This window comes from Aegilops tauschii, chromosome 3 (assembly GCF_002575655.3).
Source record: "Aegilops tauschii subsp. strangulata cultivar AL8/78 chromosome 3, Aet v6.0, whole genome shotgun sequence".
NCBI lineage: Eukaryota > Viridiplantae > Streptophyta > Magnoliopsida > Poales > Poaceae > Aegilops > Aegilops tauschii.
The window spans coordinates 305675831-305747919 of NC_053037.3; positions in this window are offsets into that span (position 1 = coordinate 305675831).

The window sequence follows — 72089 nt, forward strand, 5'->3', positions numbered from 1 at the left end:
ACAAGAATGTCTTCTGCATCTTTCTTTACCATGTTTAATAATACAAGTATACAACCCTGGTTCATCATTCTTTACTTGGTGGTTTTGCAATTCTTGAACATGTGTATCTGTGAATCGAATAATGCATTTCTTGCTTAACCTGATGGATATGAATAAAGTTATAGCCAACTTTCAAATTCAAATTTGGTACAATTTCAAATAGCAGTGATTTAATTAGGGTCGAAATATGCTCTGCAAGTCGTTACGGCGCACACGGTCTGTAAAGCACAAACGTGTGTGATACTAACAAGATGCTCGTGCGTTGCACAGAACATCAAGATGCATTTGTATGAGTAGTTTATCTTGTGAGAGAAAAGGATGATCGAGGGAAGGCCTTATTTGCAAATGTGGAGAAGGGTGTGATACGTCGCCCACGTATCTATATATTTTTATTGTTCCATGCTATTATATTATCTGTTTTGCATTAGTATGCTATCTTATATTATTTTTGGGACTAACTTATTAACCCAGTGCCAGTTTCTATTTTTCCTTATTTTTGATTTTTACAGAAAAGGAATATCAAACGGAGTCCAAACAGAATAGAACTTTATGATGATTTTTCTTGGACCACAAGACACACGTAGGACATGGAGACGAAGGAAGAAGAGTCCCGAGGGCTCCACAAGCCCTTAGGGCGCGCCGTAGGGGGGCGTCCCCCTGACTTGTGGGCCCCTCGGAGCTCCTCTAACCCTAATCTTTGGCCTATAAATTCCCAAATATTCCCAAACGACCATAAGCGTCCACAAAAATACTTTTCCGCCGTTGTAACCTTCTGTACCCGTGAAATCCCATCTTGGGACCTTTTCCGGCACCCTGCCGGAGGGGGATTCGATCATGGAGGGCTTCTATATCAACTCTATTGCCATTCCGATGAAGCGTGAGTAGTTTACCACAGACCTACGGGTCCATAGCAAGTAGCTAGATGGCTTCTTCTCTCTCTTTGAACCTCAATACCATGTTCTCCTCGATGTTCTTGGAGATCTATCCGATGTAATCTTCTTTTATGGTGTGTTTGTCGAGATCCGATGAATTGTGCATTTATGATCAACTTATTTATGGATATTATTTGAATCTTCTCTGAATTCTTATATGCATGATTTGATATCTTTATATTTCTCTTCCAATTATCGGTTTTGGTTAGCCAACTAGATTGGTTTTTCTAGCAATGGGAGATGTGCTTAGTTTTGGGTTCAATCTTGCGGTGTCCTCACCCAGTGACAAAGTAGGGGTAGCGAGGCACGTATTTGTATTGTTGCAATCAAGGGTAAAAATATGGGGTTTTCATCTTATTGCTTGAGTTTATCCCTCTACATCATGTCATCTTGCTTAAGGCATTACTCCATTCTTATGAACTTAATACTCTAGATGCATCCTGGATAGCGGTCGATGTGTGGAGTAATAGTAGTAGATGCAGGAAGGAGTCGGTCTACTTGACATGGACGGGATGCCTATCTTCATAATCATTGCCTTGGATATTGTCATAACTTTGCGCTTTTCTATCAATTGCTTGACAGTAATTTGTTCACCCACCGTATTATTTACCTTCAAGAGAGAAGCCTCTAGTGAAACCTATGCCCCCTGGGTCTATTTTCCATCATATATCTTCAGATATATAAACCAAAAAACCCAAAAATATCTCTCTGCACTTTATTTACTTTTATTTTGTTTTACGTTTTAGTAATCTTTTTGTCAGGACCCCGATTCTAAGTCACACCGATCTAGCCTGTAACACCTCATATCACTTTGCGGCCTCACGCACGGTATTCCCACGGGTGTCGCCTTACCATGGCCCGGGTCCGTTTGCGCCTTTTGGCTCACGTATATGATAATGTCGCTAGCATCCATATGACAGAGAACCCGGGCCGACATGACTAGTCGTGAACCCAAAGTGGCACTAACTTACGGGGACAGGCATACGTGAATCAACATCGAGAATGTCGGTCCGCAGCGTGGGAATCCGGGCTGTAGCACTGGACTAACAGGACTCCGGGAACCCGGGCTGTAGCAGGCTAGGCAGGACTCCGGATGTCACCGCGTGACATTTCCCCGAACGGACAGACACAGGAACGAAGTGAATCACATGCCGGCCAGTCAGGTGTCCGGAGCAGTAGTGCTGGGCTAGCAGGACTCCGGTGAACCGGGCTGTAGCGGACTACTATGGCTCATGGAAGCACAAGACTACATTTCCCCATAAGAGAGGCTACCAAGGATAAACAACTAGGTTGTCGGATCCCACACATACCAAGCATTTCAATCATACGCGCAATATGCTCGATATGTGTAAATACAACATGGCATCACAACATAACTCTATGACTCAAGTACTTATTCATTAGGCTCCGAGGAGCGAGATATTACAAACATGGGTCTTATGACCCAACATTCAGAACATACAAGTCAAAGCACATGCGTAAGCTTAACATGTCTGAGTACAGACATCTACAAATGAAAAAGGCTGAGAAGCCTGACTATCTACCAGATCCTGCCGAGGGCACAAGATCGTAGCTGAGGTATCAAGCTAAACGTCGAAGTCCACACGGAACTACTAGCGAGACTGACGTCTCTCTGCAAAACATAAAATAAGCAAACGTGAGTACAAATGTACCCAGCAAGACTTACATTAGAACTATCTACATATGCATCAGTATCAAAGGGGGTGGTGGAGTTTAACTGCAGCAAGCCAGCTTTACTCGGTGGCTATTCTAAACTACGACTGCAAGTAACTCTTTTGAGGTGGCGCACACGAGTCCACATATTCACCATATCAATACACCACCATGGATCCGCTCCCGTCTCCCTACGAGAACGCCATCCATAGCACTCACGCTTATCTTGCGCATTTTAGAGTATCCACTTTCACTTGTCTATGAACTATACAGGCAACCCAGAAGTCCTTTTCCGCGGACACGGCTATTCGAATAGATGATGTTAACCCTGCAGGGGTGTACTTCTTCACACACGCTCTCACCACTTACCACCATGTACACGTCGTGTATCTCGGCAACCTTCAAGCGGAAGCCTGGCGAGGGAGTCGGCCACGACCTGACTAACCACACAAGTCTCTCGTCCAGGTTTATCGCCTATTCGGGTTCCATCCGCAAGGAGATCCGGCCGGGGTGTCGCTCACGGCCCCAAACGATGTGTGCAGGGTTCCCAAGCCCACCATCCGGGTGCCACTTGGTACACCGGGCCACTGTGCCTAGTCTGTCCCAAGCCCACCTATACCGGGTGCCACTTAGTAGACTACTAGCACTACCTACAAACACCAGAAACTAGTTGCAACTCCTGGACAGAGATCATGTTGATTAATAAGTCGAGAGGGGTCGATTTACCGGAACCCAATGTGTGGTAGTAACTGTTCATGGATCACAAACACAGAACTCAGTTCCTGAGGACGGCTGCAATGAGACAACCCACCATGTACTCCTACATGGCCTCTCACCGCTACCTTTACCAAATCGTGTTCACACACTTAGCTCTCACACAGTAGGACATGTTCACCACATTCCAATTCATCCCCGATGAATCAGACCTGACTCAACTCTAAGCAGTAGCAGGCATGACAAACAAGCATGAATGAGTAGGCACATCAGGGCTCAAACAATTCCTACTCATGCTAGTGGGTTTCATCTATTTACTGTGGCAATGACAGGTCATGCAGAGGAAAGGGGTTCAACTACCGCAGCATGTAATAGCTGAATCGTTGTTGTCCTAATGCAGTAAAAGAGAGCAGGAGCGAGAGAGTGGGATTGTATCGGAATGAACAAGGGGGTTTTGCTTGCCTGGCACTTCTGAAGATAGTATAGCTCTTCATTAGTGTCATCGATCTCATCGCCGGATCAACGTCTACTGAGGGGGAACAAATACCGGCAACAGAGAGGAAACACAATCAATGCAATGCACAATATGATGCATAATCATGACATGGAAATATGAGTGTGTTGGGCTAATGCAACTACAACCAGGTGGGTCTGAGCTTATTTGAACCAAAGATTCAAATACAAACTCAAGTTATGGGTTCATATATGTGCATTAACATGTTTGACCTAAACAGCAAGGTTAAGTTGCTCTAACATGCATGAAACCAGTACAGATGGATAGATTGGATTGTTCTAATCATTTTTCATATATAAATCTTTTCATTCTGAGCTATAGATTATTTTCTATGATTTTTAGAAGTTTATAGGATTTTCTGGAATTTCCTATGTAAGAATAAATCCAGAAAAAGGTTAACTGCGTTAGCATGACATCGTGGTGACGTCAGCAGGTCAAAGGCGCCAGCTCAGGTCAAACCTGACAGCTGGGACCCACATGTCAGTGTAACAACTAACTAACAAAGTTAGTTAGTGTTACGTTAGCACTAATCTAGGTTAATTAGGGCCTGGGCCCACATGTCAGTGGGTCAACCAATTAACTAAGTTAATTTGCGCTAACTAAGCTAACACCTAAACTAAACAGGGGCATGGCCCACACGTCAGTGACCCTGGGGGGTCAAATCCTTGGTCAACCGGGGCTAATCCACCGGCGACTCGACGCCGGCGAGGCCAGACGTGGCGGCGAGGTGCGGGATTCCTCCTCCGGCGACCAAATGTCCGGCGGAGGGCATCTACGTGATGCGGACGAACTCGCGCATCGAGTGGTGGTGGCAGTTGGGCCCGGGGTGGCCGGGGTTGTCATCGGCGTCGTCCTTGGCGGTCGCCGGAGCTCGGGTGAGCTCGGGGTCGACGCTACGGTGGCCGGGGAGGCTCGTGCGGGGCACCTACGTGCTCTACGTGGCGTGGGAAGGAAGTTGAGCACAACAGCCGGACCGCTAGGTGGCCGGAGGCTCGTCGGCGGCGGTCACAGGCGGCGGCGCGTGCGGCGAGCAAGGTGCGGCGGCTACGGCGCACGAGAGCGAGAACGGAGAGGGGAAAGCGGTTCGGTGGCTCACGGCGGTTGCAGCAGGCGTCGAAGCGGGCTCGGGGAAGGCCGGACGGCGACGATTCGACGATGGGGATCCGCGGCGGCCGACGATGAAGAAGAGGTCGGGGACGGCGTTTTGAGGCGTCTGGCGTCGAGTGGGTCGACGGGGAGGACGAGGGCGTCGAGGCGGAGGCCATGGACACGTCGGCGAGGCGAGGGAGGGCCTGTGGCCGTGGCTACGGCGAGCGGTGGTGATGGCGGCGGTCGGGTGTGTTCGGGAGAGAGCCGGGGAAGGGGATGGGTCGAGGAGGTGAGCGAGGGGGTTCCAGGGGGGTGCGTGGCGTCTCCAGCCAGCTCCAAGCGGTCGGCGGCAAGCAGGAGGAGGCGTGGCGAGCTCGGCGGTGTCGCGGTGTCCCTCCTCTGCCCACTGGCAGAGGTAGGCGATGACTGGCACCAGGCCAGTGGGCTGGGCCGTGCTGGGCCAGGCCAGGTAAGCGCCAGGTAAGTGCTTTCTCCGCTCTGTCTTCTAGTTTTGTTCTGTTTTCCATTTATGCAATTTTGTTTTAATTTGGTTTTTCAAACCAAATTGCTTTTAAAAATTCTGAAAAATAGTTGTGGGCACTAAATGAATTATTCCAGAGGCCCTCAACTAAATCCAAAATTGTTGGAGCATTTAAAATATTTATAGTATTTAAATGCCCCAATTCAAATACAATATGAGTTAATTCAAATAACCAGAATGGCCAAAAAATATGTGCATCATTTTTGGCAGAGGTTTTCACCTTTATCAAAAATCATGAACTTTTCTAAAGGGCATTCTGGGTTTATTGAAAGATTTAAACTTGAACCTAGTTGAATTGATTTAGTGCCAGGGCTTGGTCATCCCCAATTCAAATTTCCTTTGAATTTAAACATGATGCATGCTCACTGATGCAACTATTTACAGTCATGAATCTAGGGCTGTGACAACTCACCCCCACTAAACAAGAATCTCGTCCCGAGATTCAAGCGTAGGGTAAGAGGAAGTGGGGACACAAAAGCTAACACAGTCTTCTCGATCCAAATTCCCTCATCGAAGATGTTGATTCATTGCTTCAAATTGATCTTGTCGTCTTTGCTTCCGGGATCTTCACCCAACACGATGACGATAGAAGAAACTCTATAGGAACCGATCTTCTTAAAGATCGAGCAACTTACGATCAACTCACGGAATGAGATGTTGAACATCTCTCGAGCTACGACACGAAGCATACATCCAGAGGGATGGAGTGAAACAGAGAACGAGGATCCAAGTTGATAAGCACAATTCCATGCTGAATAAGATGGTGCATGGTTACATGATAACGAGGAGTTATCTGCCATGATTCCATAATGGCACCTTAGGGAAGGTGACTTGTAGAAATATTCCCTTAAGTGGCAAAAAGAATTACTTTTGATTCAGAGATCACTAAAACTCTTTATACCAGCTTAAGGCAAATCACAACAATCGTTTGGCGGAGTTCAGGAGAACGACACACTCGGGCTAGAATGGATGATGTGGACTACCTTGTTGAAGACAACGCAAGGGATGATTTTGCCTGCGCGTGCTCCTAAGAACTTGAGCATTTCCATACTCATCAAGGTCTTACCAACATCCGTGTCGGGGATCCTGGCAACACATCATACTACCATGATGAATAGTGATGGACAATGCAGATGTAAAGGACGACAACACTTTCTCAGATTTCACCTTAGCGAGGCCAAGGGAACGAAATCTAGATGATCGACCGAGAGACATTTAGCCCTCCGCTTCTAATGTTCTTCTTGATGTACTAGCATAACCCATTCGATATGGTTTGATATCTTGAACATCAAGTAGAAGGTCGTACTTCGGGAGCGCAAGAATCCATAAGGAATAACTACGGAAGTAAATCCTACGGAATCCTTATGGGGAGGTGGCCAACTTTATCAATCAGGATACTACAATAATAGGTCTTCCGGCTGGGTGTGTTGGCCACGACATCCACTTACCGAGTTACAGAGACCAATATTATAGTTCTTGGGAGGCGTTCCAACCATCATATCTGCCTGAGATTCAGATCTGGCTGGTAACAGGATATTTCAGACAGCATGTCCGGAAAAAGGAAGTTTGCAACACAAACCGACGGGATGGCGTTGCGAGGTTCTCGGGAGATGAACTTTGGTAGCAAGCTCCAAAACATGAGCGGGTTCTGCTACAAACATGTGAACACATTGTCCTAGATAAGCATGGCCACAGAGTAGTCTTACAATAAAACACTACTGAGTTCTGGTTGGGAACCATCTTCGAGGATATCGAAGCCCTTGCATAAGTCCGGATCCTAAGAAGGAACTTCTTCTCCTTGAACAAATCAATCAGTGGCTTGGTGTGCTAGGGATACGTATGGGATGAAGGTAGCTAATCTGTCAAACCACAGAATACTTCGCACGTGCGTGACTGACTTGCGATGATCCCAGGGAAGCAAAAAAAATCTTTCTCGAACTCACGGTGGCAACTTGCACCAAATGCACATGAATTCGAGGAAGTCACTTCTTCCATCCAAGCATAAGCTTCATGATCGGAACACAAAGGCATTGCTTACAAAGTTTTCAACACTAGGTTGATGTTCAACATGAATCATGGGGGAGACAAAATGTTGCTGATGGGCTCAACAGCAACTCATCGGAATTTCCATATCACTGGACTTCCACCATCATGTGAACACAGTGATAGCATTGGTCAGACCCAAAGATGTAATGGTGTATGCTCAAGGGATCAACCACGAGTAGGACAACATTACGAACATCGTTGCTTCTGATTTGACTTGACGATAGCCCACACTCAAGTCAAAGTTTTGTCAAGGAAATATATCCAACAACTGATCACGAGGACCAATCGATGGAGATATCATCTTTCTTCAACACACTCACAAAAAGATGTCCCTTAAAATGAACTAAGCTAGGCAAGCTTTTATCTTCCAACTCTCCAAGTTGTTGTTTGGCTTAACCAACTAGCTCGGGGGTATCCAACACAGATTCTTGGAGAAAGAGTGGTTTATTGGAAAACCAACTTGTTCACGAACTCAACATATTGGTCAGGGGACAACCTGGTGGTACTTCCAAGAAGATATTTGGAAAATCACGATCCACCGACATGTTATTAAGATCGAGAACAATCTTGCTTTTCAGGGCGAGACGATATGATCAAATGAGCGAGGATTTGACAAAATCCTAACTCATCAATCGAAGAGTGCACCAGAAATAAGGACAAGGTAGCACGATCAATCCTAGTATAGTGATTCGATAACCAACATGCCAAGAATGATATTAATGTCCATTAACTACCAAGCAACACGGTTGCTCGGGGTATTGATTTCACACATCATGGTTCACTTGTCGGCATTCTGGTTGTGACAACACGGAACCGAGGAATGAACAATGATGGTAAGAAGTATCACTGCGTCAAGAATTCATAAGAGGTGGTGCAATTCTCATGACATTCTTGGCATAAAATGGTAATACCTCAAGGTAGAACAGAACAAAAGCTGGATTGGCATTTTGATCTGCGGATACAACCACTTTGACCAGTCCAAGAAATGGATGAGGTACTGGAGTTTGTTTCTCCTAGTCATTCCGGAGTAGAATGGCTTGACGGACCACAAGAATAATAGGCATCGATGAACACGATCGCACACATACTCTTGGCTATCAATTGATAGATGAAGGTCGGAATACAACTAAAGAGGGACAACTCAAAGGGACATATATCTTTCTGAGTTGTGGATGCATAGATTAGTATGTCAAGCAAAGCTCAACATTCCTTCCGGATAACCTATGCAGAAAGGTAGGACTGGCAGATTCACAATGCAGAATGGAGGACTCATCAAGAGCACTCTTATTGTGATCTTTTGGTTCAAGAACTTCTGCCATAAGCAGTTCATGGTATTTGGAAGAAGGATATACCACGGACCTCGAGGACTATCGCAAAGGTTACTAATATCCTAAAGGAACTAGCAAACACTACCAACATGAATGAGTAGAGTGAATCTCAGGTTCAAGAACCCAGAATAGAATGCCTACCAACTAAATGTCATCATGGGATGCTTTCGAGAATAATGGCCAGAATCATCACACTTGGGATACAAAGCATTGCTAGATTACTGGGTGGTCCTCTATGACACCTAGGGTCATAATAATAGCTCCAACATATATGTCGAGGCAATGGAGTACCTCAACAGACTGATTAGTGTGCTTAATCCGGCCCAAAAGGACATCAGGTACGGGAGGAAGGGATTTGCAAATGCATCAGACTGTTTAGAAACCTGGGATGACTCGAATAGCATAACGGATGTAAATGCTCAAAAAGATTTGAGACATCCAGCAAAAATGGTGGCATAACCACTTAACATCACAATATCAAGGTTCTGAGGCCAGCTATGGACATACGAAAGTGGTAGAAACTGAACCGAGACTTGAAACTATCAATTCTATAAGTCTATGGATTAGTTGTTGGGGATCGTTGCAGAAATTAAAACTTTTCTACGCATCACCAAGAACAATCTATGGAGTCTTCTAGCAACGAGAGGGAAAAGAGTGCATCTACATACCCTTGTAGATCGCGAGCGGAAGCGTTCAAGTGAACGGGGTTGATGGAGTCGTACTCGTCGTGATCCAAATCACCGATGACCGAGCGCCGAACGGACGGCACCTCCGCGTTCAACACACGTACGGTTGGGAAGACGTCTCCTCCTTCTTGATCCAGCAAGGGGGAGGGAGAGGTTGATGGAGATCCAGCAGCACGACGGCGTGGTGGTGGAAGTAGCGGGGATCTAGGCAGGGCTTCGCCAAGCTCAGCGAGAGGGAGAGGTGTCACGGGAGGGAGAGGGAGGCGCCAGGGGCTTGGGTGCGGCTGCCCTCCCTCCCCCCCACATTATATAGGGGTCCAGGGGGCGCCGGCTCCCAGAGATCCATCTCAAGGGGGGCGGCCAAGGGGGGAACTTGCCCCCCAAGTCAAGTGGGGCGCCCCCCCCCCCACCCCTAGGGTTTCCAACCCTAGGCGCAGGGGAGGCCCAAGGGGGGCGCACCAGCCCACCAGGGGCTGGTTCCCTTCCCTACTTCAGCCCATGGGGCCCTCCGGGATAGGTGGCCCCACCCGGTGGACCCCTGGGACCCTTCCGGTGGTCCCGGTACAATACCGGTGACCCCCGAAACTTTCCCGGTGGCCGAAACTGGACTTCCTATATATAATTCTTCACCTCCGGGCCATTCCGGAACTCCTCGTGACGTCCGGGATCTCATCCGGGACTCCGAACAAATTTTGGGTTACCGCATAAGTATCTCTACAACCCTAGCGTCACCGAACCTTAAGTGTGTAGACCCTACGGGTTCGGGAGACATGCAGACATGACCGAGACGACTCTCCGGTCAATAACCAACAGCGGGATCTGGATACCCATGTTGGCTCCCACATGTTCCACGATGATCTCATCGGATGAACCACGATGTCGAGGATTCAATCAATCCCGTATACAATTCCCTTTGTCAATCGGTATGTTACTTGCCCGAGATTCGATCGTCGGTATCCCAATACCTTGTTCAATCTCGTTACCGGCAAGTCACTTTACTCGTACCGTAATGCATGATCCCGTGACCAAACACTTGGTCACATTGAGCTCATTATGATGATGCATTACCGAGTGGGCCCAGAGATACCTCTCCGTCATACGGAGTGACAAATCCCAGTCTCGATTCGTGCCAACCCAACAGACACTTTCGGAGATACCCGTAGTGCACCTTTATAGCCACCCAGTTACGTTGTGACGTTTGGCACACCCAAAGCACTCCTATGGTATCCGGGAGTTGCACAATCTCATGGTCTTAGGAAATGATACTTGACATTTGGAAAAGCTCCAGCAAACGAACTACACGATCTTGTGCTATGCTTAGGATTGGGTCTTGTCCATCACATCATTCTCCTAATGATGTGGTCCCGTTATCAATGACATCCAATGTCCATAGTCAGGAAACCATGACTATCTGTTGATCAACGAGCTAGTCAACTAGAGGCTCACTAGGGACATGTTGTGGTCTATGTATTCACACATGTATTACGATTTCCGGATAACACAATTATAGCATGAACAATAGACAATTATCATGAACAAGGAAATATAATAATAACCATTTTATTATTGCCTCTAGGGCATATTTCCAACAGTCTCCCACTTGCACTAGAGTCAATAATCTAGTTACATTGTGATGAATCGAACACCCATAGAGTTCTGGTGTTGATCATGTTTTGCTCTAGGGAGAGGTTTAGTCAACGGATCTGCTACATTCAGGTCCATATGTACTTTACAAATATCTATGTCTCCATTTTGAACACTTTTACGAATGGAGTTGAAGCAACGCTTGACATGCCTGGTCTTCCTGTGAAACCTGGGCTCCTTGGCAAGGGCAATAGCTCCAGTGTTGTCACAGAAGAGAGTCATCGGGCCCGACGCATTGGGAATAACTCCTAGGTCGGTAATGAACTCCTTCACCCAGATTGCTTCTTGTGCTGCCTCTGAGGCCGCCATGTATTCCGCTTCTCATGTAGATCCCGCCACAATGCTTTGCTTGCAACTGCACCAGCTTACTGCCCCACCATTCAAAATATACACGTATCCGGTTTGTGACTTAGAGTCATCCAGATCTGTGTCGAAGCTAGCATCGACGTAACCCTTTACGACGAGCTCTTCATCAGCTCCATAAATGAGAAACATATCCTTAGTCCTCTTCAGGTACTTCAGGATATTCTTGACCGCTGTCCAGTGTTCCATGCCGGGGTTACTTTGGTACCTTCCTACCAAACTTACGGCAAGGTTTACATCAGGTCTGGTACACAGCATGGCATACATAATAGACCCTATGGCCGAGGCATAGGGGACGACACTCATCTTTTCTCTATCTTCTGCCGTGGTCGGGCATTGAGCCGTGCTCAATTGCACACCTTGCAATACAGGCAAGAACCCCTTCTTGGACTGATCCATATTGAACTTCTTCAATATCTTGTCAAGGTACGTACTTTGTGAAAGACCAATGAGGCGTCTTGATCTATCTCTATAGATCTTGATGCCTAATATATAAGCAGCTTCTCCAAGGTCCTTCATTGAAAAACACTTATTCAAGTAGGCCTTTATACTTTCCAAGAATTCTATATCATTTCCCATCAATAGTATGTCATCCACATATAATATGAGAAATGCTACAGAGCTCCCACTCACTTTCTTGTAAACACAGGCTTCTCCATAAGTCTGTGTAAACCCAAACGCTTTGATTATCTCATCAAATCGAATGTTCCAACTCCGAGATGCTTGCACCAGCCCATAGATGGAGCGCTGGAGCTTGCATACCTTGTTAGCATTCTTAGGATCGACAAAACCTTCCGGCTGCATCATATACAATTCTTCCTTAAGAAAGCCGTTAAGGAATGCCGTTTTGACGTCCATTTGCCATATCTCATAATCATAGAATGCGGCAATTGCTAACATGATTCGAACGGACTTCAGCTTCGCTATGGGTGAGAAAGTCTCATCGTAGTCAACCCCTTGAACTTGTCGATAACCCTTAGCGACAAGTCGAGCCTTATAGATGGTCACATTACCATCCGCGTCTGTCTTCTTCTTAAAGATCCATTTACTTTCTATGGCTCGCCGATCATCGGGCAAGTCAGTCAAAGTCCATACTTCGTTTTCATACATGGATCCTATCTCGGATTTCATGGCTTCTAGCCATTTGTCGGAATCTGGGCCCGCCATTGCTTCTTCATAGTTCGAAGGTTCACCGTTGTCTAACAACATGATTTCTAGGACAGGGTTGCCATACCACTCTGGTGTGGAACGTGTCCTTGTGGACCTACGAAGTTCAGTAGTAACTTGATTCGAAGTACCTTGATCACCATCATTAGCTTCCTCTCTAGTCAGTGCAGGCACCACAGGAACATCTTCCTGAGCTACGCTACTTTCTGGTTCAAGAGGTAGTACTTCATCAAGTTCCACTTTCCTCCCACTTACTTCTTTCGAGAGAAACTCTTTCTCCAGAAAGGACCCGTTCTTGGCAACAAAGATCTTGCCTTCGGATCTTAGGTAGAAGGTATACCCAATGGTTTCCTTAGGGTATCATATGAAGACGCATTTTTCCGACTTGGGTTCGAGCTTTTCAGGTTGAAGTTTCTTGACATAAGCATCGCATCCCCAAACTTTTAGAAACGACAGCTTAGGTTTCTTCCCAAACCATAATTCATACGGTGTCGTCTCAACGGATTTCGACGGAGCCCTATTTAAAGTGAATGCGGCAGTCTCTAAAGCATAGCCCCAAAATGAGAGCGGTAGATCGGTACGAGACATCATAGATCGCACCATATCCAATAGAGTGCGATTACGACGTTCAGACACACCATTTCGCTGAGGTGTTCCAGGCGGCGTGAGTTGTGAAACTATTCCACATTTCCTTAAGTGTGTGCCAAATTCATGACTCAAATATTCCCCTCCACGATCTGATCGTAAGAATTTTATTTTTCTGTCACGTTGATTCTCAACCTCACTCTGAAATTCCTTGAACTTTTCAAAGGTCTCAGACTTGTGTTTCATTAGGTAGACATACCCATATCTACTCAAGTCATCAGTGAGGGTGAGAACATAACGATAGCCACCGCGAGCCTCAACTCTCATTGGACCGCACACATCAGTATGTATGATTTCTAATAAGTTGGTTGCTCGCTCCATTGTTCCGGAGAACGGAGTCTTGGTCATCTTACCCATGAGGCATGGTTCGCACGTGTCAAATGATTCATAATCAAGAGACTCCAAAAGTGCATCTGCATGGAGCTTCTTCATGCGTTTGATACCAATGTGACCAAGACGGCAGTGCCACAAGTATGTGGGACTATCATTATCAACCTTACATCTTTTGGTATTCACACTATGAATATGTGTAACACTATGTTCGAGATTCATTAAGAATAAACCATTAACCAGCGGGGCATGACCATAAAACATATCTCTCATATAAATAGAACAACCATTATTCTCGGATTTAAATGAGTAGCCATCTCGAATTAAACGAGATCCTGATACAATGTTCATGCTCAAAGCTGGCACTAAATAACAATTATTGAGGTTTAAAACTAATCCCATAGGTAAATGTAGAGGTAGCGTGCCGACGGCGATCACATCGACCTTGGAACCATTCCCGACGCGCATCGTCACCTCGTCCTTTGCCAGTCTCCGTTTATTCCGCAGCTCCTGCTTTGAGTTACAAATATGAGCAACCACACCGGTATCAAATACCCAGGAGCTACTACGAGTGCTGGTAAGGTACACATCAATAACATGTATATCACATATACCTTTGGTGTTGTCGGCCTTCTTGTCCGCTAAGTACTTGGGGCAGTTCCGCTTCCAGTGACCACTTCCCTTGCAATAAAAGCACTCAGTCTCAGGCTTGGGTCCATTCTTTGGCTTCTTCCCGGCAACTGGCTTACCGGGCGCGGCAACTCCCTTGCCGTCCTTCTTGAAGTTCTTCTTACCCTTGCCTTTCTTAAACTTAGTGGTTTTATTCACCATCAACACTTGATGTTCCTTTTTGATCTCCACCTCCGCTGATTTCAGCATTGAATATACCTCAGGAATGGTCTTTTCCATCCCCTGCATATTGAAGTTCATCACAAAGCTCTTGTAGCTCGGTGGAAGCGACTGAAGGATTCTGTCAATGACCACGTCATCCGGGAGATTAACTCCCAGCTGAGTCAAGCGGTTGTGTAACCCAGACATTTTGAGTATGTGCTCACTGACAGAACTATTTTCCTCCATCTTACAACTGAAGAACTTGTCGGAGACTTCATATCTCTCGACCCGGGCATGAGCTTGGAAAACCATTTTCAGCTCTTCGAACATCTCATATGCTCCGTGTTGCTCAAAACGCTTTTGGAGCCCCGGTTCTAAGCTGTAAAGCATGCCGCACTAAACGAGGGAGTAATCATCAGCACACTGCTGCCAAGCGTTCATAACGTCTTGGTTCTCTGGGATGGGTGCGTCACCTAGCGGTGCTTCTAGGACATAATCTTTCTTGGCAGCTATGAGGATGATCCTCAGGTTCCGGACCCAGTCCGTATAGTTGCTGCCATCATCTTTCAGCTTGGTTTTCTCTAGGAATGCGTTGAAGTTGAGGGCAACATTAGCGTGGGCCATTTGATCTACAAGACATATTGTAAAGATTTTAGACTAAGTTCATGATAATTAAGTTCATCTAATCAAATTATTCAATGAACTCCCACTCAGATAGACATCCCTCTAGTCATCTAAGTGAAACATGATCCGAGTCAACTAGGCCGTGTCCGATCATCACGTGAGACGGACTAGTCAACATCGGTGAACATCTTCATGTTGATCGTATCTTCTATACGACTCATGCTCGACCTTTCGGTCTTCCGTGTTCCGAGGCCATGTATGTACATGCTAGGCTCGTCAAGTCAACCTAAGTGTATTGCGTGTGTAAATCTGGCTTATACCCGTTGTATTCGAACGTTAGAATCTATCACACCCGATCATCACGTGGTGCTTCGAAACAACGAACCTTCGCAACGGTGCACAGTTAGGGGGAACACTTTCTTGAAATTATTGCGAGGGATCATCTTATTTAAGCTACCATCGTTCTAAGCAAATAAGATGTAAAACATGATAAACATCACATGCGATCAAATAGTGACATGATATGGCCAATATCATTTTGCTCCTTTTGATCTCCATCTTCGGGGCGCCATGATCATCTTCGTCACCAGCATGACACCATGATCTCCATCATCGTGTCTTCATGAAGTTGTCACGCCAACGATTACTTCTACTTCTATGGCTAACGTGTTTAGCAATAAAGTAAAGTAATTTACATGGCGTTATTCAATGACACGCAGGTCATACAAAAAATAAAGACAACTCCTATGGCTCCTGCCGGTTGTCATACTCATCGACATGCAAGTCGTGATTCCTATTACAAGAACATGATCAATCTCATACATCACATATATTTCATTCATCACATCCTTTTGGCCATATCACATCACAAGGCATATGCTGCAAAAACAAGTTAGACGTCCTCTAATTGTTGTTGCATGTTTTTATGTGGCTTCTATAGGTTTCTAGCAAGAACGTTTCTTACCTACGTAAAACCACAACGTGATATGCCAACTTCTATTTACCCTTCATAAGGACCCTTTTCATCGAATCCGATTCGACTAAAGTGGGAGAGACAGACACCCGCTAGCCACCTTATGCAACTAGTGCATGTCAGTCGGTGGAACCTATCTCACGTAAGCGTACGTGTAAGGTCGGTCCGGGCCACTTCATCCCACGATGCCGCGGAAACAAGATAAGACTAGTAGTGGCAAGAAAATTGACAACATCTACGCCCACAACAAGTTTGTGTTCTACTCGTGCATAGAAACTACGCATAGACCTAGCTCATGATGCCACTGTTGGGGATCGTTGCAGAAATTAAAAATTATCTACGCATCACCAAGAACAGTCTATGGAGTCTTCTAGCAACGAGAGGGAAAAGAGTGCATCTATATACCCTTGTAGATCGCGAGCGGAAGCGTTCAAGTGAACGGGGTTGATGGAGTCGCACTCGTCGTGATCCAAATCACCGATGACCTAGTGCCGAACGGACGGCACCTCCGCGTTCAACACACGTACGGTTGGGAAGACGTCTCCTCCTTCTTGATCCAGCAAGGGGGAGGGAGAGGTTGATGGAGATCCAGCAGCACGACGGCGTGGTGGTGGAAGTAGCGGGGATCTCGGCAGGGCTTCGCCAAGCTCAGCGAGAGGGAGAGGTGTCACGGGAGGGAGAGGGAGGCGCCAGGGGCTTGGGTGCGGCTGCCCTCCCTCCCCCCCACTTTATATAGGGGTCCAGGGGGGCGCCGGCCCCCAGAGATCCATCTCAAGGGGGGCGGCGGCCAAGGGGGGAACTTGCCCCCCAAGTCAAGTGGTGCGCCCCCCCCCCCACCCCTAGGGTTTCCAACCCTAGGCGCAGGGGAGGCCCAAGGGGGGCGCACCAGCCCACCAGGGGCTGGTTCCCTTCCCTAATTTAGCCCATGGGGCCCTCCAGGATAGGTGGCCCCACCCGGTGGACCCCCGGGACCCTTCCGGTGGTCCCGGTACAATACCGGTGACCCCCGAAACTTTCCCGGTGGCCGAAACTGGACTTCCTATATATAATTCTTCACCTCTGGACCATTCCGGAACTCCTCGTAACGTCCGGGATCTCATCCAGGACTCCTAACAACTTTCGGGTTACCGCATACTAGTATCTCTACAACCCTAGTGTCACCGAACCTTAAGTGTGTAGACCCTACGGGTTCGGGAGAAATGCAGACATGACCGAGACGACTCTCCGGTCAATAACCAACAGCGGGATCTGGATACCCATGTTGGCTCCCACATGTTCCACGATGATCTCATCGGATGAACCACGATGCCGAGGATTCAATCAATCCCGTATACAATTCCCTTTGTCAATCGGTACGTTACTTGCCCGAGATTCGATCGTCGGTATCCCAATACCTTGTTCAATCTCGTTACCGGCAAGTCACTTTACTCGTACCGTAATGCATGATCCCGTGACCAAACACTTGGTCACATTGAGCTCATTATGATGATGCATTACCGAGTGGGCCCAGAGATACCTCTCCGTCATACGGAGTGACAAATCCCAGTCTCGATTCGTGCCAACCCAACAGACACTTTCGGAGATACCCGTAGTGCACCTTTATTAGTAACACGTCATCCTGATAGATAGATGAGAAGGCCTAGTTCTTAATCCCCGTAGGAAAAAAAAGGTTGACTCAGATCAGAAGGGCATAAGGTATAAGGAGTAAAAAGAGCCTTACGTTCCCTTCCACAATCAATTCCCTTATATAACTAAAGCATTTCTAGACTCAACTTCGACCAGTTTGGCTTGGTAATCCTACAGGCAGTCAGGCTCTGATACCAAAGCTGTCAGGACCCCGATTCTAAGTCACACCGATCTAGCCTGTAACACCTCATATCACTTTGCGGCCTCACGCACGGTATTCCCACGGGTGTCGCCTTACCATGGCCCGGGACCGTTTGCGCCTTTTGGCTCACGTATATGATAATGTCGCGAGCAAGGTGCGGTGGCTACGGCACACGAGAGCAAGAACGGAGAGGGGAAAACGGTTCGGTGGCTCACGGCGGTTGCAGCAGGCGTCGAAGCGGGCTCGGGGAAGGCCGGACGGCGACGATTCGACAATGGGGATCCACGGCGGCCGACGATGAAGAAGAGGTCGGGGACGGTGTTTTGAGGCGTCTGGCGTCGAGTGGGTCGATGGGGAGGACGAGGGCGTCGAGGCGGAGGCCATGGACACGTCGGTGAGGCGAGGGAGGGCCTGTGGCCGTGGCTACGGCGAGCGGTAGTGATGGCGGCGCTCGGGTGTGTTCGGGAGAGAGCCAGGGAAGGGGATGGGTTGAGGAGGTGAGCGAGGGGGTTCCAGGGGGTGCGTGGCGTCTCCAGCCAGCTCCAAGCGGTCGGCGGCAAGCAGGAGGAGGCATGGCGAGCTCGGCGGTGTCGCGGTGTCCCTCCTCTACCTACTGGCAGAGGTAGGCGATGACTGGCACCAGGCCAGTGGGCTGGGCCGTGCTGGGCCAGGCCAGGTAAGCGCCAGGTAAGTGCTTTCTCCGCTCTGTCTTCTAGTTTTGTTCTGTTTTCTATTTATGCAATTTTGTTTTAATTTGGTTTTTCAAACCAAATTGCTTTTAAAAATTCTGAAAAATAGTTGTGGGCACTAAATGAATTATTCCAGAGGCCCTCAACTAAATCCAAAATTGTTGGAGCATTTAAAATATTTATAGTATTTAAATGCCCCAATTCAAATACAATATGAGTTAATTCAAATAACCAGAATGGCCTAAAAATATGTGCATCATTTTTGGCAGAGGTTTTCACCTTTATCAAAAATCATGAACTTTTCTAAAGGGCATTCTGGGTTTATTGAAAGATTTAAACTTGAACCTAGTTGAATTGATTTAGTGCCAGGGCTTGGTCATCCCCAATTCAAATTTCCTTTGAATTTAAACATGATGCATGCTCACTGATGCAACTATTTACAGTCATGAATCTAGGGTTGTGACAGTTTTATATCTATCTCTATCAGATCTCACCTTTGCAAGTGACCGTGAAGGGATTGACAACCCCTTTATCGTGTTGGGTGCAAGTGTTTGATTGTTTGTGCAGGTGCATGGATTGGGGACTTGCTTGTATCTCTTACTGGATTGATACCTTGGTTCTTAGCCGAGGGAAATACTTATCTCTACTTTGCTGCATCACCCTTTCCTCTTTAAGGGAAAACCAACGCAAGCTCAAGAAGTAGCAGGAAGAATTTCTGGCGCCGTTGTCGGGGAAGATCTACATCAAGCCTACCAAGTACCCATCATAAACTCTCATTTGCATTACATTATTTTCCATTTGCCTCTCGTTTTCCTCTCCCCCACTTCTAAGATGTTTTCAGAAAAATACAAAAAGATTGGCCTTTTTATTCGCCCTTCTTCCGTTCGTCTTTTCGTTTGCTTTTTTGTAGCTCATGTGCTAGATTGCTTGCTTTGTCATGATGACTCAAGAGAATACCTAGTTGTGTGATTTTTCCAATACTAATAATAATGATTTTTATTAGTACTCCGATTTCTCCCGCCACTGGTGCGGAATCTTATGAAATTAATGCTGCTTTACTAAATCTTGTTATGAAGGAACAATTTTCCGGCCTTCCTAATGAAGATGCCGCATCCCATCTAAATACTTTCGTTGAGTTGTGTGATATGCAAAAGAACAAAGGTGTGGATAATGATATTGTTAGATTGAAGCTATTTTCGTTCTCACTACGAGATCGTGCTAAGACTGGTTTTCATCTTTGCCTAAAAATAGTATTGATTCATGGAATAAGTGTAAAGATGCTTTTATTTCCAAGTATTTTCGTCCCGCTAAGATCATCTCCCTTAGGAACGATATAATGAATTTTAAGCAACTTGATCATGAACATGTTGCACAATCTTGGGAGAGGATGAAATTGATGGTAAGAAGTTGCCCTACTCATGGTTTAAGTTTATGGATGATCATACAAAAAAATTATGCCAGATTGAATTTTGCTTCCAGAAATCTTTTAGATTCATCGCGGGAGGTACTTTTATGGAAATCACATTAGGCTAAGCTACTAAACTCCTATATAATATCATGTCTATTACTCTCAATGGCATACCGAAAGATCCTCTACTTGTAAAAAAGTGCATGCGATTGAAGAAAATAATGTTTTGAGTGGAAAGATGGATGAACTTATGAAATTTTTTGCTAGTAAGAGTGCTCCTATTGATCCTAATGATATGCATTTGTCTACTTTGATTGAGAATAATAATGAATCTATGGATGTGAATTTTGTTGGTAGGAACAATTTTGGTAATAATGCGTATAGAGGTAATTTCAACCCTAGGTTGTTTCCTAGTAATTTTTCTAATAATTATGGTAATTCATACAACAATTCTTATGGAAATTTTAATAATATTCCCTCTAATCTTTAGAACAATATTAAATAATTTATTAGTTCTCAAAACAATTTGAATGCTATGGTTGAAGAAAAATTGCTTAAGATTGATGATTTGGCTAGGAACGTGGATAGAATTTCTCTTGAGATTGATTCTTTGAAAATTAGATCTATTCCACCCAAGCATGATATTAATGAATCTCTGAAAGCTATTAAAATTTCTATTGATGGGCGCACAGAAAGAACCGCTAGGATGCGTGCTAAGCGAGATTGGTTTGTAAAAGCATGTTCTTCTAGTTTTTCTGAAAATAATGATGAAGATCTTAAAGTGATTGATGTGACTCCTATTGAATCTTTGTTTTCTAATATAAATCTTGATAAATATGGTACTAGATATGAGTCAACTTTAGTTAAAAGGCATCCCAATGATTCGGAGTTTAAAGATCCTGATGCAAAAATTGATAAAAGTGGGATTGGAGAGGTCAAAACTTTAAGTAGCAATGAACCCACTCTTTTGGATCTCAAGGATTTTAATTATGATAATTGTTCTTTGATAGATTGTATTTCCCTGTTGCAATCCATGTTTAATTCTCCTCATGCTTATAATCAAAATAAAGCTTTTACTAAACATATCATTGATGCCATGATGAAATCTTTTGAAGAAAAACTTGAGTTGGAAGTTTATATCCCTAGAAAGATTTATGATGAGTGGGAACCTACAATTAAGATTAAAATTAAGGATTATGAGTGCCATGCTTTATGTGATTTGGGTGCTAGGGTTTCCATGATTCCGAAAACTTTATGTGATGTGCTAGGTTTCCGTGAATTTGATGATTGTTCTTTAAGTTTGCATCTTGCGGATTCCACTATTAAAAAACTATGGGAAGGATTAACTATGTTCTTATTGTTTCAAATAGGAATTATGTGCCCGTAGATTTTATTGTGCTTGATATAGATCGCAATCCCACACATCCTATTATTCTTGGTAGACCTTTCCTTCGAACGATTGGTCCAATTATTGATATGAAAGAAGGAAACATTAGATTTCAATTTCTGTTAAGGAAGGGCATGGAACACTTTCCTAGAAAGAAAATTAAGTTGTCATATGCATCTATTATGAGGGCTACTTATGGATTGCATACCAAAGATGACAATACCTAGATCTATGTTCTATGCCTAGCTAGGGGCGTTAAACAATAGCGCTTGTTGGGAGGCAACCCAATTTTATTTTTGTTCTTGCTTTTTTGTTTCTGTTTTTGAATAAGTTTTATCGTCTAGCCTCTGGTTAGATGTGCTTTGGTGTTTTAATTTAGTGTTTGTGCCAAGTAAGACCTTTGGGATGGCTTACGGTGATAGTTGATTTGATCTTTCTGAAAAACAGAAACTTTTGTGCCTAATAAAATAATTTTCATTTTTTACATAAGCGTGATAAAATCCTGATTCTTTTCACACAAGATTGATATACAAATTTAACCGGTTTCCCTAATTTTTCAGAATTTTTGGAGTTACATAAGTATTCGAAGTTTCCATATTGCTACAGACTGTTCTATTTTTGACAGATTCTGTTTTCTTTGTGTTGTTTGCTTATTTTGATGAATCTATGGGTAGTATCGGGGGGTATGAACCATGGAGAAGTTGGAATACAGTAGATATTACACCAATATAAATAAATAATGAGTTCACAACAGTACCAAAAGTGATGATTTATTTTCTTATACTAACGGATCTCATGAGTTTTCTGTTGAGTTTTGTGTTGTGAAGTTTTCAAGTTTTGGGTAAAGATTTGATGGACTATGGAATAAGGAGTGGCAAGAGCCTAATATTGGGGATTTCCAAGGCACCCCAAGGTAATATTCAAGGAAAACCAAGCATCTAAGCTTGGGGATGCCCCGGATGGCATCCCCTCTTTCGTCTTCGTCTATCGGTAAATTTACTTGAGGCTATATTATTATTCACCACATGATATGTGTTTTGCTTGGAGCGTCTTGTATGATATGAGTCTTTGCTTTTTAGTTTGCCACAATCATCCTTTCTATACACACCTTTTGAGAGATACACGCATGAATCGTGAATTTATTAGAATACTCTATGTGCTTCACTTATATATTTTGAGGTAGGCAATTTGCTCTAGTGCTTCACTTATATATTTTTAGCTAGGCAATTTGCTCTAGTGCTTCACTTATATCTTTTTAGAGCACGACGGTGGCTTTTATTTTATAGAAATTGTTGAACTCTCATGATTCACTTATATTATTTTGAGAGTCTCTCTAAAACAGCATGGTAGTTTGCTTTGGTTATGAATTTAGTCCTCATAAGATGGGCATCCAAGAGGGATATAATAAAAACTTTCATATAACGTGCATTGAATACTATGAGAAGTTTGATTCCTTATGATTGTTTTGACATATAAAGATGGTGATATTAGAGTCATGCTAGTGAGTAATTGTGGATTGGTACAAATACTTGTGTTAAAGTTTGTGATTCACGTGGCATGAGCGTATGGTGATCCGTTATGTGATGAAGTGAGAGCATGATCTATTTATTGATTGTCTTCCTTATGAGTGGCGGTCGGGGACGAGCGATGGTCTTTTCCTACCAATCTATCCCCCTAGGAGCATGCGTGTAGTACTTTGTTTTGATAACTAATAAATTTTTGCAATAAGTATGTGAGTTCTTTATGACTAATGTTGAGTCCATGGATTATAGGCACTCTCACCGTTCCACCACTGCTAGCCTCTCTAGTACCGCACAACCTTCGCCGTTGCATTAAACCCACCATTTACCCTTCCTCAAAACAACCACCATACCTACCTATTATGGCATTTCCATAGCCATTCCGAGATATATTGCCGTGCAACTTCCACCGTTCTGTTTATTATGACACGCACCATCATTGTCATATTGCTTTGCATGATCATAAGATAGCTAGCATGATGTTTTCATGGCTTGTCCATTTTTTGCTGTCATTTGCTACGCTAGATCATTGCACATCCCGGTGCACTGCCGGGGGCATTCATATAGAGTCATATTTTGTTCTAGGTATCAAGTTGTAATTCTTGAGTTGTAAGTAAATAAAAGTGTGATGATCATCACTATTAGAGCATTGTCCCATGTGAGGAAACGATGATGGAAGCTATGATTCCCTCACAAGTTGGGATGAGTCTCCAGAATTTACAAAAATAAAAGAGGACAAATAAGCTCACCAAAAGAAGAGAAAAATGAGAGAAAAGAGAGAAGGGCAATGCTACTATCCTTTTTCCACACTTGTGCTTCAAAGTAGCACCATGATCTTCATGATAGAGAGTCTCCTATGTTGTCACTTTCATATACTAGTGAATTTTTCATTATAGAACTTGGCTTGTATATTCCAATGATGGGCTTCCTCAGATTGCCCTAGGTCTTCGTGAGCAAGCGAGTTGGATGCACACCACTTAGTTTCTTTTTGAGCTTTCATAAACTTATAGCTCTAGTGCATCCGTTGCATGGCAATCCCTACTCACTCACATTGATATCTATGAATGGGCATCTCCATAGCCCGTTGATACGCCTAGTTGATGTGAGACTATCTCCTTCTTTTTGTCTTCTCCACAATATTCCACCTATAGTGCTATATCCATGGCTCACGCTCATGTATTGCGTCGAAGTTGAAAAAGTTTGAGAACGTCAAAAGTATGAAACAATTGCTTGGCTTGTAATCGGGATGGTGCTTGATTTAATACTTTGTGTGATGAACATGGAGCATAGCCAGCCTATATGATTTTTGTAGGGATAACTTTATTTGACCATGTTATTTTGAGAACACACGATGTCTTTATTAGTATGCTTGAAGTATTATTGTTTTTATGTCAATATTAAACTTTTGTTTTGAGTCTTATGGATCTGAATATTCATGCCACAATAAATAAAATGACATGGATAAATAAGTTAGGTAGCATTCCACATCAAAAAAATTGTTTTAATTATTTACCTACTCGAGGACGAGCATGAATTAAGCTTGGGGATGCTTGATACGTCTCCAACGTATCTATAATTTTTTATTGTTTCATTCTATTATATTATCTATTTTGGATGTTTTATATGCATTAATATGCTATTTTATATTATATTTGGGACTAACTTATTAACCCAGAGCCTAGTGCCAGTTTATGTTTTTCCTTGTTTTTGAGTTTTACAAAAAAAGAATATCAAACGGAGTCCAAACGGAATAAAACTTTACGATGATTTTTCTTGGACCAGAAGACACACGTAGGATTTGGAGACGAAGGCAGAAGAGTCCTGAGGGCTCCACAAGCCCTTAGGGCGCGCCCTAGGGGGGCGCCCCCTGGCTTGTGGGTCCCTCAGAGCTCCTCTAACCCTAATCTTTGGCCCATAAATTCCAAAGTATTCCTAGACGACCAGAAGCGTCCACAAAAATACTTTTCCACCGTCGTAACCTTCTGTACCCACAAGATCCCATCTTGGGACCTTTTCCGGCACCCTGCCGGAGGGGAATTCGATCATGGAGGGCTTCTATATCAACTCTATTGCCCTTCCGATGAAGCGTGAGTAGTTTACCACAGACCTACGGGTCCATAGCAAGTAGTTAGATGGCTTCTTCTCTCTCTTTGATCCTTAATACCATGTTCTCCTCGATATTGTTGGACATCTATCCGATGTAATCTTCTTTTGTGGTGTGTTTGTCAAGATCCGATGAATTGTGGATTTATGATCAGCTTATCTATGAATATTATTTAAATCTTCTCTGAATTCTTATATGCATGATTTGATATCTTTGTATTTCTCTTCGAATTATCGGTTTGGTTTGGCCAACTAGATTGGTTTTTCTTGCAATGGGAGAGGTGCTTAGTTTTGGGTTCAATCTTGCGGTGTCCTGACCCAGTGACAAAGTAGGGATAGCGAGGCACGTATTTGTATTATTGCCATCAAGGGTAAAAAAGATGGAGTTTTCATCATATTGCTTGAGTTTATCCCTCTACATCATGTCATCTTGCTTAAGGCGTTACTCCGTTCTTATGAACTTAATACTCTAGATGCATGCTGGATAGCGGTCGATGTGTGGAGTAATAGTAGTAGATGCGGGCAAGAGTTGGTCTACTTGACACGGATGTGATGCCTATATTCATAATCATTGCCTTGGATATCGTCATAACTTTGCGCTTTTGTATCAATTGCTCGACAGTAATTTGTTCACCCACCGTATTATTTGCCTTCAAGAGAGAAGCCTCTAGTGAAACCTATGGCCCCGGGTCTATTTTCCATTATATATCTTCAGATCTATAAACCAAAAAACCCAAAAATATCTCATTGCAATTTATTTACTTTTATTTTGTTTACATTTTAGTAATCTTTTATATCTATCTCTATCAGATCTCACCTTTGCAAGTGACCGTGAAGGGATTGACAACCCCTTTATCGCGTTGGGTGCAAGTGTTTGATTGTTTGTGCAGGTGCATAGATTAGGGACTTGCTTGTATCTCGTACTGGATTGATACCTTGGTTCTTAACTAAGGGAAATACTTATCCCTACTTTTCTGCATCATCCTTTCCTCTTCAAGGGAAAAACCAACGCAAGCTCAAGAAGTAGCAGGGTGTGTGTATCTTTTTGCAAAATTGCCACAGTTTCCTTCCTATCCATCAGATATAAATCGGACGACCTATATTGCAGGATGGCGGGCACACCATCATCACCAACTCTGTTTTTATAAGAGTAGAGATACATGTACTTCTGAGACGGTTTGCAGACAGGAAATGTGTGCAACCATGCACATAGTTGCCGTTTGTGAAGCGTGTGTGATGGCAGACAATATCACAAACGGTGCGAGCAAACTAAATGTTTGTGATAGTCACCTTATCGTACACGGTTTAGAATCATGAACTGTTTCAGATGTCGTAGGCATCGTAAATGTTGCACCACATAATAGCGTGTGCGATAGTTATCCTGTATGACACTGGTGCGATGGTCCGACGTTTCGTAATCCTATCCGACACTCTTATGATGATTAGGTAATCTTCTTAATTACAGATCACATATGGTTCGAGAGAAGTGAATGTGTGTGATAGTCTCCTGATCGCACATGCTTGGCAATCATGAACTGTTTGTGATGGAGTGCGCATCGTAAACGTTACACCACATAATAGAGTGTGCAATGGTAATGCCAGCACACACGAGTAGCAAAGATGGAGCGTTTGGGATATTCGATATATCACAAACAGTTATGTGAAGAACCACATTTGGGATAGATGCCCGCATCGCATACGCTTAGTTATGCAAAACGTATGCATTCCTACTACCTATCCCCGATGGTTTCTTGGTCATGTGGGAAGGACCCCCCTATCGCCCACACTCACTAGGCGACGGTTTAAAATGCCGTCGCGGGAAGGGGTTAAAAACCGTTTGTATAGCAGCTCGCTGTATAGGTGTCTCCTTCACCTCCGTTGGGCGAATTTTGCCGATAGACAAATCTTGAATTGCTTCCAAGGGATCTTTGTCTCCTTCATCAATTGGCAGTTTCTCTACTTGCGAGCCGTTAGATTTATCAAACTTCACATCTATCGTCTCTTCAACCTTTCGGGTGAAATTGTTGTAGACACGGTAAGTGTGAGAGTTTGAGCCGTAACCGAGTAGAAAACCTTCATGAGATTTAGTAGAAAATTTTGAACGATGATGCTTATCAAGAATGTAACACTTTGAGCCAAATACTCGAAAGTATCCAACTTGGGGTTTGTTACCGGCGAGTAGCTCGTATGCCATTTTGTCAAGGAGCTTGTGAAGATATAGTTGATTTGTAGCATGACAAGCTGTCTCAACCGCTTCCGCCCAAAAGTGTCTTGGTGTCTTGTGTTCATTAAGCATCGTTCTTGCCATCTCAATAAGTGTCCGGTTCTTCTTCTCAACAACTCCATTTTGCATCAAGAAAGAACACCCACGTAAATCTTGAAAAATCATCAACAATGACCAAACCGAAAGAGTTACCGCCAAGGCTCTTATAAGCATTGGGACCGAAGAGATCCATGTGAAGTAGCTAAAGTGGTCTTCTCGTGGTCATGATTTTCTTCATGGGATGACTTCCTCCAACTTGTTTTCCTGCTTGGAAAGCACTACAAAGTCTATCCTTGTCAAATATAACATCTTTAACACAAAGGATATGATCACCTTTAATAAGCTTCCAGATTTCGCATGCCAACATGACCTAACCTTCTATGCCATAACCATCCCTTAGAAGATTTAGCAATTAAACAAGTACAAGGTTGGGCTTTCTTATGAAATCAACAATGTATGGATCACCTCTTTGAATGCCGGTAAAGACCATATTATGATTATCTCGACAAAACACTTGGCAATCTACTTCGGTAAATAAGACATTGAAACCAAATTCAGCAAGTCTGGATACGGAAAGAAGATTGTAACCAAGAGATTCAACGAGCATAACATTTTGAATGGAGCTATCATTTGATATGGCCACCTTACCAAGACCAAGTACCTTACCCTTGGAGTCATCTCCAAAAGTCACATACTTGCATGGACCATCATTTTTGGCAAGCTCACAGAACATGTCTTTATCTCTGACCATGTGATCGGTACATCCACTATCAAGAATCCACTCTTTTCCTCCGGATATGTAATTTCAAAGATTCGCCATGAGACTAAGATTCCTCATAGTCTCCTCATAATCAATATCACTTTCTTCGTCTTCATCGTAATAACCGTGCGCAATGTCATCATCATCATGTATATGATCGTCACCTAGGTCAAGTGATTATTAGATTTATGACCATGGCAATGTGCAAGTTTATGAATTCTAATGGTTTTCGTAGTTCCAACGTTACCCCTAGCACGCATAAGGTCACGGAGCTCAAATAGACATTCATCAAACTTGGGACACTAGGCTTCATTTTATGAAAAGAAATGGATTTTTGAAGAATTTCATTCAGAATTTTCAAAGAGTAATTTGGAAAACGTTCCTCAAGATAATTCCATATAGTATATGCGCATTCAAAGGTTGGTAAGCAAACAAGCACATTTCTAGGCAATCCTCTAAGATCGATAGTCCTAAGATTGTGAACCATGTCAAGATACTCATCGGGGGTAGGATGCAAAGGATCAATGGGAGGCATATAAGGGCTAAGAATGTACTTGTTCAAATTATATTCATTGAAAATCTCAAGCATCTCATTTTTCCAAGAACCATAAAACTCCCAATCAAGAATAGGCACTCTACGTCTAATACTCCCGAACGTAGACTTGTCCATCTTCCTCCAATGGCGATTAAACCAAAGCAATGGAGACCAATGCTATTATACCAATTGAAAGGACCGAGAAGAGGGGTCTAGAGGAGGGGTGATACGTCTCCATCATATCTACCTTTCCAAACTCTTTTGCCCTTGTTTTGGACTCTAATTTGCATGATTCGAATGGAACTAACCCGAATTGACATTGTTTTCAGCAGAATTGCCTTGGTGTTATTTTTGTGCAGAAATAAAAGTTCTCGCAATGACCTAAAACTTCACGGAGAATATTTTTGGAATAAATAAAAAATATTGGCAAAAGAATCAACTAGAGGGGACCCACCAGCTATCCACAAGGGTGGAGGGCGCGCCCCCTGCCTTGTGGGTCCCCTGGACCTTCACCAACCTCAACTCCAACTCCATATATTCACGTTCGGGGGGGAATCAAAGAGAAGGATTCATCGCGTTTTACAATACGGAGCCATCGTCACCCCCTGTTCTTCACCGGGAGGGCAGATCTGGAGTCCGTTTGGGGCTCCGGAGAGGGGAAATCGTCGCCATCATCATCATCACCAACCTTCATCCATCACCAATTTCATGATGTTCACCGCCGTGCGTCAGTAATTCCAGCGCAGACTTGCTTGACAGTGATGGGTTGGATGAGATTTATCATGTAATTGAGTTAGTTTTGTTATGGTTTGATCCCTAGTATGACTTTGCTATGCTTAATGCTTGTCACCAGGGCCCGAGTGCCATGATTTCAGATCTGAACCTATTATGTTTTCATGAATATATTTGTGTTCTTGATCCGATCTTGCAAGTTGTAGACACCTATTACGAGTTATGATCCGCATACCCCAAGGTGACAATAATTGGGATTCTTTCTGGTGATTACCGTAGTTTGAGGAGTTCATGTATTCACTAAGTGTTAATGCTTTGTTCCGGTTCTCTATTAAAAGGAGGCCCTAATATCCCTTAGTTTCCATTTGGACCCTACTGCCACGGGAGGGTAGGACAAAAGATGTCATGCAAGTTTTTTCCATAAGCACGTATGACTATATACGGAATACATGCCTGCATTATATTGATGGATTGGAGCTAGTTCTGTGTCACCCTAGGTTATAACTGTTGCATGATGAATGCCATCTGACATAATTATCCATTGCATACGAGTTCGTTTCATATTGATCTTTGCTAAGTTACTTTTTCGTTGCCACTGTTACAATTGCTACCAAACCGCTACTATTACTTTCACCCCCGTTGCCGTTACTTCCATACTACTTTGCTACTAAATACTTTGCTGCGGATATTAAGTCCTTCAAGTGTGGTTGAATTGACAACTCAACTTCTAATACTTGAGAATATTCTTTGGCCCCCCTTGTGTCGAATCGATAAATTTGGGTTGAATACTCTGCCCTCGAAAACTGTTGTGATCCCCTATACTTTGTGGGTTATCAAGACCTTTTTCTGGCACCGTTGCCGGGGAGCATAGCTCTATTCTCTGAGTCACTTGGAATTTATATCTGTTGATCACTACAAGGAATGTGGAAGACAACAAAACCAAGATCTATCCCTCTACTACGAGGGGAGGTAAGGAACTGCCATCTAGCTCTACACTTGATTCTCCTTCTGTTTTGAGTAAGCTTGCGACACCTACACCTGCTATTGATTCTAATATGTCGCATGTTATTGATGATGCCACTTTTGTTATGCATAACACTTATGATGATACTACTTCTTTGCTTGATAATACTGTGCCATTAGGTGAATTTCTTGATGAACAACTTGCTAGGGTGAGAGAGAATGAAATTACTGAAACTGATGATATTATTGAAACTGAAGATTATGATTCTCCCCCTAGATATGAATTGCCTAAGGTACCTGAGGGTTATATTATGGATGAAGAAACTGCTAGAGACTTTTTTGCTTGCAATGATAGAGATGATCTTAAGAAACTGTTAGTTTAGCTGAAAGAAAAATCTCTGAACGCTAGAATGCAATATGATCCTAAGTTTGCTACTTCACCTATCTCTGTTACTGATAAAGATTATGAATTCTCTGTCAATCCTGAGTTAATTACTTTGGTTGAATCTGATCCTTTCCATGGTTATGAATCTGAAATTGTTGTGGCACATCTTACTAAGTTGAATGATATAGCCACCCTATTTGCTCATGCTGAAAAAATTCGCTATTACTATATTCTTAAGTTGTTTCCTTTCTCATTAAAGGGTGATGCTAAGATATGGTTTAATTCTCTTGCTCCTAGTTGTATGCGTAGTCCCCAGGATATGATATATTACTTCTCTGAAAAATATTTTTCTGCTCATAAGAAACATGCTGCTTTATAGGAAATATTTAACTTTGTGAAAATTGAAGAAGAGAGTCTCCCACAAGCTTGGGGGAGGCTTCTCCAGTTACTTAATGCTTTGCCTGATCATCCTCTCAAGAAATATGGAATACTTGATATCTTTTATAATGGACTAACCGATGCTTCTAGGGACCACCTAGATAGTTGTGTTGGTTGTGTTTTCAGGGAACGAACTGTTGAGCAAGCTAAAAACTATTGAATAATATATTGAGCAATGTTAATGATTGGACTCTTCCCGAACCACCTCCTAAGCCAACTCCGAAGAAAAGAGGTATTCTATTTCTCAGTCCTGAAGATATGCAAGAGCCAAAGAAATCTATGAAAGATAAATATAGTAAAGCTAAAGTGATGAAAATATGCCCTAGAGGCAATAATGAAGTTGTTATTTATATTTCCTTATATCATGATAAATGTTTATTATTCATGCTAGAATTGTATTAACCGGAAACTTAGTACATGTGTGAATACATAGACAAAACAGAGTGCCCTAGTATGCCTCTACTTGACTAGCTTGTTAACCAAAGATGGTTAAGTTTCCTAACCATAGACATGTGTTGTCATTTGATGAACGGGATCACATCATTAGAGAATGATGTGATGGACAAGACCCATCCGTTAGCCTAGGATAATGATTGTTAAGTTTTATTGCTATTGCTTTCTTCATGACTTATACATATTCCTCTGACTATGAGATTATGCAACTCCCGAATACCGACGAAGACCTTGTGTGCTATCAAATGGCACAACGTAACTGGGTGATTATAAAGATGCTCTACATGTGTCTCCGAAGGTGTTTGTTGGGTTGGCATAGATCAAGATTAGGATTTGCCACTCCGAGTATCGGAGAGGTATCTCTGGGCCCTCTCGGTAATGCACATCACTATAAGACTTGCAAGCAATGTGACTAATGAGTTAGTTATAGGATGATGCATTACGGAACGAGTAAAGAGACTTGCCAGTAACGAGATTGAACTAGGTATGATGATACCGACGATCGAATCTTGGGCAAGTAACATACCGATGACAAAGGGAATAACATATGTTGTTATTGCGGTTTGACTGATAAAGATCTTCGTAGAATATGTAGGAACCAATATGAGCATCTAGGTTCCGCTATTGGTTATTGACTGGAGATGTGCCTCGGTCATGTCTACATAGTTCTTGAACCTGTAGGGTCCGCACGCTTAACGTTCGATGACGATTTGTATTTGACGCTTAACTCCAAAGAAAAGAGGTATTCTATTTCTCAGTCCTAGGTAATACTAATCTGGAAATTCTTCAGAGCCTTCAAATTCTCCTAGTCTTCGGAGTCTTCAACCGTTGTAGTTTCAATTACTCTAATGCACAGTAAAATCCTCTTCATTCCGAAAGTGGTCTTAGTTGTCCGATATCTTGTACTTATTGGAGTGGTCTCATCAGTCGAATCCTCGTGCGGTCAAATGGGGAAAGCGGTATGGTCTATCTAAAAGGGAATATTTTGATAAAGCTCAGAAAAGAAGAGAGGTAAAAGATCTTTTGAAAAATAAAGTTTTAGAGAAAAATCTTTCCTATGGGCTTGCCATTTTCTAGGGGTCACGTCCTACAGTCAATATGTGCTCTGATACCATCTTGTAACGACCTGACCTCAGATGGTCAAGTCTCTGTGCTTAAGTGTCATCCCTGGATCAGTATGCTGATACACACAGTACTCGAGGATTTATAACAGAGGTAAATCACATGTATAAAATAACGTAAATACTATTACCTCAATCCATATAGCGGAAGTAACAACAAGGTTGTGGATTCCCATCAACACCAATGGCAAAGTTGAGTGTAGAAATCATAACCCTAACGTATCACTTACTCGTCGTAAGATAATCCTGCAACATGAGACGTTGCAGCCATATAGGTCAGTACATTGAATGTACTGGCAATTTCACACTGTAGAGCAATGCTGAATAATGGCTATCACTACATGCATATTTGGCTGGTGGAGGCTCTAGGTTTAATTTTGCATAAAGCTAATTTTTCTCTACAACAAAGGAATAAATTTTATTTTTCTACCAAATTGAATTACCCAAATTGAGAAGGTATATCCCCAACTCAATCCCAAAATAATAATAATTAGCCCAATCAAATTAATTAAATAGAGTGTTGAGATCAACATGATAATCCAAGAACCAGATACTCAAAATGTCCATAACCAAGGACACGGCTAATCATGATTAGTTTGTACACTCTGCAGAGGTTTGCGCACTTTTCCCCACAAGACTCGATCTCCTCCGTTGGATTTCTCACACTACATGGTGTTTGAGAAACGGTTGACCGAGACACAGTCTTTCAGAAGCACTAACTCTTTACTCTGGGTGAACAGTTACACCTACTTTCCCCTACATCTGCTAGCCCACCACTGAAAGAGGTCATGCAACGTACTCAACTATGCTAGAGCCCATAATAGCTTGTGGCTGCACACGAAAGTTCCTAGCATGAATAATCTTATGATCCCTTTGAGCCTGGGTGGCATTCCATAGGATGATCACACGGGTTCCCCGGGATCTCCTAGGACAACACTGGTATATCCCCAGGTGTCCAGGCAAGCCACTGGTATATCCCCAGGGTGCCCCAACCAATCCACCCAGATGTGTATTAAAGTAGCCACCTTAAGTTTCCCTTAGACAATATTACTCTCGCAACTTTCATGAATTCTCTCAAAACCAAACCACGTCTACGAGCATAGCATAGCAGTAAGCATAACGTAGTAACACCCAGGGGTTTGAATGCAAGACAATAGGTTCCTACCTCATCAACTACTTCCGAATACCACATGTTATCAAATCCTAACCATGCAATGTTTGAGGGTTGAAACTAATGCATAAAAACTGGGTATGGAAAGTATGATCAAAGTGTGAACTTGCCTCGTACATGTTGATGAAGATGATTCGCACTCATAACTCCTAATAGTTCTACTCGTCACACTTCGATCAATCTATCGTAAGCAAGCAATAGTAATCACACATAAGCAATCAAACAAAAGAATCGAAGAAAAGATCTCGAAAAACTTCAAAAAAAGGCAAATAACTCTTGCAACAAACAATTTCTAACAGTACCAAAATTAAGTGAATTTGGCCTTATCAGAAAGTTTAGGTCAAGGGCTTCGATATGCAAAAAGAATCAACTAAATCGGAGTTGTAAAACTCAAGTTATGAACAAAAAAAGTTTGAATTCAAATCTGTTTGAAACCAAATTTTAAATTTTCAAAAATAAGTTCAAGTTGATTATCTGGATAGAGGGGATCATAACGAAGAAGTGGGCGTTGGTTTCGTTGGATTTGGACAAACGAGTAAAAAGTAGTGATCCTTTTTAGATTAGGGACTAATCTGTAAATAAAATATTCACGGATGGGTCCCTGGCCAAAATTAAACAGAAAAGGAAAAATCTACCGGACGAACGTCCGCTACGAAAACCTAACGAACGGATTCGTGCGCTGAGAAGACGTAACCAGCGAACGTTCACTAACTAACTAGGTTAAAAGAAAAACCGGGTTTTTAAAGAAAACCGAGGAAAACCAGAAAACCGATCTAGGGTTTGGTTTATACCGGTCCACGGCAGTTCCGGCGGCCGGTCGTCGACGACGGCGGCCACGGCGAGTCGGGGCAGCAGCGACGGCGGCGCTCGGGCGGCGGCGGCTTGCGGCGATGCGCGGGGCAAGGCGCGGGCGGCGGCGGCGTGCAGCGCAGGGCGGCGGAGAAGTGCGGCGGCAGCGGCGGAGTGCGAGGGCGGCAGGGGCGGCTGCGAGAGGCAAGGAGGAGAGGCGAGGGGACCAGGGCTGCGGCCTTTATAGGCGGGAGGGGCGCGCGTGGCTTGGAGGAGGGGCACAACGACGAGGGGAGGCCGGGCGGAGTACGGCGGCGCGCTCGGGAGGCGTGCGGGCGGCGGACTCCTCCAGGAGTCGGAAGCGGCGGCGCCGGCGAGCTGGGATGGGCCTGGCTGAGGAGCTGGGCCGGCCCAATTCGGCGGAAGGAAGTTTTTTTTCTTTTTTAAAACATTTTCCACACAAACAAAAATAATAAAAACAAAATAAATAAAAATATTATATAGGCATATAATATATCAAAATTTTCAAAAAAAGATTTTCTACGACTTGAAATTTTTTCTAATGCCAAATAAAAATCCACAAAAATTCAAATAATTCAAACAGTGCTACTGCTACAATAAAACCCAATAAAAATCATTTTAAAAATACCAAATGATTGCAAATTTATTTCTCTCCATTTTTCTATTATAGGGAATCATTTTACCCTAATTTCCATATATTTTATTTTTAGAGAAAAATAATTTGAATAAAAGCCAAATAACTCCAGATTGAAAATAATTTTCAAAAGGGATTTTTCTTCAATTTGATTCTTTGAAACTCCCAGCTCATATTTCATATGTTTTGAAGAAGTCATTTTATCTTCTCTCATGAAAATCATTGAGTTGCATGAATTTTATGAATTGAAAATATTTCTGAATGAAATTCAAATCTTTTCAAAAACCTTTTTCATTTAATTAAATGGAAGAAGTCATGTCATCTTCTCTCTAGGGTTTTATGATGAAATGAATTTGAATTCATGGAGACCATAAAAGCAAGAATCAAAGTTTGGGAAAGTCCTCTTTTTTTCCTCTCATTTAACTTTCAAAAGTTTCAAATTTCACTCAATTTCACACGGCACATCACACAAGCAATCAAAACTATTTATTTAATATAACATTCCAAAATTTAGAATTTTGGGATGTTACAAACCTACCACCCTTAAAATGAATCTCGTCCTCGAGATTCGGAGAGGCTAGAAAGAAATAGCTTAGGTTCAGGGTCTTCTCAAAATCCATCGATCGTCACAGGGGGTCTGGGGTGCTACCACCCTTAGAAGCATTGTTACGGTTCCATCAATACTCATATACTCCATCCTTATCGTTGACAGTGTCCATCTTCTCAGACCTTCAGGATAATTCCTACTCAGGCTCCTCTGGTAGTGGCATAACCTTTTTACTAAACAACTATCGATTTCTCATGGTGGTCATCAATTCATGGTTTCTCCTGCAGGAAATGGGTCTGGGCTTCATTCTCACCGTATATCCTACGATTGGCAACAGCTGCCTTGTACAAGGGGAAAATACTTATACCATTCTAAGGTTCAAACAAGGTTTAATATCGTCGTGTCTCTACTATAGGCAAGTCACTCAGGTTTACCATCCCATATAGCAAGGCAAATAATAAGAGTAAGTCGGTATGGTGATCAATCCATCCCGCACCCAAATCATTACCTTGTATATGGTTTAGTGAATCTCACATTCTAACACTCGGTCATCCTCACAAGCATTGCAGAATTTCTCTTGTCGACGAACTAAGTTCGGAAATATCCATTGATTCTGCAAGCCAAACAAAACATCTATCATTCCTTCAACTCTCAGGTTTTGTGTTACTCCTATAAGATCGTCTATCGATAAAAGCATAACTTCTTCCAGGGTTTTTCCTTCAGCAAGAGTGTGCTTGCTTCTTGGCAGGTCCTGGGGCCTGTGGGTTATGGCCCATCTCATCACTTGTAAACCTTGAACTCATCATCGGGGCAACTGCTCGTTATTCCAACATCCAGCTTCCTAGCATTCTTAAACCCATCCAATTGTACTGTCTCCCTTCCTTCTATTGGCACCAAACTAAGACGTGATTACTCAGACTCATCATGGCATTACAATTGCTCCATATTACCAACATTCTACCTCTTTTATATCCCATAGTACTTCATCTCTTCATATTCTTGGGATACCCCACATATCGAGATAAAACTTATACTTATGAAGTCCACTCAGTGGAACATCATTATCCTTTCCAGGGGTCAAGGGTACTCACAGGGTACTACCACCCCTAAAAATGCTCCACTTCTTCCATAGAACAAATTTCTCATATCCTCGAAAATGGTCAAAATCTTTCTTCATAAAATCCAAATCAGTACCAACGATGCTAACTTTATTGATTCTCAAATTATTACAATCTCCTGCGTTTCCATTACATGCCTCAACTCAACACCTCAATATAAAGAGGAATTGTTCCCACTACTACTACTATATTTCTCACAGACTCAACTATTTATCACAAGTCTCCTTCTCCTTGGGACAATCTCTAGCAAAGTGCCCTACTTCATCACAACAGAAACATATTACTTCTCACAAGTTTCGAGGTTTCCTTGTGATTATATAGCCTCTTGGGGTCCTCGGCTTCCTTTTTGGGCAACTGCTGAGGTAGTGCCCAGACTCCTTGCACCTGAAACAGGTGATATGACTCAGGTCCTTCCTGGAATCCAATCTACTTCTCTTCCTGGACTTTTCCGTTCCAATCAGGACTTCTATTTCCTGTGGGTCATACTATACTTCCTCTGTCGGGAATTCTACTAGATCCCCATTCCGACAATTTCGCGAGATGTGTCCTTCTTCTCCACATGAATAACATGACTTGGTGCAGGGTTTAATTTGGGTATTCTTCGGGTGTGTCCTCCACGTTCTGAATCCATCGGTCTGTCCCCAATTGACTTATCGGTCTCCGAAATGTGAGTTCATCTCCATTCATCCTCTATTGGGTCCATGGGTTTTGGGGTGAGATGAGAGGGATAGAGAGGGATGGACACAATACAAACAAAAGTTTTGAAAAGATAGGTTTTATTTTGTGGCTGTCGGAAAAACATCAAACAAATGACAGCTCACAATCGTCGCATCTAACATAGGTATATAACAGGGGTTTGGTCTTCTAAAGGTCAATAAATCTTCAAAGTCGTCAAACTCTTCAAGTCTTGCTCATGTCTCTGATGGCTTCTTCCGATCATGCTTTACCTTCTTCTCAAGTTCTTCTGTCGGGCCATCTCTGTTGACGCGAAGTCTCTCGTGACATCCTTTAATATTTCTGGAGTTGCGTTCCAAACTTCTGGGTTTCAACAACCTTGACATGAACCATGATCCTACTGTCCCTCAGTTCCTGACGAATCTTTGATGTCTCAAGGTTTTGCTCCTCCAGCTTGGCTACTTTCAGCTTCTGGGTCCTGAGTTCTTCATGAAATGCTTTCTCGTCAAATACGGCTTCCTGCAGGTCCAGCTTAAAATTCTCGATGTAATACTCCAGATCCCGGTGATACACCAGCTAAGGTTAAAACATCATCTTTTGCTGATAGGTGCTCCATCAGCCTTCTACCATCCAATCCTTCCGAAAAAATGCATGCTTAACTCAGCACGGTGACAATAGCATAAGCGGGCGATAACATCACGGATAGTCGTGTTTCTGCTCTTATCATTTCCATGAGCTATCATTCCATAGTTGATATTTCCTGCCTTAGGGTTTTGTTGACAAAAACTTTGAGTTTTAATGCTCCATGTTCCAATCTTTCTCCGACACACCCTGATCTCGGGTATTGACAGCTTCAATAGTCTGATAAATTCCATAAGGGTAGCCATCCTAGGTAATACTAATCTAGAAATTCTTCAGAGCCTTCAAATTCTCCTAGTCTTCGGAGTCTTCAACCATTGTAGTTTCAATTACTCTAATGCACGGTAAAATCCTCTTCATTCCAAAGTGGTCTTAGTTGTCCAATATCTTGTACTTATTGGAGTGGTCTCATCAGTCGAATCCTCGTGCGGTCAAATGGGGAAAGGGGTATGGTCTATCTAAAAGGGAATATTTTGATAAAGCTCAGAAAAGAAGAGAGGTAAAAGATCTTTTGAAAAATAAAGTTTTAGAGAAAAATCTTTCCTATGGGCTTGCCATTTTCTAGGGGTCACGTCCTAAAGTCAATATGTGCTCTGATACCATCTTGTAACGACCTGACCTCAGATGGTCAAGTCTCTGTGCTTAAGTGTCATCCCTGGATCAGTATGCTGATACACACAGTACTCGAGGATTTATAACAGAGGTAAATCACATGTATAAAATAACATAAATACTATTACCTCAATCCATATAGCGGAAGTAACAACAAGGTTGTGGATTCCCATCAACACCAATGGCAAAGTTGAGTGTAGAAATCATAACCCTAACGTATCACTTACTCGTCGTAAGATAATCCTGCAACATGAGACGTTGCAGCCATATAGGTCAGTACATTGAATGTACTGGCAATTTCACACTGTAGAGCAATGCTGAATAATGGCTATCACTACATGCATATTTGGCTGGTGGAGGCTCTAGGTTTAATTTTGCATAAAGCTAATTTTTCTCTACAACAAAGGAATAAATTTTATTTTTCTACCAAATTGAATTACCCAAATTGAGATGGTATATCCCCAACTCAATCCCAAAATAATAATAATTAGCCCAATCAAATTAATTAAATAGAGTGTTGAGATCAACATGATAATCCAAGAACCAGATACTCAAAATGTCCATAACCGAGGACACGGCTAATCATGATTAGTTTGTACACTCTGCAGAGGTTTGCGCACTTTTTCCCACAAGACTCGATCTCCTCCGTTGGATTTCTCGCACTACATGGTGTTTGAGAAACGGTTGACCGAGACACAGTCTTTCAGAAGCACTAACTCTTTTACTCTGGGTGAACAGTTACACCTACTTTCCCCTACATCTGCTAGCCCACCACTGAAAGAGGTCATGCAACGTACTCAACTATGCTAGAGCCCATAATAGCTTGTGGCTGCACACGAAAGTTCCTAGCATGAATAATATTATGATCCCTTTGAGCCTGGGTGGCATTCCATAGGATGATCACACGGGTTCCCCGGGGTCTCCTAGGACAACACTGGTATATCCCCAGGTGTCCAGGCAAGCCACTGGTATATCCCCAGGGTGCCCCACACCCAGATGTGTATTAAAGTAGCCACCTTAAGTTTCCCTTAGATAATATTACTCTCGCAACTTTCATGAATTCTCTCAAAACCAAACCACGTCTACGAGCATAGCATAGCAGTAAGCATAACGTAGTAACACCCAGGGGTTTGAATGCAAGACAATAGGTTCCTACCTCATCAACTACTTCCGAATACCCACATGTTATCAAATCCTAACCATGCAATGTTTGAGGGTTGAAACTAATGCATAAAAACTGGGTATGGAAAGTATGATCAAAGTGTGAACTTGCCTCGTACATGTTGATGAAGATGATTCGCACTCATAACTCCTGATAGTTCTACTCGTCACACTCCGATCAATCTATCGTAAGCAAGCAATAGTAACCACACATAAGCAATCAAACAAAAGAATCGAAGAAAAGATCTCAAAAACTTCAAAAAAAGGCAAATAACTCTTGCAACAAACAATTTCTAACAGTACCAAAATTAAGTGAATTTGGCCTTATCAGAAAGTTTAGGTCAAGGGCTTCGATATGCAAAAAGAATCAACTAAATCGGAGTTGTAAAACTCAAGTTATGAACAAAAAAAGTTTGAAATCAAATCTGTTTGAAACCAAATTTTAAATTTTCAAAAATATGTTCAAGTTGATTATCTGGATAGAGGGGATCATAACGAAGAAGTGGGCATTGGTTTCGTTGGATTTGGACAAACGAGTAAAAAGTAGTGATCGTTTTTAGATTAGGGACTAATCTGTAAATAAAACATTCACGGATGGGTCCCTGGCCAAAATTAAACAGAAAAAGAAAAATCTACCGGACGAACGTCCGCTACGAAAACCTAACGAACGGATTCGTTCACTGAGAAGACCTAACCAGTGAACGTTCACGAACTAACTAGGTTAAAAGAAAAACCGGGTTTTTGAAGAAAACCGAGGAAACCCAGAAAACCTATCTAGTGTTTGGTTTATACCGGTCCACGGCGGTTCCGGCGGCCGGTCATCGGTGACGGTGGCCACGGCGAGGCGGGGCAGCAGCGACGGCGGCGCTCGGGCGGCGGCGGCTTGCGGCGATGCGCGGGGCAAGGCGCGGGCAGCGGCGGCGTGCAGCGCAGGGCGGCGGAGAAGTGCGGCGGCGGCGGTGGAGTGTGAGGGCGGCGGTGGCAGCTGTGAGATGCAAGGAGGAGAGGCGAGGGGACCGGGGCTGCGGCCTTTATAGGCGGGAGGGCGCGCGTGGCTTGGAGGAGGGGCACAGCGATGAGGGGAGGCCGGGCGGAGTACGGCGGCGTGCTCGGGAGGCGTGCGGGCGGCGGACTCCTCCCGGAGTCGGAGGCGGCGGCGCGGGCGAGCTGGGCTGGGCCTGGCTGAGGAGCCGGGCCGGCCCAGTTCGGCGGAAGGAAGTTTTTTTTCTTTTTTAAAACAATTTTCCAAACAAACAAAAATAATAAAAACAAAATAAATAAAAATATTATATATGCATATAATATATCAAAATTTTCAGAAAAAGATTTTCTATGACTTAGAACATTTTTCTAACGCCAAATAAAAATCCACAAAAATTCAAATAATTCAAACAGTGCTACTGCTATAATAAAACCCAATAAAAATCATTATAAAAATACCAAATGATTTCAAATTTATTTCTCTCCATTTTTCTATTGTAGGGAATCATTTTACCCTAATTTCCATATATTTTATTTTTGGAGAAAAATAATTTGAATAAAAGCAAAATAACTCCAAATTGAAAATAATTTTCAAAAGGGATTTTTTCAATTTGATTCTTCGAAACTCCCAACTCATATTTCATATGATTTGAAGAAGTCATTTTATCGTCTCTCATGAAAATCATTGAGTTGCATGAAGTTTATGAATTGAAAATATTTCTGAATGAAATTCAAATCTTTTCAAACCCCTTTTTCATTTAATTAAATGGAAGAAGTCATGTCATCTTCTCTCTTGGGGTTTATGATGAAATGAATTTGAACTCATGGAGACCATAAAAGCAAGAATGGAAGTTTGGGAAAGTCCTTTTTTCCCCTCTCATTTAACTTTCAAAAGTTTCAAATTTCACACAGCACATCACACAAGCAATCAAAACTATTTATTTAATATAACATTCCAAAATTTAGAATTTTGGGATGTTACACGAAGTTTGTTCGGAGTCTGATGTCGCTTGAAGCTACGTCGGTATTTCCCCAAAGAGGAAGGATCATGTAGCACAGCGGCGGTAGGTATTTCCCTCAGATATGAAACCAAGGTTATCGAATCAGTAGGAGAACCAAGCAACACAATGTAAACAGCCCCTGCACACAAATAACAACCACTCGCAACCCGACGTGTTAAAGGGGTTGTCAATCCCTTTCGTGTAACAGTGCCAGAAGCGGTGCGCGTACAAGATAAAGTTTTGTAGTAAATTGATAGATCGAACGCCAAATAAAATAAATAAAGCAAAATTATAGCAAGGTATTTTTGTATTTTTGGTTTAATAGATCTGAAAATAAATGCAAGAGAAAAGTAGATCGCAAAGGCAAATATATGAGAAAGAAGACCCGGGGGCCGTAGGTTTCACTAGTGGCTTCTCTCGAGAAAAATAACAAACGATGGGTAAACAAATTACTGTTGGGCAATTGATAGAACTTCAAATAATCATGACGATATCCAGGCAATGATCATTATATAGGCATCACGTCCAAGATTAGTAGACCGACTCCTGCCTACATCTACTACTATTACTCCACACATCGACCGCTATCCAGCATGCATCTAGTGTATTAAGTTCATGGAGAAACAGAGTAAGGTAATAAGAACGATGACATGATATAGACAAGATCTATCTATCTAGAGATACACCCCATCGTTTTACCCTAGTAGCAACGATACATACGTGTCGTTTCCCTTTCTGTCACTGGGATCAAGCACCGTAAGATCGAACCCACTACAAAGCACCTCTTCCCATTGCAAGATAAATAGATCAAGTTGGCCAAACAAAACCCAAATATCGGAGAAGAAATACGAGGCTATAAGCAATCATGCATATAAGAGATCAAAGAAACTCAAATAACTTCAATGGATATAAAAAGATATAACTGATCATAAACTCAAAGTTCATCAGATCCCAACAAACACACCGCAAAAGAGTCACATCATATGTATCTCCAAGAGACCATTGTATTGAGAATACAGCGAGAGAGAGAAAGCCCTCTAGCTACTAACTACGGACCCGAAGGTCTACAAAGAACTACTCACGCATCATCGGAGAGGCACCAATGGAGGTGGTGAACCCCATCCGAGATGGTGTCTAGATTGGATCTGGTGGTTCTGGACTCTGCGGCGGCTGGTTGAATATTTCGTTGATGTTCCTAGGGTTTCTGGAATATTTGGGTATTTATAGAGCAAAGAGGCGGTCCGGGGGGCACCCGAGGTGGGCACAACCCACCAGGGCGCGCCCTGGTGGGTTGTGCCTCCCTCGGGGCACCCCCAGGCACAACCAGGGCCCGTTGTGTTCCTTCTGGCCCATAAAAATTCTCCGTAAAGTTTCGGGGCATTTGGACTTCGTCTGATATTGATTTTCTGCGATGTAAAAAAACCTAGAAAAAAACAGCAACTGGCACTTGGCACTATGTCAATAGGTTAGTATCAAAAAATGATATAAAATGTCTATAAATGATTGTAAAACATCCAAGATTGATAATATAACAACATGGAGCAATCAGAAATTATAGATATGTTGGAGACGTATCAGAGTCCCGTATGAGATCACGGACATGACGAGGAGTCTCGAAATGGTCGAGAGGTAAAGATTGATATATTGGAAGGTTATATACAGACACCGGAATGGTTCCGAAGAGGTTCGGGGATTTATCGGAGTACCGAGAGGTTATCGGAACCCCCCGGGAAAGTTAATGGGCCTCATGGGCCATAGTGGACAGGAGGAGGCAGGCCACGGGAGGTGACGCCCCCCCCCCCCAAGCCAATCCGAATTGGACAAGGGGTGGGGGCGCGGCCCCCCTTTCCTTCTCCCTCTCCCCCTCTTTCCCCTTTCCCCCTCTCCGTTGGAAGGAAGGGGGAACCGACTAGGACTAGGAGTCCTAGCGGGACTCCCCCCACTTGGCGCGCCCCTATGGTCGGCCGGCCTCCCCTCCCCTCCTTTATATATGGGGGCGGGGGCACCCCAAAGGCACATCAATTGTTCTCTTAGCCGTGTGCAGTGCCCCCCTCCATAGTTTACTCCTCTGGTCATAGCGTCGTAGTGCTTAGGCAAAGCCCTGCGCGGATCACATCACCATCACCGTCACCATGCCATCGTGCTGACGGAACTCTCCTCGACCCTCTGCTGGATCAAGAGTTCGAGGGACATCATCGAGCTGAATGTGTGCTGAACACGGAGGTGCCGTACGTTCGGTACTAAGTTCGGTTGGATCGTGAAGACGTTCGACTACATCAACCGCGTTAACCTAACGCTTCCGCTTTCGGTCTACGAGGGTACATGGACACACTCTCCCCCTCTCGTTGCTATGCATCTCCTAGATAGATCTTGCGTGAGCGTATGAATTTTTTTGAAATTGCATGCTACATTCCCCAACAGTGGCATCCGAGCCAGGTCTATGCATAGATGATATGCACGAGTAGAACACAATGAGTTGTGGGCGATGATAGACATACTGCTTACCACCAACATCTTATTTTGATTCGGCGGTATTGTTGGATGAAGCGGCCCGGACCAACATTACATGACCATGTTCATGAGACCGGTTCTACCGACGTGCTTTGCACACAGGTGGCTGGCGGGTGTCTGTTTCTCCAACTTTAGTTGAATCGAATTTGACTACGGCCGGTCCTTGTTGAAGGTTAAAATAGCACACTTGACGAAAAATCTTCGTGGTTTTGATGCGTAGGTAAGAACGGTTCTTGCTAGAAGCCCGTAGCAGCCACGTAAAACTTGCAACAACAAAGTAGAGGATGTCTAACTTGTTTTTGCAGGGCATGTTGTGATGTGATATGGTCAAGACATGATGAGATATAAATTGTTTCATGAGATGATCATGTTTTGTAAAATTTATCGGCAACTGGATGGAGCCTTATGGTTGTCGCTTTATCGTAGAAGCAATAGTTGGCGAGACGACAACGATGCTATGATGGAGATCAAGGTGTCAAGTCGGTGACGCTGGAGATCATGACGGTGCTTTGGAGATGGAGATCAAAGGCACAAGATGATGATGGCCATATCGTGTCACATATTTTGATTGCATGTGATGTCTATCATTTTATGCATCTTATTTTAGTTAGTACGACGGTAACATTATAAGATGATCCCTCACTAAATTTCAAGGAACAAGTGTTCTCCCTGAGTATGCACCGTTGCTACAGTTCGTCGTGCCGAGACACCACGTGATGATCGGGTGTAATAAGCTCTACATTCACATACAACGGGTGCAAGCCAGTTTTGCACGTGCAGAATACTCGGGTTAAACTTGACGAGCCTAGCATATGCATGAAGGAAATATGCCCTAGAGGCAATAATAAAGTTATTATTTATTTCCTTATTTCATGATAAATGTTTATTATTCATGCTAGAATTGTATTAACCGGAAACTTAGTACATGTGTGAATACATAGACAAAACAAAGTGTCCCTCGTATGCCTCTACTTGACTAGTTCGTTTATCAAAGATGGTTATGTTTCCTAACCATAGACATGTGTTGTCATTTGATGAACGAGATCACATCATTAGGAGAATGATGTGATGGACAAGACCCATTCGTTAGCTTAGCATTATCATCGTTACAGTTTCATTGCTACTGCTTTCTTCATGACTTATACATGTTCCTAAGACTATGAGATTATGCAACTCCCGAATACCAGAGGAACACCTTGTGTGCTATCAAATGTCACAACGTAACTAGGTGATTAAGATGCTCTACAGGTGTCTCCAATGGTGTTTGTTCAGTTGGCATAGATCGAGATTAGGATTTGTCACTCCGTGTATCGAAGAGGTATCTCTAGGCCTTCTCGGTAATGCACATCACTATAAGCCTTGCAAGCATTGTGACTAATGAGTTACTTGCGGGATGATGCATTACAGAATGAGTAAAGAGACTTGCCGGTAGCGAGATTGAACTAGGTATTGAGATACCGACGATCGAATCTCGCGCAAGTAACATACCGATGACAAAGGGAATAACGTATGTTGTTATTGCGGTTTAACCGATAAAGATCTTCGTAGAATATGTAGGAACCAATATGAGCATCCAGGTTCCGCTATTGGTTATTGACTGGAGATGAGTCTCGGTCATGTCTACATAGTTCTCGAACTCGTAGGGTCCGCACGCTTAACGTTCTGTGATGATCGGTAATAAGAGTTTATGTGTTTTGATGAACCGAAGGTAGTTCAGAGTCCCGGATATGATCACGGACATGACGAGGAGTCTCGAAATGGTCGAGACATAAAGATCGATATATTGGATGACTATGTTTGGACTTTGGAAGTGTTCCGGGCAAGTTCAGACAAATACCGGAGTACCGAGGGGTTACCGGAACCCCCCGGGGAGTGTAATGGGCCTATTGGGTCTTAGTGGAGAAGTGGAGGGGCGGCCAGGGCAGGCCACGCGCCCCCTCCCCCTCTAGTATGAATTGGACAAGGAAGGGGGCGGCGGCCCCCTTTTTCCTTCCCCCTCTCTCTTCCTTCCTTCCCTCCTACTCCTACTCTTGGAAGGGGGGAATCCTACTCCCGGTGGGAGTAGGACTCCTCCAGGGCGTGCCATAGGAGGGCCGGCTGAGGGAGTCCTGGACTAAGGGGTCCTCAGGCGTCCGGCCCGTTAGCCATGGGCCGGACTGATGGGCTGTGAAGATACGAAGACCGAAGACTGCACCCGTGTCCGGATGGGACTCTCCTTGGCGTGGAAGGCAAGCTTGGCGACCGAATGTGTAGATTCCTTTCTTTGTAACCGACCTTATGTAACCCTAGATCCTCCAGGTGTCTATATAAACTGGAGGACTTAGTCCGGAAAGGAGAGACTCATTACCATAGTCATACAGGTTAGACTTCTAGGGTTTAGCCATTACGATCTCGTGGTAGATCAACTCTTGTAATACTCATATTCATCAAGATCAATCAAGTAGGCAGTAGGGTATTACCTCCATGGAGAGGGCCGAACCTGGGTAAACATTGTGTCCCCTGTCTCCTGTTACCATCGACCTTAGACGCACAGTTCGGGACCCCCTACCCGAGATCCGCCGGTTTTGACACCGACATTGGTGCTTTCATTGAGAGTTCCACTGTGCCATCCCAAAAAGGTTCGATGGCCCCTCCAATCGTCAACAATGACGCTGTCCAAGGAGAAACCTTCCTCCCCGGACAGATCTTCGTGTTCGGCGGCTTCGTGCTGCGGGCCAACTCGTTTGGCCACCTAGAGCAGATCGATAGCTACGCCCCTGGCCATCAGGTCAGATTTGGGAGCTTGAATTACGTTGCGGACATCCGTGAAGATTTGATCTTCGCCGGATTCGAGACCGCGGCGACCGCTCCTGGTCACCTTGATGAACATGACCTAAATCTGTCGTCAGACCGCATCCCAGAGATAGCTCCCGGGACCACTCTGGCCTTAGATCCAGAGCACACTGCAGCATCCAAGGCGTGGAGGCTCAACCCCACCACGGAGGCCACAGATTCCCCGGCGTTGGAGCCACACGTGGACTTAACCTCACACAATATTTGTGTCACCAGAACTCCGGACTCGTCTCTGGGAGTAAGTTCCGAACCATGTGAGCCCGCAGATGCCGAACTTGATCGTTTATCGATCTTCGAGTTCAGCGCCGTAGACATCTTCCAGCACTCGCCCTTGGGCGACATGTTAAACTCATTAAAGAGCTTGTCCTTGGCGGGGGACTCACAGCCGAACTATGTTCGGTTCGAACTAGGGGCTGATGAAGGAGAATCTTGCTTCCCACCCGCCACCCACTTCATAGCCACAGTCGTGGATTTAACCGACATGCTTGATTACGACTCCGAAGACATCGACGGTATGGACGACGATGCCGATGAGGAGCAAGGCCAAAATCCGCCATATACTGGATGCTGGACGGCCACTTCTTCATACGACGTGTACATGGTGGATACACCCAAAACAACCAACGACGATGACAAAGAAAATCCAGTCGAGAATAAACCTCCTGAGACACAGCAAAAACGTCGGTGTCCTCGGCGCCGCTCTAAGTCATGTCGTTCCAAAGACAGCAATGCTGGCACTGGTGAAAATAATACTCTGGACGATGCCGAAAACAATGAAGACCTTGCTGAGGTAACATCCGAGCAGGAGGAGCAAGAAAACGGGCAAGCTAGCCCCGACGAACAGGCCAGGCCCAACGACTTGGAGGACGGTAGTTACCGTCCGCTCTCCGAGGATGAGGAAAGCCTCGGCAACGAAGATTTCATCGTGCCTGAGGAACCTCTCGAGCAGGAGCGCTTCAAGCGCCAGCTAATAGCCAGCCACCGCAAGGAGCCTGAAAAAGAAGCAGCAACAGCTTCAAGCTGACCAAGATCTGCTCGTCAACAGATGGACTGATGTCCTGGCAGCCGAAGAACACGGCCTCGGACGCCTAGCCAAGAGTTACCCGAAGTGAAGGTTGCTACCTCAGTTCGATGAAGAGGCGCCGGAGCCCATACTTCCCACGTGTAATGCGGCCGACCGAACACTACGCGGTCGGGATAGTGCGGTGGACTGACCACCTCGCGGTCGGGATAGAGCGGCAACTCAGGCCGAACAGCTGCCCGCCCCACCGCCACGAAAAAACAGAGACGAAACAGCTCGGGGTCATACATACAACCTGTGGCAGACCCTGGATAGTAGAGCAGGACATACCCGATCGATTTATGGATCGCGAGGACGTCCCTCGACACGTGATGATGGCTACCTATTCGGGCGTGACAAACCTAGTCACACCCGAGCCGATAACCGCAGACGAACTCCATCGGAGCAACGGAGCAATGCGGCCAGATATAGAGGCGCCGCACACCCTCTTTGCTTCACTGATGAAGTAATGGACCATGAATTCCCCGAAGGGTTCAAACCCGTCAATATTGAAACATACGACGGAACAACCGATCCCGTGGTATGGATCGAGGATTTTATCCTCCATATTCACATGGCCCGCGGAGATGACCTCCATGCTATCAAATACCTCCCACTAAAGCTCAAAGGGCCAGCTCGGCACTGGTTAAACAGCCTGCCTGAAAATTCCATCGGCAGCTGGGAGGACTTGGAAGAAGCTTTTCTTGACAACTTCCAAGGAACATACGTCCGGCCACCAGACGCCGATGACTTAAGTCACATAGTCCAACAGCCTGGAGAGTCAGCCAGGAAATTCTGGACTAGATTCCTAACTAAAAAGAACCAGATCGTTAACTGTCCGGATGCCGAAGCCCTAGCGGCCTTTAAACATAGCATCCGTGACGAATGGCTCGCCCGCCATCTCGGCCAAGAAAAGCTCAAATCTATGGCAGCCCTCACGGCACTCATGACCCGCTTTTGCGCGGGTGAGGATAGTTGGCTGGCTCGTAGCAAAAACACAACTAGTGAGGCGGGGCCCTCCGAGGTCAAAAACAGCAATGGCAAGCTCCGACATAACAGACACAAGCGCCGAAGCAATGGTGATAATACCGATGACACTATAGTTAACGCCGGATTCAGCGGCTCCAAGTCCGGTCAGCAGAAAAAGCCGTATAAAAGGAACAGTCAGGGACCATCCAGCCTGGACCACATACTCGATCGTCCGTGCCAGATACATGGCACCCCAGACAAACCAGCCAACCATACCAACAGGGATTGTTGGGTCTTCAAACAAGCCAGCAAGTTAAACACCGAGAACAAGGAAAAGGGATCACAAAGTGAGGACGATGACGAAGAGCCCCGGCAACCGAACTCAGGGGGCAGAAGAAGTCCCCCCCTCAAGTCAAAACGGTGAATGTCAGTGTCAAAACCGGCGGATCTCGGGTAGGGGGTCCCGAACTGTGCGTCTAAGGCGGATGGTAACAGGAGGTGGGGGACACAATGCTTACCCAGGTTCGGGCCCTCTCGATGGAGGTAATACCCTACTTCCTGCTTGATTGATCTTGATGATATGAGTATTACAAGAGTTGATCTACCACGAGATCGTAGAGGCTAAACCCTAGAAGCTAGCCTATGATTATGATTGTTGTTGTCCTACGGACTAAACCCTCCGGTTTATATAGACACCGGAGGGGGATAGGGTTACACAGAGTCGGTTACAAGGGAGGAGATCTACAGATCCGAATTGCCAAGCTTGCCTTCCACGCCAAGGAGAGTCCCACCCGGACACGGGACGAAGTCTTCAATCTTGTATCTTCATAGTCCAACAGTCCGGCCAAAGTATATAGTCCGGCTGTGCGAGGACCCCCTAATCCAGGACTCCCTCAGTAGCCCCTGAACCAGGCTTCAATGACGATGAGTCCGTCGCGCAGATTGTCTTCGGCATTGCAAGGCGGGTTCCTCCTCCGAATACTCCATAGAAGATTTTGAACACAAGGATCGTGTCCGGCTCTGCAAAACAAATTCCACATACCACCGTAGAGAGTATAATATTTCCACGAATCTAATCTGCTAACAACTGTTCATAACGTGACGTCCTGCCATGGTCCGGTCATTACGAACCGTTTTTCCCAGCCTGCCGCTGCACGTGTTGTGAGGCGGTTTTATTGGCACGTCTTGTCGAAGCAGAGATCGTGTTCCCCTTATCACGGGATTCTCATCAATACGGGTGTGGGTAACCCAATCGTGCATGCTGGTATGACTCCTTGATTTTAGGCAAGTTCCAAACGGCCACGCGGAGGACGCTTGATATTCACCCCCCTTTATAAAGGGGCCAAGGCCTGTCCTTTTCCTCTCGCGTTTGATCCTTCCCTTCCCCCCACCTCGAATTCCAACACCCAAGGCTCAGGCTAAGCGCTTCGGACCTTCAATCATGCTCGGATCCAACCTTCAACGCCGGTGGATGGCCTCCTCTGTCACAGAGGAGGACATCAAGAAGCTAAGAGAAGCCAGGTATCTGACCGCCGAAATCTCGCACAGGCTGCCTGCTCAAGGGAAGGTCATCCCCAGTCCCGAACCCAACGAGAGTGTCATATTCGTTTCCCACTTCCTCCGAGGGCTAGGCTTTAGCCTTGATCCTTTTGTTAGAGGGCTTATGTTCTATTATGGGCTCGATTTCCATGATCTGGCTCCGGATTCCATCCTTCACATCTCGTCGTTCATCGTCGTGTGTGAGGCCTTCCTCTACATCACCCCACACTTCGACTTATGGCTCAAGACCTTCAATGTGAAGCCGAAGATGATCGATGGGCGACACGCAGAATGCGGAGGTGCCACAATAAGCAAAGGCGCCGATGCTCCATGGCCAAAGGGTTCCTTCCCGGAGATGTCCAACTTATGGCAGCGGGAGTGGTTTTACATCACGGCTCCCCGAAGTACTAAGTGGGCAGCTGCCCCCGCCTTCCGTTTGGGCCCCCCGCCACAACTGGCATCATGGGTCAACAAGGGGCTGGACTGGGGGCCAGTTAATGACGTGCCAACATTGCAGAGTCGCATCCGAGATCTCCTCAAGAGAGATGTTAGCCTTGTCAAGGTAATGCAAGTCATGCTAGTTCGTCGGGTCCTGCCATGCCAACGTCGACCTCTCCGTATGTGGGAGTTCAACCCGGAAGGACCGCGAACTATTCAGCAATTCTTCGGCGTGACGCTCGAAGGGATGTATGAATTGTTCTTCGGATCACGAATAAAGTGTCCGGACACCACCGAGGATGCGGATCTAAACTACAATCGTCCAGATACCCATGTAAGTAATTCTGCGGCCGAACACGCTGTCTTTTTATTTATCACAACATCATTCTGAAAAGTCGCTCTTTGACCAGGACTGGATAAAAAAGGCGAAGATGATCAGGTGTTCGGCCCCCCTTCCCGAAGGCTCACTAGATCCTGTACTAGCCAGGATGCTTGAGCTCGCACCTTATCAAGCGCCATCAGGGGAAGATAAAGGGAGGAATAAAGAAGCCAAAAGCGGGCCTCACGCATTACTCATCCAAACTGGGGGAATTAGTGTCTCCGCGAAGGAGGATAATCGGGGAGAAGAATCTGAAATTCCCTCTCCCCAAGGAAGGAAAAGGACCGCCTCTGAAGACTTGGAAACAAGGGTTTCCAAATGAGGGAAGAAACCTTCGCCAGGGGGCCCTGCCCCGGAGGGCATTCTTTACCGCACAGTGCCCGCAAGGGGATCAGCCCTCCACCGAGCTGTAAGTGAACAAGAGTACTTTTGGTAAATATATCCTACTTCATCTTCGAGGACAATAACCGAGACGTATGTCTTGCAGTTCGGATCGTAGCCCTTCTCGACAGAGTTCGTCTTCGGGGGATCTTCTTCCGGAGATGATGGAGAGCGAAACGCCTCCCCCTGTCTCCCCGCCTCATGAGGCAGACGACCCTGAGGTGTCGTCACGGAGGATTTCTCCTGATCCGCCAAGGCCGGAAGGTAACCCTTCGGCCACCCGAAGTCCGGAGTATTCGGCTCCTAAGGAGAGCAACAGAAAGAGTCCGGGACTGTCCGGTGCACGACCGGACGCACTGATGGGTCTTCTGGAACAAGCGGCTATCTCAGAGGCGCATCGTACTTTAATGGGTACGGTGGTTGAGAGGATTTCATCCACCAAAAGTGGGTTGCATGAAGCTTTTATGAGCCTGCTGAGAGGCTTTGAGGTATGCAAAGTAATATATATATATATATATATATATATATATATTGACGGTACCGCACACGCTAGGTGTGCCCTATGCAGATAGTAGCCCCTGAGACTCTGGTTGCTGTCCAAAGGCGGCAAATACAGGATCATAGTCCGAGGTAATGATCATGCTGCTTTCATGTGCAGGCGGCTGAGGGTCCGGTGGCTGGCCGGACTGGTGAGTTTGCCGAACTGAGGTGGCAACTTGATGCAGCAGATGCCGACATCGTGCTAGTAAACAAGCGGCTTGACGAGGCACAGGGTATGTATTCTCCGGTGGTCAACAGATATTAAGAGGAGCATGATGCTAGTATTTGTAATATGCTGTGACTGCAGATGGAGCTGCCGCCGTGGAGACCCTTCGGGCGGAGCTTGCCCGAGCCAAGGAACAAGCCAGGAGAAGCGATGTGGCCGCCCTAAAGGCGGCCGAAGAGTTAAGAGCCGAACAAGCTACTCATCGCTAGAGCGAAGATAAAATAGACAAGATGGCTGTTGAGCTGAAGGATGCCGCCGACCGGTATGAGCTTCTTGAAAAGGAAAGCCAAGCGAAAGCGGCGGACCTGAAGAAAGCCATGGTAGCAGCCAAGGAAACCCGCTCTAAAATTAGAGCGGCGAAGGAGGAGCTTCGTCAAGCCGGAGATATCACGGCTGGGAAGCCCTTCTTGTTGCGGACAAAGTTTGGAGATCCGAAGTATGCCCCTCTGGATCAATTATGGAGTGCTGCAGACGCGTACTTGGACTTGGCAACGAGTGCTGCTGATGCGACTGAGTTTTTCAAAGATCAAAAAGATCACAAAGTGGAAAAGTTGTTCTGGTCGCAGTTCAGTGCTCCAACGCGTCCGCTGCTGTTAAATGAACAAATGGCCGAGTGGGCTGAACTCCATAGATTGTCCGGACTTGCCATGAGGTCTGTCGTGGATCATCTTTGGCCGGAAGGACCAAGGCCGAATAGTTATTTTGGTTTAGTGCAACGATTCCTAGGTGCTGTGCCGCATATCGACGCTGTAAAGAGGTAAGCGTGCATAGAGGGTGCGCGGATGGCTCTTGCCCGTGTTAAGACATACTGGGCAGAGATGGAGGCCACCGCTATTGCAACCCAGGATCCGGTCGTAGGCCAGGTCTCGGCCGAGCACTATTTTGAAGAAGTCCTAGAAGGTGCTCGTTTAATAGAGGCTCAGTGCTCGAAGAGTATCAGGTTCGAGTGACATGTATCCCGATTGTAAAAACAATGCTATTTGGATTATAAAGGCTGTGTTTATACTTTTGCCTGAAAGTATTATGATGCCTCCTGTGCGGCCGTTTATGTATGTATATAACCTGAAAGTTTGCAGTCGTCAGCTTCAGCCCCCACGCATATAATGCGGGGGTGTTCGAAAAAGCGCGTATTCACACTTGATCCAACGTCTTGGTCCATTAAGGAGGTGATGGCGCGGCGAACAAGGCAATCGGACTATATAGCTTTAACACTTTCACTTAGCCATAGGAGTTTGACGGTGGGGCTACTATATAGCCCCTGGTACTTCCGCGCTCATCCGAATACGGGGCGCGTACATACATTGCCGGGAAACCGGCCCTTCGTTAATGCGGAGGAATCGCGAAGATTCCGCTGAGTCATCGAGTGGTTGACCAGTCTCGCGCTTTATCATGACAATTAGTTTTCGGCTTTCTCTACTGAGGTGCTCATCCAGATGAACCAGGGCACAATCGCAGTAGTTCTCCCGGTGCCACCTTAGCCGATAGAGCGGAACGTAAGGTAGCAAAACACGGGAGCCGGGCAAACCCAACTATTGACCAAAGACATGATTCGAAGCTGATGCATATAAGGCCAAACTCGCGACGCCGAACACTCCCTAAGGTATTCGGACTTTACAACATATACCGGGCTGAGTAACACCCTTGATAATGAACCCTGAATGTCCAGGTACGTGCATTAGTCTGACGTGGCGAAATGCCAATAACGCCAGCATCCCTCTCAGTTATGTTGGGTATCCGGAGGGTGTGAAGCAACAAGAGACAGTAAGAAAGGTTTACACAGGGTCTTAATCTAAAAGAAACCTTTGAGCGGGGCCCTGCTGCACGTCTGCGCCTGTGTCTCCGTTGTGCCGTATCCTGGAAGGGTGTAGCACGATTATCATCTGTAAAAGAGAAAAACTCAGGTGAAAGTCTTCGTGCGAAAAATTGGTTATTCTTAATAAACCATTAAGATTCAATCTAAATAAGGTCAAGCCGAACTGGAGTTCTTTTTACATGTGGGAAGCCCCTAGCGCCACCTATGGGGGTATATCCATCGATCCAATCTCAGGTTTATCTGAGCTGTTTACAGCCAGTGGTGCGCCGGACTCGTCTAGCCGTGTCCGCGGTCTTGACGACCGATCATTTATTCTGGTTGGAGAGGCCGTTCAGTGTTCGGCTGCTAAAGCCGCCACACATTCTTCCGCACGTAAGGAACGCTCTGTGTTTCCGCTAACTATGATGATGCCACGTGGACCGGGCATTCTAAGCTTAAGATAAGCGTAATGCAGTACTGCATTAAAACGAGTGAAGGCCGTTCTTCCGAGTACTGCTTGATAGCCGCTTCGGAATGGAGCGATGTTGAAGGTTAACTTTTCACTTCAGAAGTTGTCGGGAGAACCGAATACAACCTCTAGTACTAGAGAGCCCGTGCAGCGGGCCTCTGGGCCTGGTATTACTCCTTTAAAGGTAGTATTGCTTTGGCTGATTCTTGTCGGGTCTATCCCCATTTTGCGGACTGTGTCCTGATATATCATATTAAGACTACTGCCACCGTCCATAAGGACTCGGGTGAGATGGTATCCGTCAATTATTGGGTCTAGTACCAAGGCAGTCGATCCTCCATGCCGGATACTAGTCGGGTGATCCCTGCGATCAAAAGTGATCGGGTAGGCCGACCAAGGGTTGAACTTGGGCGTGACGGGCTCCATGGCGCATATGTCCCGGAGTGCGCGTTTGCTCCTCCTCTTCGTTACCTGAATCCTCTGGTGGGAATTTTTTCTGTCCCCCAGTGTTTTGCTGGCGAGGCTCATCCTCGTCTTCACTTGGTGTCTCCCTCCCCTTGTTTAGCTTGCCGGCCTGCTTGAAGACCCGGCATTCTCTGTTGGTGTGATTTGCAGGTTTGTCGGAGGTGCCATGAATCTGACATAATTTGTCTAGAATCTTGTTTAGGCTGGACGGTCCATCTCTGCTGCCTTTGAATGGATTTTTCCGTTGACCGGGTCGAGAGCCCCTAAATCCGGCGTTTACCGCCGTGTTGTCTGGGCTGTCTCCATTGTTTCGACGCTTGCTTTTGTTGCATCGTGGTTTTCCATTACCATCCCTGACTTCGGATGTGCCTGGGTCGCTGGTGCCGCTACGGGCCAGCCAACTATCTTTGCCCGTGCAAAAGCGGGTCATAAGGCTTGTTAGGGCTGCCATTGTCCTCGGTTTTTCCTGGCCGAGGTGTCTGGCGAGCCATTCGTCCCGGACACTGTGTTTGAAAGCCGCTAAGGCTTCGGCGTCTGGGCAGTTGACAATTTGATTCTTCTTAGTGAGGAATCTGTTCCAAAGCTTTCGGGCTGACTCTCTGGGCTGTTGAATTATATGACTTAAATCGTCTGCATCCGGAGGTTGGACATAGGTCCCTTGAAAATTAGCCCTAAAAGCATCCTCTAGCTCTTCCCAACTTCCAATTGAGTTTTCGGGGAGGCTCTTCAGCCAGTGCCGAGCTGGTCCTTTCAACTAGAGGGGCAAGTATTTGATGGCGTGGAGATCATCTTCGCAAGCCATGTGGATATGAAGGATAAAGTCCTCAATCCAGACCCCAGGGTATTGCGTTCCATCGTATGCCTCTATGTTCACGGGTTTGAATCCCTCTGGAAATTCGTGATCCAGCACCTCATCGGTGAAGCATAGGGGGTGCGCGGCACCCCTGTATTTGGATGTGTCATGGCATTCTGATGATTGTAGTGTTCAGTTTTTATTCTGTGCTGGAGCGCGCTTCCTAGATCCATAGATGGACCTGGTCATACCGGCTTTTTGGTGCAAGTCCTCACGTAGATCGTGTGCTGACTTATGTGCGACATCGTTAGCCGCGCTATCGCGGCCACGAGGTGGTCGATCCGGCTGATCGGCCGTTTTATTTTTGGCTATATAGGCTCTAAAGCCTCGTCATCGAATTCAGGCAGCAACTTGCGCTTTGGATAGCTCTTTGTGTGGCGACTGCCGCCGTAATTTTCTTCAATGTCGAGCACTTTGTTCCATCTACTGTTGAGTGTATTTTGCGCGGCATTAAGCCTTTGCTTCTGCTTCTTTAGACTCCTTGCGGTGGCAATAAGCCTTCTATGGAGGTTCTCTTGCTCCAAGTGCCTTTCTGGGATGATGTGTGCATTGTCGTCCGGACTGTTCTCCTCTCCGGAGACAGGTTGATTAGCTTTACCCTCGGCGTCGCCGTGATCGGACAGCGGCTCCGTACTATGTTCTCCATCCGCTGGTTCATCCTGCTCTGTCACTGGGTCCATGTGATCGTCGTTTCCTTTGGAGTCGACCGGGGTATTATTCTTTCTTGCGCTGTTATCGATGTTTTTGCCGAGGCGGGGTTTGGAGCGGCGCCTACGCCGTCGCTTTGGTTGCTTCTCGAGGGAACTATCCTTCGCTGCATCCTTCCGTTCCTCGTCATTGTTTTCTGTGGGTGTATCCACCATGTATATATCGTGTGATGAAGTGGCTGTCTAGCGCCCTGTGCGCGGTGGTTCCTGTTCCTCTCCTGCATCGTCGTCCATACCGTCGATGTCTTCGGACTTGAAATCAAGCATGTCGGTTAAATCGTCGACAGTGGCTATTAAGTGGGTGGTGGGTGGGCAACGAATTTCTTCGTCGTCCGCTTCCTACTCGAGCCGGACATAGTTCAGTCGCGGGTCTCCTGACAAGGAGAGAGACTTTAAAGAATCTAGCATGTCGCCCAAGGGCGAGTGCTGGAAAATATCCACGGAGGTAAACTCCATGATCGGTGCCCAATCAGATTCGATAGGCACGGACGCAGGCAGTTTGGAGCCCGTGGTCGGGGACGAATCCAAGGGTCCGGCAACACAGGTCTCATAAGAGGTGAAGTCAGTATTCTGCTCTATCGGCGCTGAGTGTGCGGCCTCTGTGACGGGGTCCATCCACCCGTCCTCGGACGGCGCGATCTGCTCCGGATCGAGGGCCGGAGTTGCCACAGGGGTGATCTCCCGAACACTGTCCGGCGGCAGAGCTAAGTCATGCTCGTCGTGACTGTGCGGCACACCTGACACGGGCTCGAATCCGTCGAAGATCAAGTCTCCGCAGATGTCAGCAGTATAGTTTAAGTTTCCAAACCTGACCTGACGGCTAGGGGCGTAGCTCTCGATCTGCTCTAGATGGCCAAGCGAGTTGGCCCGCAGTGCGAAGCCGCCGAATACGAAGATCTGTCCCGGGGGAAAAACCTCACCCTGGATCGCATCGTTGCCGATGATCGAAGGAGCCATCAAGCCTTATGGTGACGGCACAGTGGAACTCTCAATGAAAGCACCAATGTCGGTGTCAAAACCGGCGAATCTCGGGTAGGGGGTCCCGAACTGTGCGTCTAAGGCGGATGGTAATAGGAGGCGGGGGACACAATGTTTACTCAGGTTCGGGCCCTCTCGATGGAGGTAATACCCTACTTCCTGCTTGATTGATCTTGATGATATGAGTATTACAAGAGTTGATCTACCACGAGATCGTAGAGGCTAAACCCTAGAAGCTAGCCTATGATTATGATTGTTGTTGTCCTACGGACTAAACCCTCCGGTTTATATAGACACCGGAGGGGGCTAGGGTTACACAGTGTCGGTTACAAGGGAGGAGATCTACAGATCCGAATTGCCAAGCTTGCCTTCCACGCCAAGGAGAGTCCCACCCGGACACGGGACAAAGTCTTCAATCTTGTATCTTCATAGTCCAACAGTCCGGCCAAAGTATATAGTCCGGCTGTCCGAGGACCCCCTAATCCAGGACTCCCTCAGTGAACATGATATATGCTACACACATCCCCAAAAGGGAGCGCAAGCGTGCACTAAGGGACGTTTATGTGATAGAGCCAGTCGCCCCAAAATTCAACCCATGGTCATCCTGCCCGATCACTTTTGATCGTCGGGATCATCCGACCAGTATCCGGCATGGCGGATCAGCCGCACTAGTCCTGGACCCAATCATTGATGGATTCCACCTAACGCGAGTCCTCATGGACGGTGGTAGCAGCCTCAATCTGCTCTATCAAGACAAAGTGCGCAAAATGGGCATTAACCCATCAAGGATCAAGCCAACGAAGACTACCTTCAAAAGAGTCATACCAGGTGTAGAGGCCCGCTGTACGGGCTCAATCACACGGGAGGTTGTCTTCGGATCCCCCGACAACTTCCGAAGCGAAGAGTTAATCTTCGACATCATCCCATTCCGCAGTGGTTATCACGCACTGCTCGGACGGACTGCATTTGCTCGGTTCAACGCGGTGCCGCACTATGCTTATCTTAAGCTCAAGATGCCCGGTCCACGCGGCGTCATAACAGTCAACGGAAACACGGAACGCTCCCTCCGTACAGAGGAGCACACCGCCGCCCTAGCAGCAGAAGTACAGAGCGGCCTTTTCAAGCAGAATCGTAATCTGTCGAGCCCCTGGACATCGTAAAGAGGGTCCGGACTACGCTGCAACAGGACAGCTCGGCTCATCAAGAGCTCGATTAGCCATTTGGCCTCCGTCCCAGCCCCGATCAGGTAGTGGAGTTCGTACCACGCGTGCATAATTACGCACTAGAAATCCCATGGGCATCGACGGAGGCACAACTAGCTTGTGATCCACAGTTCGGCTCGACCGATCCCGGACACACATATACTTTCACTATTTCCTTTTTCCTTTTCCAGGTTTCTTTTACATAGGCTTTCTCTGACGGCCCGACTACCGGTCCTGTCAAAGGATAAAAATACCAGGATGGCAAGAAGCACAGACGTATAGGGGAAGCTCTAGAGGTCAATTCAACGACCACTCTACCTGTTGTCAGGACCCACACACAGCTCGCCTTTGGTCATGGCATGTTAAATAGTCAGTTGCTTATCGCACTATTTGTATTAATGCGCTTTGACGCATTAACCCAATTATAATGGAAGCAGTTCGTGGCCCAAGTTTAAGGGCCCCAGATATTACCTCTGCTCTCTTTCTGTTTTCCTTTTCCCATTGATAACTTCTCTTCTAGCACCTGTACACTTTGGTACGTTTCATATTTGCCAGGGGCTCCCCAGCGCCCCACAATATGGCAACAAAGTCCAAACACTTTCTATAGTATAGTTCGGCACCCCGAATTTAGCATTATATGCATTGGCTCCGAATCATGTCTTTGGTCAATAGTTGGGTTGCCCGGCTCCTATGCTTGCTACCTTACGTTCCGCTATATCGGCTAAGGTAGTAAAGGGAGAACTACTACGATTGTGCCCTGGTTTATCCAAAGGAGCACCTCAGTAGAGAAAGCCGAAAACTGACTGTCATGATACAGCGAGAGCCGGTCAGTTGTTCGGAGGTTGCAAATCGTCGGAGATTTCTCCTGCATTACGCGAAGGATCGGTACTTCCTGATCAGATGCTCATAGCACTCTGGTTCTGATACTAGGGGTTGCGCCTATGTTTTATTGTAAAACTCCTATGGCTAAGTGAGGGCGTTTAAGCCGCATAGTCTGATTGCCTGGTTCGTTGCGCTAAACAACTCCTTCAAGGACCATATAATTGGATCAAGATTGTTTAGATTCCATCCCGAACACCTCCGTACTACCTACGTGGGGGCAGAAGCCGACGACTGGCCAACCCTCAGATTCCATACAACACGGCCGCACAGGAGGAGAAAATTAAAGCATAACAAGCATTATATTACAAACCGACTTTCTTTCATAATACAAGGCAAAGGCAACACGGATGTATTCATTCAAAAATAATGTCCTGCCCACACCACGCTGCCATAATGCGAGACTCCTCCAGGACATCCGCAAAATAGCGCTCGGGTGTGCGGTGCTCCTTGGCCTCTGGCGGCCCCTTGGCCAGCTCGACGGCGTTCATCTTCGCCCACCACATCTTGCAATGGGCGAAGGCCATGCGCGCGCCTTCAATACAGGCCGATCGCTTGACGACGTCCAGCCGAGGACAAGCGTTCACCAGCCGCTTCACGAGTCCGAAGTAGCTGCCGGGCATAGCTTCGGCTGGCCATAGCCGGATTATCAAATCCTTCATGGCTAGTTCGGCCACCCTATGCAGCTCCACCAGCTGTTTTAGCTGATTGGTGAAGGGCACGGGATGCTCTGGCGCAAGATACTGCGACCAGAACAATTTCTCCATGGAGCTCCCTTCCTCGGCTCGAAAGAACTCCGCGGCGTCGGACACACTGCGCGGTAGATCTGTGTAGGCTCCTGGAGAACTCCGAATCCGGGTTAGTAAGAGATACTTCTTTCTCATATACTTGCTTTGCATACTAAATGCCTTACCCGCCGCAATCTTCCTGGCCTCCTGGATCTCTTGGAGGGCTCCCTGGGCCTCATTCCGGGCCGTCTCCGCACTCTGACAAGCCTTGGCGAGTTCGGTCTCTCGAACCGATGCGTCGCGCTCCAAGGTCTCGCACTTCCTCACCGCGTCCTGGAGCTCTTGTTGAACCTCGTTGACCCGGGCCTTGAGCTTCTTACGGGCGGCCTGCTCCTTGACAGCCTTCCCCTCGGCTTCGGCCAGGGCCTTCTTCAGGGCCTCGACCTCGGTCGTTGCTCCTATACATATCATGACACTTCGGTCAATATATATCATCTTACTCTTTTCGAGTGTTTCCCGGGTTATTACATACCTTGATTATCCTGGAGCTGCCTTTTCACCTGGCCAAGCTCCTCCCCGGCCTGCTCCAGCCTCCGCTTTAGGTTGGAGACTTCGGCAACATGTGAGGCCGCGGCCAGCAGCAACACCTGCATATTCATTCCCGACAAATTTAGTTAGCGTCCTACAATAAAGGTTTGATCATCTGTCCGGTTTTCTTTCCGAAACACCGGACAGTGTCTCAGGGGCTACTTTCTATATTGGGATTTTGTCTTTTTTCGTCGATTACCTCAAAACCTGTCAGCAGGCTGCTGCAGGCTTCGGTTAGTCCGCTCTTGGCGGACTGAACCCTTTCAATCACCGTGCCCATAAGAACATGGTGCTCATCCACAATGGAAGCGCCTCGCAGCGCTTCCAGCAGATTATCTGGTGCCCCTGGTTGGACAGGGGTCACCGGTGGAATAGGCATACCCCCTTCTTTCGAAGGAGGTTGTGTGCCGGATTCCGGAACCGTATTGGTCTCCGGAATCAGGTCCGGTTGAGGGCCGAACTGAGTACGACCCTCCTCCCCAGTCTCCAGGGGATTGGTTCCCCCTGGTGTTCGGCGATGGGGGTTTTGCCTTCGGGCGCCTCTTGAGCCTTCCCCCGGCCTGGGAAGGTTCGTCGGGAGAGCACCTCGTCGTCTCCTTTGGTCTTGGGAGAGTATGCGGTCGGCGGTGTCTCGCTGGCCATCTCCTTTGAGTCCAACGAACCTCTTGATGAGGATCGCTGGGAGCTGTCGTGGGCCGGACTGCAATAGCATAATTAACCATGTCAATACATTGAAGAGGAGAGGCTGGGCATATGGGTATGTGGGAGTCATAGCACTTACGATGCAGCTGGAGGCTTGGTGCGGGGGTGTTGCTCCGGACTACTGCCGACGTCCCACGCGGAGTTATCTGCGAAGGAGCCCTTCCCTTTCTTGGACGTCCCCGCCTCCAGATTCGTGGAGGCCGCTCTCTTCTTCCTTCCCTCATCAGGTGGAGGGTTGTCCTCCTCCTCTTCCTCCTCCTTCTCATCGTCGTCATCTTCGGCGGCGGAGGAGCGGGTCTTGTCTTCGGACGTCGCGTCCGAAGCGCCCTTGCGACGGGGGCCACTCCGGACCCCCTTGGCCTTCCCCTTAGCCTTCTTTGTCGGCGCTGTATAGGGCGCCGACACCAGCATCTTCGGTAAACGCGGAATGACTGGTTCTTCGGGTAGCGGAGCCGAACACTGGATCCGCTTCGCCCTCTCCATCCACTCCTGAAGAAGCAATGACAGTAAAGGTTCAGATATCCTCCTTGAAGCAAACAAGTAAAGGACGCGTCGGAAACTCACCTCGCTGGCGGGGTGGTTAATGTCGTGCCCATGATCCGAATCTGTGGCTGGCGGTATCTCGTTGCCCTTGAAGAGCAATTTCCAGGCATCTTTATGAGTGGTCTCGAAGAGCCTCTTCAGGGTATGGTGCTTCTTCGGATTGAACTTCCATAACGGGAGGCTTCGGCTTTGGCACGGGAGAATCCGGTGAACTAACATCACCTGGATTATATCGACAAGTTTGACATCCTTGTCCACCATACTTTGAACGTGCGTCTGCAGCGCTAGCAGCTTGTCTGGCGAACACCAGTTCGGGCTCTTCTCGACCCAAGAGGTGTGAGCCGCATTGGAGCACCGGGGTTGAATTCGGCAGCTGCGCCCCAGTTGGTGCCGCGGGGTTCTGTAATGTAGAACCATTGTTTCTGCCATTCCTTGAAAGTCTCCACGAAAGTGCCTTTCGGCCAGGAGACATTGGACAGCTTACTCACCATGGCTCCTCCGCACTCCTCGTGCTAGCCATCCACCACCTTCGGCTTCACGTTGAAGACTTTGAGCCACGGCCCGAAGTGAGGTTGGTTGCGGAGGAAGGCCTCACACACGATGATGAACGCCGAGATGTTGAGGAAAGAGTTCGGGGATAGATCATGGAAATCTATCCCGTAATAGTACATCAGCCCGCGGACGAAAGGGTGGAGTGGAAACCCTGGCCCGTGAAGGAAATGAGGGATGAATAACACCCTCTCGTTGGACTCCGGCGTGGGGACGATTTGCCCCTGGGCTGGAAGACGGTGGGCGATTTCCTTCGCCAAGTACCCGGCCGCCCAAAGCTCAGTAATGTCCTTCTCCCTGACAGAGGAGACCATCCACTTGCCTTGACCTCCGGATCCGGACATGGTTGAGGGCTAGCTTGAGTAGGTGGAAGATGAGGACTTGGGCACTGGAGCTCGAGATTGGAAGGGCGGAGGAAGAGAGAAGGCGTGGGAGAAGAAGGGGGAATCCTTATCCCCTTATAAAGGCAGTGAATATTGAACGCCTCCCCACTCGCCTCAAAACTCGCCTATTCCAAGGACTGTGTAAATGGTACGGTTGGGTTACCCACGCCCGTATTGATGAGAATCCCGCAATAAGGGGACACGATCTCTGCTTTGACAAGACACGCCGATGGCAACCGCGTCTCGAAACATGGAGCGGCAGACGAAAAAGGTTCAAAATTATGACCGGACAGATGTGATGTCATGTTACAGAAAGTTGTCAGCGGATTGGACTCGTGTAAAATTATATTCTCTCTGTGGTTGTGTGTGGTGTGTATGTTGCAGGTCCGGACACGATATGTCCGAAGACTATTTTGGAGTTCGGAAGGAGGAACCCGCCTTGCAATGCCGAAGACGGACCTACGCGCCTGATACCTTGTCATTGAAGCCAGGTTTAGGGGCTGCTGAGGGAGTCCTGGACTAAGGGGTCCTCGAGCGTCCGGCCTGTTAGCCATGGGCCGAACTGATGGGCTGTGAAGATACGAAGACCGAAGACTGCACCCGTGTCCGGATGGGACTCTCCTTGGCGTGGAAGGCAAGCTTGGCGACCGAATGTGTAGATTCCTTTCTTTGTAACCGACCTTGTGTAACCCTAGATCCTCCCGGTGTCTATATAAACCAGAGGACTTAGTCCGGAAAGGAGAGACTCATTACCATAGTCATACAGGTTAGACTTCTAGGGTTTAGCCATTACGGTCTCGTGGTAGATCAACTCTTGTAATACTCATATTCATCAAGATCAATCAAGCAGGAAGTAGGGTATTACCTCCATAGAGAGGGCCCGAACCTGGGTAAACATTGTGTCCCCTGTCTCTTGTTACCATCGACCTTAGACGCACAGTTCGGGACCCCCTACCCTAGATCTGCCGATTTTGACACTGACACCGACCCTCCACCCTCCTCCACTCCTTTATATACGGGGGAGGGGGCACCCCATAGACACACAAGTTGATCATTGATATCTTAGCCGTGTGTGGTGCCCCCCTCCACCATAATCCACCGCAGTCATATCGTTGTAGTGCTTAGGCGAAGCCCCGCGCCGGTAGCTTCATCATCACCGTCATCATGCCGTCGTGCTGATGAAGCTCTCCCTTGACACTGCTGGATCGTGAGTTCGTGGGATGTCACCGAGCCGGACGTGTGCAGATCGTGGAGGTGCCGTACCTTCGGTGCTAGGATCGGTCGATCGTGAAGACGTACGACTACATCAACCGCGTTTTCATAACGCTTCCGCTTACGGTCTACGAGGGTACGTAGACAACACTCTCCCCTCTCCGCTATGCATCACCATGATCTTGCGTGTGCGTAGGAACTTTTTTTGAAATTACTACGTTCCCCAACAATGCAGATATGGCCCCGGAACACTGAGACCGAAAGGTCGAACGTGAATCATATAGTAGATATGATCAACATAGTGATATTCACCATTGAAAACTATTCCATCTCACATGATGATCGGACATCGTTTAGTTGATATGGATTATGTGATCATTTAGATGACTAGAGGGATGTCTATCTAAGTGGGGGTTCTTAAGTAATATGATTAATTGAACTTTAATTTATCATGAACTTAGTCATGATAGTTTTTGCATATCTATGTTTTTGTAGATTAATGGCCCGTGCTACCATTCCCTTGAATTTTAATGCGTTCCTAGAGAAAGCTGAGTTGAAAGATGATGGTAGCAACTACACGGACTGGGTTCGTAACTTGAGGATTATCCTCATTGCTGCACAGAAGAATTATGTCCTGGAAGCACCGCTGTAGGAGCAACTCCAGACGTTATGAACGTCTGGCAGACTAAAGCTGATGACTACTCGATAGTTCAGTGTGCCATGCTTTATGGCTTAGAATCGGGACTTCAAAGACGTTTTGAACGTCATGGAGCATATGAGATGTTCTAGGAGTTGAAGTTAATATTTCAAGCAAATGCCCGAGTTTAGAGATATGAAGTCTCCAACAAGTTCTATAGCTGCAAGATGGAGGAGAATAGTTCTGTCAGTGAACACATACTCAGAATGTCTAGGTACCATAACCACTTGACTCAGCTGGGAGTTAATCTTCCTGATGATAGTGTCATTGACAGAGTTCTTCAATCACTGCCACCAAGCTATAAAGGCTTCGTGATGAACTATAATATGCAAGGGATGGAAAAGACAAATTCCGAGCTCTTCGCGATGCTAAAGGCTGCGGAGGTAGAAATCAAGAAGGAGCATCAAGTGTTGATGGTTAACAAGACCACTAGTTTCAAGAAAAAGGGCAAAGGGAAGAAGGGGAACTTTAAGAAGAATAGCAAGCAAGTTGCTGCTCCCAGGAAGAAGCCCAAGTCTGGACCTAAGCCTAAAACTGAGTGCTTCTAATGCAAAGGGACTGGTCACTGGAAGCGGAACTGCCCCAAGTATTTGGCGGATAAGAAGGATGGCAAAGTGAAATGTATATTTGATATAAATGTTATTGATGTATACCTTAGTAATGCTCGTAGTAGCGCCTGGGTATTTGATACTAGTTCTGTTGCTCATATTTGCAACTCAAAACAGGGGCTACAGATTAAATGAAGATTGGCTAAGGACGAGGTGACGATGCGCGTCAAAAATGGTTCCAAGGTTGATGTGATCGCCGTCGGCATGCTACCTCTACATCTACCGCCGCGATTAGTTTTAGAACCGAGTAATTGTTATTTGGTGTGAGCGTTGAGCATGAACATTATATCTGGATCTTGTTTAATGCGAGATGGTTATTCATTTAAATCAGAGAATAATGGTTGTTCTATTTATATGAGTAATATCTTTTATGGTCATGCACCCTTGATGAGTGGTCTATTTTTGGTGAATCTCGATCGTAGTGATACACATATTCATAATATTGAAGTCAAAGATGCAAAGTTAATAATGATAGTGCAATTTATTTGTGGCACTACCATTTAGGTCATATTGGTGTAAAGCGCATGAAGAAACTCCATGCTGATGGGCTTTTGGAATCACTTGATGCTTGCAAACCATGCCTCATGGGCAAGATGACTAAGACTCCGTTCTCCGAAACAATGGAGCGAGCCACTGACTTATTGGAAACAATAGATACTGATGTATGCGGTCCGATGAGTGTTGAGGCTCGCGGCGGGTATCGTTATTTTCTGACCTTCACAGATGATTTGAGCATATATGGGTATATCTACTTAATGAAACATAAGTCTGAAACATTTTAAAAGTTCAAAGAATTTCAGAGTGAAGTGGAAAATCATTGTAACAAGAAAATAAAGTTTCTACGATCTGATCGTGGAGGTGAATATTTAGTTATGAGTTTGGCCTTCATTTGAAACAATGTGGAATAGTTTCGCAACTCACGCCACGTGGAACACCACAGCGTAATGATGTGTCCGAACCTCGTAACCGTACTTTATTAGATATGGCGCGATCTATGATGTCTCTTACCGATTTACCGCTATCATTTTGGGGTTATGCTTTAGAGACGACTGCATTCACGTTAAATAGGGCACCATCTAAATCCGTTGAGACGATACCATATGAACTTCAAGAAACCTAAGCTGTCGTTTCTTAAAGTTTGGGGCTGCGATGCTTATGTGAAAAAGCTTCAACCTGATAAGATCGAACCCAAATCGGAGAAATGTGTCTTCATAGGATACCCAAAGGAAACTGTTGGGTACACCTTCTATCACACATCCGAAGGCAAGATATTCGTTGCTAAGAATGGATCCTTTCTAGAGAAGGAGTTTCTCTCGAAAGAAGTGAGTGGGAGGAAAGTAGAACTTGATGAGGTAGTTGTACCTTCTCCCGAATTGGAAAGTAGTTCATCACAGAAATCAGTTCGAGTGATTCCTACACCAATTAGTGAGGAAGTTAATGATGATGATCATGAAACTTCAGATCAAGTTACCACCAAACCTCGCAGGTCAGCCAGAGTACGGTCCGCACCAGAGTGGTACGGTAATCCTATTCTGGAAGTCATGTTACTAGACCATGACGAACCTACGAACTATGAGGAAGCGGTGATGAGCCCAGATTCCACAAAATGGCTTGAGGCCATGAAATCTGAGATGGGATCCATGTATGAGAATAAAATGTGGACTTTGGTTGACTTGCCGGATGATCGGCAAGCCATAGAGAATAAATGGATCTTCAAGAAGAAGACTGACGCTGACATTACTGTTTACAAAGCTCGACTTGTTGCGAAAGGTTTTTGATAAGTTCAAGGAGTTGACTACGATGAGACCTTCTCACCCGTAGCGATGCTTAAGTCTGTTCGAATTATGTTAGCAATTGCCGCATTTTATGATTATGAAATCTGGCAAATGGATGTCAAAACTGCATTCCTTAATGGATTTCTTAAAGAAGAGTTGTATATGATGCAACCAGAAGGTTTTGTTGATCCTAAAGGTGCTAACAAAGTATGCAAGCTCCAGCAATCCATTTATGGACTGGTGCAAGCATCTCGGAGTTGGAATATACGCTTTGATAGTGTGATCAAAGCATATGGTTTTATACAGACTTTTGGAGAAGCCTGTATTTACAAGAAAGTGAGTGGGAGCTCTGTAGCATTTCTATATTATATGTGGATGACATATTGTTGATTGGAAATAATACATAATTTCTGGATAGCATAAATTGATACCTGAATAAGAAATTTTCAATGAAAGACCTCAGTGAAGCTGCTTATATATTGGGCATCAAGATCTATAGATATAGATCAAGACGCTTAATTGGACTTTCACAAAGCACATATCTTGATAAAGTTTTGAGAAGTTCAAAATGGATCAGTCAAAGAAAGGGTTATTGCCCGCGTTACAAGGTGTGAAGTTGAGTCAGACTCAATGCCCGACCACTGCAGAAGATAGAGAGAAAATGAAAGTCATTCCCTATGCCTCAGCCATAGGTTCTATCATGTATGCAATGCTGTGTACCAGACCTGATGTGTGCCTTGCTATAAGTTTAGCAGGGAGGTACCAAAGTAGTCCAGGGGTGGATCACTGGACAGCGGTCAAGAACATCCTAAAATACCTGAAAAGGACTAAGGATATGTTTCTCGTTTATGGAGGTGACAAAGAGCTTGTCGTAAATGGTTACGTCGATGCAAGCTTTGACGCTGATCCGGATGACTCTAAGTCGCAAACCGGATATGTATTTATATTGAATGGTGGACCTGTAAGTTGGTGCAGTTCCAAGCAGAGCGTCGTGGCGGGATCTACGTGTGAAGCGGAGTACATAGCTGCTTCGGAAGCAGCAAATGAAGGAGTCTAGATGAAGGAGTTCTTATCCGATCTAGGTGTAATACCTAGTGCATCGGGTCCAATGAAAATCTTCTGTGACAATACTTGAGCAATTGCCTTGGCGAATGAATCCAGGTTTCACAAGAGAACCAAACACATCAAGAGACGCTTCAATTCCATCCTCGATCAAGTCAAGGAGGGAGACATAGAGATTTGCAAGATACATACGGATCTGAATGTTGCAGACCCGTTGACTAAGCCTCTTCCACGAGCAAAACATGATCAACACCAAGACTCCATGGGTGTTAGAATCATTACAATGTAATCTAGATTATTGACTCTAGTGCAAGTGGGAGACTGAAGGAAATATGCCCTAGAGGCAATAATAAAGTTGTTATTTATATTTCCTTATATCATGATAAATGTTTATTCTTCATGCTAGAATTGTATTAACCAGAAACTTAGTACATGTGTGAATACATAGACAAAACAGAGTGTCCCTAGTATGCCTGTACTTGACTAGCTCGTTAATCAAAGATGGTTAAGTTTCCTAACCATAGACATGTGTTGTCATTTGATGAACGGGATCACATCATTAGAGAATGATGTGATGGACAAGACCCATCCGTTAGCCTAGCATAATGATCGTTAAGTTTTATTGCTATTGCTTTCTTCATGACTTATACATATTCCTCTGACTATGAGATTATGCAACTCCCGAATACCGGAGGAACACCTTGTGTGCTATCAAACGTCACAACGTAACTGGGTGATTATAAAGATGCTCTACAGGTGTCTCTGAAGGTGTTTGTTGGGTTGGCATAGATCAAGATTAGGATTTGTCACTCCGAGTATCGGAGAGGTATCTCTGGGCCCTCTCGGTGATGCACATCACTATAAGCCTTGCAAGCAATGTGACTAATGAGTTAGTTACGGGATGATGCATTACGGAACGAGTAAAGAGACTTGCTAGTAACGAGATTGAACTAGGTATGATGATACCGACGATCGAATCTCGGGCAAGTAACATACCGATGACAAAGGGAATAACGTATGTTGTTATTGCGGTTTAACCGATAAAGATCTTCGTAGAATATGTAGGAACCAATATGAGCATCCAGGTTCCGCTATTGGTTATTGACCGAAGATGTGTCTCGGTCATGTCTACATAGTTCTCGAACCCGTAGGGTCCGCACGCTTAACGTTCGATGACGATTTGTATTATGAGTTATGTGTTTTGGTGACCGAAGTTTGTTCGGAGTCCCAGATGATATCACGGACATGACGAGGAGTCTCGAAATGGTCGAGAGGTAAAGATTGATATATTGGAAGGTTATATACGGACACCGGAATGGTTCCGAAGAGGTTCGGGGATTTATCGGAGTACCGGGAGGTTATCGGAACCCCTCGAGAAAGTTAATGGGCCCCATGGGCCATAGTGGAGAGGAGGAGGCAGGCCACGGGAGGTGGCGCCCCCCCAAGCCAATCCGAATTGGACAAGGGGTGGGGGCGCCCCCCTTTCCTTCTCCATCTCCCCCTCTTTCCCCTTTCCCCCTCTCCGTTGGAAGGAAGGGGGGAGCCGACAAGGACTAGGAGTCCTAGTGGGACTCCCCCCACTTGGCGCGCCCCTAGGACCGGCCGGTCTCCCCTCCCCTCCTTTATATATGGGGGCGGGGTGCACCCCAAAGGCACGTCAATTGTTCTCTTAGCCGTGTGTGGTGCCCCCCTCCACAGTTTACTCCTCCGGTCATAGCGTCATAGTGCTTATGTAAAGCCCTGCACGGATCACATCACCATCACCATCACCACGCCGTCGTGCCGACGGAACTCTCCCTCGACCCTCTGATGGATCAAGAGTTCGAGGGACGTCATTGAGCTCAACGTGTGCACGGAGGTGCTGTACGTTCGGTACTAAGATCGGTTGGATCGTGAAGACGTTCGACTACATCAACCGCGTTAACCTAACACTTCCGCTTTAGGTCTACGAGGTACGTGGAGACACTCTCCCCCTCTCATTGCTATGCATCTCCTAGATAGATCTTGCGTGAGTGTAGGGATTTTTTTGAAATTGCATGCTACGTTCCCCAACATGAAGATGTTAAGAATTTACTGCCTATTGAAGAAAATACATGGTCTTAATGCTCCGACACAGGTAGTAGAGGTAAATTCTCTCTATAGATTTGATGAAAGTGATATTCCTTATAATATGTCTGCTAGTCAATGCTTGGACGAATTTGATAACTTCATTGTTAAACAAGAAAACTTCAATGCTTAAGTTAGTAGACAATTGAAATATAATGCTTACATGCTTGACCACTTGGGTGATTATATGAGTAGAACTGTTAATGATCTTAAGCTTATTAGTAAACATGCTTCTATGGTAAAAACTCAAGTAGAACAAGTACTTAAGGCACAAGATGATTTGCTCAATGAGATGAATAGTAAGAACAATGATAATGCTATTAGAGTTATGACTAGAGGTGGTAAATGTGGCCCCTCTGGGGTAGGTGGGACCCACTGGTGGACCCCAGGAACTTTCTAGATACCCCCGATACAATACCGGAAAATTCTCAAACATTTCTGGAACCATGGAAACCACTTTCCATATATGAAACTTTATCTCCGGAGCATTTTGAAGCTCCTTGTGATGTCCTGGATCTCATCCGAGACTCCAAACTATATTTGGTCTCACCATTGTACCCCATTACTACCCTAGCGTTACCGAACGTTAAATGTGTGACCCTACGGGTTCGAGAACATGCAGACATGACCGAGACACCTCTCCAATTAACAATCGATAGTAGGACCTGGATGCCCACGATGACATATTCAACAAAGATCTTTATCGGTTTGAACCATGATGTCAAGGATTCAGATAATCCCGTATACAATTTCCTTTGTCTCGCGATATTTTACTTGTCCGAGATTCGATCGTCGATATCGCCATACCTAGTTCAAACTCGTTACCGACAAGTCTCTTTACT